We start from the raw sequence: 62,133 nt of genomic DNA, 5'->3' as shown, positions 1-62,133 counted from the left end.
CCAGCCCCACTCTGGCGTAATCTTTAGACTGCCTTCCATTATTTTTGTGAGTGGTGTATCCTGATACTGCAATACAATTTTTATCTTAGGCCATGTAAAATGAAATTCGAGGAAATCTGATTTACTCCAAACACTCCAAAATTTTGCTGCTTAGGAACCTTGCGGAATTTTTTATTTCCTAAGATTCCTATTGTTCTAGAGAAGAACAGTTCATTTGTAGTTAGGGAACTTGGATTTTAGATCTAATTCTACTAATTAGTTGCAGTTTGGAGAATTATTTTAAAGGTAAAATGGGAAACTTTATGTGAAAATACCTTATACACTCTAAAATTCATAAAATATTAGTTTATTTTTTTTCTAAATTGCCCAAAATTTATTTTTATTTAAAGATTTTATTTTGGGGGCACCTGCGTGGCTCAGTTGGTTAAGTGTCTGCCTTTGGCTCAGGTTGTGGTCCCAACATCCTGGGATCAAGCCCCACATGATGCTTCCTGTTGAGCTAGAGCCTGCTTCTTCTCCCTGTCTGCCTGCCACTCCCCCTGCTTGTGCTCCCTCTCTCTCTCAAATAAAATATTTAAAAAATAATATTTTAAGTAATCTCTACACCCAGTGTAGGGCTTGAACCTACAAGCCCAAGACCAAGAGTCACATGCTCCACTGATGGAGCCAGCCAAGTGCCCTACAGATTGCCAAAAAAGTTTAAAAGTGTTAGTAGATTTAAATCTCTCTCACTTCTTGAAGGTAAAGTGCTAAGACAAACTTTGGCAATCTTGTTGAGAGAAAGACCTGACTAAACACAGGAATGTGTGAGGTGTTGGGTCTTTATTCTGGAAGTAGACCCAGGAACGGGCATTGGAGCTTGGGATGAGGCCATAAAGACCATGTGGCCATTTTACCTACCATAGAAGTTGGCTTGAGCATGTGCAACTTCCACACACAAAGTGAATGGAAGGGAGGAGTCCCACCCGCCTTCACACTCAATGGCTCTTATTGTCTGGAGGAGGGAACATAAGTGGGAAATTTCATAATTTCTTTAAAGCCTCAGGCAAGTCTCTTTCTCTGTGCCTAGCATTGTATGAGCCTCTTGTCTTGTTGGGTGATTCTGTTGTTTAAAGATAATGTGTAACATTTTGTATCTGTTCCCTAAATGCAAACAAATTACTTGACTGGCACTCAGCTGGGGGAAAAAAAGTCATCCCTCAGAGCCAGTTTTAGTAATCTTTTTATTTTTATTTTTGTAAAGATTTCATTTATTTGAAACAGAGGGTATGAACACAGGACCGTAGAGGGAGAGCAAAAAGCAGAGCCCCACAGAGCATGGGGCCTGATGTAGAGTTAGATCCTAAGACCCACAGATCATGACCTGAGCCAAAGGCAGACAGACACCTAAGCAACTGAGCCACCCAGGAGCCCCTTAGTAATCTTTTTTCTTTTTTTTTTTTTTTTTTAAGGATTTTATTTATTTCTTTGACAGAGAGAGAGAGCACAAGTAGGGGAAGCGGCAGGGAGAGGGAGAAGCAGACTCTCTGCGGAGCAAGGAGCCCATTGCAGGGTTGCAAGGCTCAATCCCAGGATGCGGGATCATGACCTGAGCCAAAGGCAGAGGCTTAACTGTGAGCCACACAGCGCTCCCTTAGTAATCTTTTTAATATATGATGTTAGTCTTATACACTGACCTTAGAACTTAAAATCCCTTCCACCCCAATAAGATTCAATCAACTCCACTGTCTGTACAGAGTTCTTTGTGAAGCATTTCCATTGTTGTTTTGTCTAGTGTGTTATCTTTAGTTATTCTGTTTAATCTGTGTTAAATAATGATAAACAAATCCCTAATAATCTCTCATTAAACCTATCACTGATATAAAAATATTTAATTCATCTGGAATTTATTAGGCATCTATAGGTGCAGCTTTGAAGAACTCATGGTTAAAAAATAAGAGGCAGTTGGGGCGCCTGGGTGGCTCAGAGGGTTAAAGCCTCTGCCTTCGGCTCAGGTCATGATCTCAGGGTCCTGGGATCGAGTCCCGCATCGGGCTCTCTGCTCGGCAGGGAGCCTGCTTCCTTCCCTTCCTCTCCTCTGCCTGCCTCTCTGCCTACTTGTGATCTCTCGCTGTCAAATAAATAAATAAAATCTTTAAAAAAAATAATAATAAGAGGCAGTAAAGTAGGTGACAGGATTCAGGTTCTAATTCCAGCTTTTTCAATGTTTGACCATTTTGTGATATGAGGACAAGTTCCTTTTCTCTAGGCTTTGATTTCCTAGACACTTACATTTTTATGATTCTAGGTATATGACAAGGCTTTTGCTCTCAACTTAAAGTTAGAAAGCATTAAATCTTTGGGGGAAAAAAGGTGGGGGGGCCACCTTGGTGTCTTAGTCGGTTAAGCGTCTATCTTTGGCTCAGCTCATGATCCCAGGGTCCTGGGATTCAGCCCTGTTTCTGGCTCTCTGCTCAGCAGGGGCCTGCTTCTCTCTCTTTCTCTGCCTGCCTCTCTGTCTGTTTGTATTCTCCCTCTTAGACTCACTCTCTCTGTGTCAAATAAATAAAAACTTAAAAAAAAAAAAAAAGCATTCAAAATGAGGGGTACCTAGGTGGCTCAGTCAGACTCTTCATTTCAGCTCAGGTAATGATCTCAGGGTCATGAGTTCAAACTCCCAACTGGGGCTTCTCCGCTCAGTGGGGAGTCTGCTTCAGATCCTCTCCCTCTACCCCTCCCCCGTTCTTGCGTTCTCCCTCTCTCAAAAACAACAACAAAAACAAAAACTTAAAAAAAGGAAAAAGCATTCAAAATGATTTTATTATATACTAGAATTATATACTAGAGTAAAAACAAGACCCAAAACAAGGTGCATATTATAAGTCAGGAGGAGGGGCGCCTGGGTGGCTCAGTGGGTTAAGCCGCTGCCTTCGGCTCGGGTCATGATCTCAGGGTCCTGGGATCGAGCCCCGCATCGGGCTCTCTGCTCAGCAGGGAGCCTGCTTCCTCCTCTCTCTCTGCCTGCCTCTCTGCCTACTTGTGATCTCTCTCTCTGTCCAATAAATAAATAAAATCTTTAAAAAAAAAAAATAAGTCAGGAGGAAATCAGGTATATAAGGTCCTGATCTATGGAATAAGCTCTGTATTTAATATACAACAATGTGGGGCAGCTGGGTGGCTCAGTGGGTTAAGCATCTGCCTTCGGCTTAGGTCATGGTCTCAGGGTCCTGGGATCGAACCCCGCATTAGGTTCCCTGCTCCTCGAGGAACCTGCTTCTTCCTTTCCTTCTGCCTGCCGCTCCTCCTGCTTGTGCTCTCTCTCTCTCTCTCTGTGTCAAATAAATAAAATCTTAAAAAAAAAAAAAAAGAGTACACAACAATGTATATGCACTGCCAATGACATTTTAAGTGCAGACCTAAAATGAGGTTTTATAAAATGTACTATGTCTTGTCTTCTTTTCATACTTAATAGTTTCCTTAATGACTTGGTCATGATAATTTAAATTTTCTTCTGTAGGTGCGCCTGTGGGTGGCTGTCGTTAAGCATCTGCCTTCAGCTCAGGTCAAGATCCCAGGGTGTAGGGATCCACCGAGCCCTTCATTGGGCCCCTTGCTCAGTGGGAAACCTGCTTCTCCCTCCCACTCCCCCTTCTTGTGTTCCTTCTTTTACTGTCTCCCTCTGTCAAATAAATAAATAAAATCTTAAATTTTTTTTTCTTCTGTAACACAATGAGCCTCCAGGGCAATTGAAGTGGGTGTGGTTGGTCCTGCATTATGGTGGCTCTAAACTGCTGAGCTTTGTTATTGCTAAGTCCAGTTTTTATGCTTTTGGGGGTCTCATTTCACACCAACAGATTGTTCCTTCTTGATAAGTGGGCTTGGAAACCAGATACAGTTCTTGTAAAATTTATGAATACACAGAAGTGAAACAACCAGTTGTATACACATCTTAGGTTCATCTCAAGGGAATTATGTTGCATGAAAATACAATCTCTGTAGTTACATTGTACAGTTAATATACATTACATCTTTGACAAAATTACAGAGATATGAACAAACAGCTTAGTAGTTGCCGGGGGGGTGAGGAGGGAAGTGGCTGTGACCATAAAAGGATAGCAGGAAGGATCCTTGAAATTGTTCTGTATCATGCCTGGTGGTGGTCACATAAATCTATTTTTTTTAAGATTTTATTTATTTATTTGACAGAGAGACAAAGATCACAAGTAGGCAGAGACACAGGCAGAGAGAGGGGGAAGCGGGCTCCTGCTGAGCAGAGAGCCCGCTGTGGGGGGTTGATCCCAGGAGCCTGAGATCATGACATGAGCTGAAGAGCTTTTTTTTTTTTTTAAGATTTTATTTATTTATTTGACAGAGAGAGATCACAGGTAGGCAGAGAGGCATGCAGAGAAAGAGGGGAAAGCAGACGCCCTGCCAAGCAGAGAGTCCAATTTGGGGCTCGATCCCAGAACCCTGAAATCATGACCTGAGCCGAAGGCAGAGGCTCAACCCACTGAGCCACCCAGGTGCCCCATGGTCACATGAATCCAAACATGGTAAAATTACCTAGAACTAAATGCAGAAGTGACTGTATGTAAAACTGGTGAACCTGAATGAGGAGTAAATTATATCAATGTCAATTTCTTGCATTTGATATTGAACTGTACACAAAATGTTAATTTTCTCCCTAGTTGGGAGAAACTAGGGGAAGAGTATATGGGATCTCTGTATCTGTAATTATTTCAAGATAAAAAGTTTTGGTTTTTTTTAATCAGTACATAGGATTTGAAGAACATTCTTAGAACATGATGTGAACTAATGGCCTTTGTGATATATTTTGGGTGCTCAAAGAATTTATACTTTGCTTGATGGTTCTTTTTAGAAGAGAAGAAATCTCAATTAGCTGGATTCTAGATATGTGAGACAGTATTTTTTCTATGTTCCTAATGAAGTATGTACCTGTTAAGGGTGAGTTCTGTCAGATGTCTTTTATTCACAGTGTTTTGTTCAAGGCTTCAAAAAAAAATTTTTTTAATAACAATTGGCCAGAAAAGTTTTTGAGGGGGAGGTCTGCGTGGGAGCATATGGAACCTCAAGAACAATTCCGAGGGTGCTATGGTTATTAGTAGCTGCAACAATTGGGTTTTTGGAGAAAGGTAAAATCTTTTTAAAATAGTGAGGTCAATCTCCCTTTTTGCAAATAAATGTATGTATGTATGTATGTATGTATGTATGTATGTAAACTTCTTGGATGCTCAGAAAGGATCTTGAAATAAAGCGCCGATGTCCCAGCAACCCCAGCCTAACTGCAAAGGCAGAAACCGAGATTCCTGGAGAGGTTAAGAACTGAAATGGATCTTCATAAAATCTAGTCTCACTTATTTGAAGAACTGAAGTGACTCTCCCAAATAGTAATTAGTTACAGTCCCTGTTTATTAGCGGGTGAGCTAGAAAAGGAACGTAAGCTTTTTAAGCTTTCCCAGATGCCCCTGCCACCTAAAACTGCCGCGGACTGGAAGGAAGAAACTTGAGCATACTTGCAGAACGCAGGCGCAGGACGGAGAAAACTTGGCCTCTCTGAGTTGCCGTAGGGGCTAGGTGGCTTGGCCTCGTCACCCCACCCCCTTCCACGTCAGCCGAGGACTGTGCGGAGCAGCGGCTGCTGCTGCGGGTTGGAGCCGCAGTCGACGGTCCCACCGTTGCCCTAGCTGCCGCCCCTTGGAGCCAGGTAGCGGGCCCAGAGCCCCCAATCCCGGAGGCGTGCTGGGCTGGGCTGGGCTGGGTCGGAGGTACCAGCTCTCCGGCGGGAACATGCGGAAGAGGAGCGACTAGGCCGCTCGCGTCCGGGCCTGGCGAAGTAGAACGGGGGGCTGGGAAGCTCTGGGCCGAACGCCCCTTCCCGGTCTTGCATACTGGCCAGGAGTCTGAGCCCTCCTAGGGCCCAGGGGTTCATTATTCCGGGCCGGGGCTGCTTTGCTGGAGGGACAGAAGGGGATGGGGGTGCAGCGCACTGATTGACCGACCGACACACAGTCGGGTCCACCCATGAACAAGAAAATGTTGTAAGGTTTTTAGCTGTGTTTTCGTGCACAGGGTCTCTTATTTGAGCAGTTCAGATTGTGTGTTATGTTTAAAAATCATTGTTCTGTTACACGGTTGGGCGGGACTGGGGGACTGTCACTGTACTGTGGGCCTTAGTGTGCAGTACGGCATTCTCAAGCCCTAGGCGGGGTTGTGGGGTGGGAGATAATATCCTAAGACCGAGGTAGACAAGCGTGTCTTTTATCATATTAGGCATTATTTTTATGGGACACAGTATGAATTGACCTTACCCTTCTAGTACTTTAAAACTCAGCCAGACTCAATGAACTTTAGACAGTAAAGATCATGATAGTTACTGGTTGTGTGTGTGTGTGTGTGTGTGTGTGTGTGTGTGTGTGTGTGTTTACTTGTAATGATATCGTTCTATTTTTCTAGATATTCTGGCATCTATCATCCTTGAATCTTGTATCGAGGTTTGATTATATCCGGAAACCATGACGGCTGCCGAGAACGTGTGCTATACGTTAATTAACGTGCCCATGGATTCAGAACCACCATCTGAAATTAGCTTAAAAAATGATCTAGGTAAACTCTGATGATATTTTGAAAATTAAATGGAGGAAAAAATGAAAATAAAAGGCTCATTTCCATTACAAGTTTCTTTGTAATTAGAAATACTTAATTTTTGTCTAAATACTTTTTTTCTAGAATCTCTTAAGTAGAACTTTGATTTTTTTTTTTTAAGATTTTATTTATTTCTTTGATAGAGGGCACAAGTAGGCAGGAAGATGGAGAGGGAGAAGCAGGCTCCCGGCTAGGCAGGGAGCCCAGTGTGAGGATCCATTCCACATTGTGGTCATGATCTGAGCTGAAGGCAGATGCCCAACAGACTGAGCTACCCAGGCACCCCAGAACTTGGGTCTTGATAAAAATTAAAACCTGGGGCGCCTGGGTGGTTGGTCAGTTAAGCGTCTTCCTTCTGCTAACTAAGGTCATGATCCCAGGGTCCTGGGATTGAGCCCCACTTCAGACTCCCTGCTCAGTTGGGAGTCTCCTGCTCCTTCTGACCCTCTGCTCTGCTCCTGCTCTCTCTCTCTGGCTGTCTCTCTCAAAGAAATAAAATCTAGAAAAAGAAAACTTGTTACATTTAGACTCGCAGTGTTGGTTTTTGGAAATAAAACAACATCTCAGCTTAGTAAAGCTAAAGAAATATAGTAGTTTAGTTGTTAGATATTCCTCACGATAACATAATGGCTTGTATAGTTTAATATATTATGCTTAAGTGTAGCTGACAGTTCTTTGCAGGTAACAGGTTGAGAATGTGTATTTGAATGTTTCAGTTCCTTTGTGTACTTAACTTCTTATTACTTAGCTTGTAAAACCAAAATAACTTTGTTCTTTGGGTTTGCCACCTATTGAACTTGGAATATGCCTGTGTTTTCTGGAAAGTTTTAAGCTTTTTGAGCATTTGAGGTTTAAAAAGGTTTAAGCTTTTTTAAAGCATTTATTACAAAACGAAAACAAGTATATTTCTGGATTTTAAAAGTGTATACTCGGTATCCTTTTTGTGAGTGATTCTGTGAAAAACATTTTTTCCAAAGTAACACACATTCCAAAATAATGATTCTTGTTTCATTGAACTGCTAAAAATAAGTTTTACTTAAATAGTAACTACTGTTTAAAACAAAGAAGAGTGAAAATTATGCTTCAGGTCTTTAAAGTATCCTTTTAGAAGGTAGTTTGCCATTTGAAAGGAGACAGTATTTTACTTGCCTGTTCCCACGTTTTAATCAGAAATAATAGAATTATCTCCTGATTTTAGGCTTCTCAATAACTCGGTTTCTATTGAGATCCACTTTTAGAGAAGGAAAAAGAGACACTCCTTTATGTCACTTAAACCTATAGCCCTATATACCAAAGCCACAGATAGTTCTTTTTGTGTGTGTGTATGTGTTTATGTATGACAGTAGAATGAAATGCACATTAATGAATAAACTTGATTACTATTTCTTTCTTATAATTTAAAAGTTTTCAGGACACTTGGCTGTTTCAGTGGGCAGAGCATGTACTTTTTTTTTTTTTTTTTTTTTTTTTGGTTAGGATTTTTATTTATTTATTTATTTGACAGAGAGACATCACAAGTAGGCAGAGAGGCAGGCAGAGAAAGAGGGGGAAGCAGGCTCCCTGCTGAACAGAGAGCCCAATGTGGGGCTCCATCCCAGGACCCTGAAATCATGACCTGAGCCAAAGGCAGAGGCTTTAACCCACTGAGCCACCCAGGCACCCCCAGAGCATGTACGCTTGATCCCAGTAGGAGTTACTTGGTAGATTTTGGCGAATTGAATTAATATTTGAAATTTTCCATATTTTTATTTTTATTTATTTATTTTTAAAGATTTTTTAATTTATTTGACAGACAGAGATTACAAGTAGGCAGAGAGTCAGGCAGAGAGAAGGGGAAGCAGGCTCCCAGTGTGATGCGGGGCTTGATCCCAGGGATCCCTGGGATCATGACCTGAGCCGAAGGCAGAGGCTTTAACCCAGTGAGCCACCCAGGTGCCCCTTCCGTATTTTTAGTAGTGTTCATGGAAGAAAAGAAGTTCTGAAAATTTTGAAGATGTAGGAAAAAAGCATCCTTCAACTCAGTTTGAATTGTTGGAATAGAAATTAGGGCTAAGAGGGCATGAATTCTAAATGGTACAGATTTTTTACAAGTTTTCTGTGCAACTTCTATAACTTTTTAACATGTAGTTACAAATGGAGCTTTATCCTGCTAAATTCTTAGGATTTGCTGATTTGGGAAAAGTAGTAAAAACTGGAACAGAAGAAGACATTGGCATTATAATGACACAATTTTATGCCTTTTGGAATTTGTGTTTTTTATGCTATCAAACAGATTAGGAAGAAAAGACTTTTTTTTTTTTTTTTTTTTTTTAAATATTCAGAAAGGGAGCTCAGGACAAAGATAAGAAAACCTGTTGAGGCTCAGCAAATACAACTTTAGCCACTTAAAACTTTGCCAGTCTGTCTTATTAAATAGTTAACTGCTATCGGCTGCTGTCACCTTCCTGATGCTTTGTAATTGTTTGCACAGGTTAATAGTTCATCATTTTACAGTTTTTTAAAAAATTTTATATATGTATTTGAGATAGAGTGAGCACACAGGACCCGGGGGAGGCGTCGGGGTGGGTTAGAAGCAGGCTCCCAGTGGAGCAAGGAGCCAGGTGCAGGAATTGATCCCAGGCCAGGACTCTGGGATGTTGACCTGAGTTAAAGGTAGACATTTAACCAACTGAGCCACCCGGACACCCCCAATTTTTTTTTTTTTAAAGATTTTATTTATTTATTTGATGGGCAGAGATCACTAGTAGGCAGAGAGATAGGCAGAAGCAGGTTCCCTGCTGAGCAGAGAGCCCCATGCGGGGCTCGATCCCAGGACACTGGGATCATGACTTGAGCTGAAGGCATGATCCCAGGACACTGGGATCATGACTTGAGCTGAAGGCAGAGGCTTTAACCCACTGAGCCACCCAGGCGCCCCCACCCCCAGTAGTTTCTTGATTTAATATGGCAACACCAATTTTTTTCATATGTAGCAGGAGATATAATATTCTGAAGCAAGGAGAGATGCACGAGAAGGTGGTGTGTTTTGTTTTTTATTTTTATTTTTTTAAGATTTTTAAAGAATTTATTTGGCAGAGAGAGAGAGTGTACACAAGCAGGGGGAGCTGCTGGCAGAGATAGAGGGAGAAGCAGGCTCCCCGCTGTGCAGGTCACTGATGCAGGACTCAATCCCAGGACCCTGGGATCATGACCTGAGCTGAAGGCAGACACTTAACTGACTAAGCCACCCAGGCACCCCGAAGGTGGTATGTTTTAAACAAAGATGTTGACCCTTGTGGAATAAATTTGGCAAGAACACTTACTGTGTTCTCAGTTGAACACAAATTGAGAACCTGAGAATGTTCTCTTATTCTGCAATATGTAAAAATATCATACCAAGCTAGTAATAGATATGTAGCCTTGGGGGCTAGAAAGGAATTTTGATTTACCCACTATAATTATTCCAAAGCTTAAATCCTTTCTGTAACTCTATAAGTTGGGCATTCACAGTCTCTTGTCTCTTTGGCAACAACAAGGAGCTCTTCATTTGATAGCCACTTAGCTCTAATTGTTGGAAATGTATTCCTAGTTCTTTTCTTTTCCTCGTGATAATTCTAAGATTATTAAAAACTTCGTCATCCCTCTGTGTCCTCCCCTCTCCTAGATACTTGTTTATTTCTGTGATCTAAGCAGCTGTAGTGGTGTGCGTGCCTCTTACATTCCTGCCTTTGATTCCAGTGATAGTGATGAAATGATGGATTGTGTTGCATGAAATAGTTTATAGTATAAATTGCTTTAAGCTAAGTAATAATAAACTAGTACTTTAAATATGTCATCCTTAATTCTAAATAATGGCTACTCATCTAGTACATTTTAATTTTCTTCTAGTTTTTTAGGTGATTTCCTAAGAAAGATTCTGAAGTTTTGTAGTCTGTTCCAATTTTAGTTTATGTGCTGCCCAAGTGAGCATTGCAGTTTTATAGCCTGTAGAAATACGGGATTTTGGATTTACTGTATTAGTTCCCAGCTTTTTTTCTTTTTTAACATTTTTTTAAAAGATTTTATTTATTTGTCAGAGAGAGAGAGAGAACATAAGTAGACAGAGTGTCAGGCAGAGGCAGAGAGGGAAGCAGGTTCCCCGCCGAGCAAGGAGCCCGATGCAGGACTTGATCCCAGGACCCTGGGATCATGATCTGAGCTGAAGGCAGAGGCTTAACCAACTGAGCCACCCAGGCCTCCCCTCAGCCTTTTTGAGTTTGAAGATCTAATGTTAAAAAGCCACTGATCTTCCCCGTTTTCCCCTCATGGTAGTGGTTGTAACTTCCACTGACTAAAAGCTATGTTGAATTCAGAAGCACTTATTCTAACAGCCTCTATTTACACCGTGAAAACTAGCTACGTATGTATTTGAGACATGCATCATTTGGTATACCTACAGATTCATGGCTTCTGCATTAACTCCATGGGTTAGGGACCAGAGATCTAATCCAGTGCCTTCATGTTCTGTGTAAAGTATCATAAGGTTCAGAGATAAATGACTTCTGTAAAGTCATTCAGCTTGTTTATGGTAGAACTAGGTGGAGTACCCTTGTCACTTTCTTCACTGTCTTTATTACAATTACTACTGATAAAGTGAGAAAATGTTTTACTTTGTGAATTGTAAAATAACCTGAGGAATTTTTCTTTGAAATGATTGTGCCTTTTTTTTTTTGAATCAGAAAAAGGAGATGTGAAGTCAAAGACTGAAGCTTTAAAGAAAGTAATCATTATGATTCTTAATGGTGAAAAGCTTCCTGGACTTTTGATGACCATCATTCGTTTTGTGCTACCTCTTCAGGATCATACCATCAAAAAATTACTTTTGGTATTTTGGGAAATTGTTCCTAAAACAACTCCAGATGGGAGACTTTTACATGAAATGATCCTTGTATGTGATGCATACAGAAAGGTAAACCAAACCATGGTTATTTCTGAATATTGCTTTGATTTTAATTGTAAAATTGGTGGAATGGGATTTGTTTTAATTTTTAAAATGAAATCTTGGATAAGATCTAAGTTATCAATAATTGGAACTGAAGTTGTGAAAAGCTATTGTAAAAAGTTTTATTGTTACTTTCTTTGGACATATTTTCCATGCATTTTTATGTTACTAGTAAAAAAAACAAAACAAAACAGTATCTCATAGAATATGAAACATTGATGTAATAAGTAAAAATTGACAGGAATCTGAAGGAAATTGTCTGATAATGTAGATCTTTTTCCACAAACCTACTTTCTTTTTTTCATAAGAAATTTTACACATCACTGTGTGGTGTTTTGTAAAATGCTGGAACTCAACATTTCATATTTAAATTTTATCAGGATCTTCAGCATCCTAATGAATTTATTCGAGGATCCACTCTTCGTTTTCTTTGCAAATTGAAAGAAGCAGAATTGTTAGAACCTTTAATGCCAGCTATCCGTGCTTGTTTGGAGCACCGACACAGCTATGTTAGAAGAAATGCTGTTTTGGCCATCTATACAATCTATAGGTAAATAAAGGTACTTCTTTGTCTTAGTTTTGTGAGGATTGTGTACTCTTTTAAACTAGAGCTTCCACAGTAGTTCCTTGCAGATTGTATGTAGCTTGCAAAAATATTTTGTTTGGCCTGAACAATTTTTTTTTTCTTATTATCATTATGTTGTCAACATTGAAAAGATCTGGCAACCCTGGGTCCTAGTTTCTGCATGACAGTATGCTGAAATTAACAGTAGCTCCCTTTAAATAAGTTGTACACTTTCCAGTTTACGGTGCCTGTCATTCTCAATTGTAGTACTTAAGCCCACTTAATTAGTTAACTTGCTTAGCCCTGTAGCTTTTGAGTTTTGACCCTGTTTTTGAATTCTCTTTATGTGGAATGTGGGTCTTATCTTTTAACCCTTAGAAGCCTTGAGGGAACTTTTTTTTTATTATTTTTATTAACATACAATGTATTATTTGCCCCACAGGTACAGGTCTGTGAATCATCAGGCTTACACATTGCACAGCACTCACCATAACACATACCCTCCCCAATGTTCATAACCCAACCACCCAGCCCTGCCCTCCCACCCCCAGCAACCCTTGGTTTGTTTTGTGAGATTAATAAGAGTCTCTTATTGTTTATCTCCCTCCGGATCCCATCTTGTTTCATTTTTTCCTCCCCTACCCCCAACAACCCTCCGCCCTGCCTCTCAAATTCCTCATATCAGAGAGATCATACGATAATTGTCTTTCTCTGATTGACTTATTTCGTTCAGTGTAATACCCTCTAGTTCCAACCACGTCATTGCAAATGGCAAGATTTCATTTCTTTTGATGGCTGCATAGTATTCCATTGTATATATATACCACATCTTCTTTATCCATTCATCTGTTGATGGACATCTAGGTTCTTTCCATAGTTTGGCTATTGTGTACATTGCTGCTATAAACATTCGGGTGCACATGCCCCTTTGGATCACTACATTTGTATCTTTAGGGTAAATACCCAGTAGTGCAATTGCTGGGTCATAGGGTAGCTCTATTTTCAACATTTTGAGGAACGTCCATGCTGTTTTCCGGAGTGGCTGCACCACCTTGCATTCCTACCAACAGTGTAGGAGGGCTCAAGGAGGGAACTTTTTAATTAGAAAGGTTGCAGTTCTTAACTGATTCCTGTTCTTGGAAAACTGAAGATTTTGGACTTTAAAAATGATTCAGAGAACCCAGTTAGATAAGGCTAGAATTCTTGGCTTTTATAATCACTGGTGTCAATCTATTTAGACATAGGATGTAACTTTTACGAATATCTTTGTACTATAAGAGTTGATTGTTCTGTTTCACAGTTCTCTTATTGTTATATTAGATTTTGTTATCTGTCGGGGAGGTGGTATTCTGGTTAATAATGTGGAGTTCTTTGAAAGTACCATACAGACTACACAAATTTCAGAACTTAAACTAGACTGCATACACAAAAATTATGACATTTATTAAGCAGCAGGAAGTTTGAACGCTGTATATGATGATATTAAGGAATTTTTACATTTTTTAAGGCATGAGAATGGTATTGTGATTTGTTTTAAAAAGAAAGAATCCTCAATTATAATATGTTGATATATTTATAGAAGAGGTGGTAAGTAGTCTGGGATTTGCTTCAAAATAATATGGGGGGAAAAGTGGGCAGGGGTATAGGTGAAACAGAATTGGCCATGAGTTAATAATTGTTGAAGTCAGGTGACAATTTTTAAGCTGGGGTTCATTAATCTGTATGTTAACAAATACTTAAAAATTTCCTGAATAGGAAGTAAGTTAGCAAGTAAGTGAGTAAATATAATGCATAATTAATACAATTCAAAGGACTATTTTTATTCTTGATAATTCTTTTTTTTTTTTAAGATTGTATTTATTTATCTGACAGAGAGAACGAGACATTAAAAGAGGGAATACAAGCAGAGGGAATGGGAGAGGGAGAAGCAGGCTTCCCCCTGAGCAGGGAACCCAATGCGGTGAGGTGGGGCTCCATCCCAGGACCCTGGGATTGTGACCTGAGCTGAAGGCAGATGCTTAATGCTTAATTTGATAATAAATGAAGATATAAGCTTGATAAAGATTAATTTTATAGGTGTCCAGGGAGTTACTAAAATAACAAATAGGTTTTTATTAAATATGAATATTACCTGTTTTATTTTAAGGAATTTTGAACATCTTATTCCTGATGCTCCTGAACTGATACATGATTTTCTGGTGAATGAGAAGGATGCAAGTTGCAAAAGGAATGCATTTATGATGCTAATTCATGCAGATCAGGTGATGAACTTTCTAAAAAGTACTTTTAGGACTGTATTCAAATGAGAATTAAAAGTATTTACATAGACCTAATCAAGTTTTTAGTCAGTGATTTTGTTTATAGAACAACTGTGTATTTTGGGGTTTTTTTAGATTTTTGAACTTAATTTATATAAAATAGTATTTTCTTAATCTTTCTCCGGACAACTGCTTATGTATATACTTAATATTTTAAACTTAATATGCACTTGATATTTTAAACATATATAATAATAGCCACTTGGTGGTTTTTCCAGAATGAAATTATTATTATTATTATTTTTTAAAGATTTTATTTATTTATCAGAGGGAGAGAGAGTGAGCACAGGCAGACAGAGTGGCAGGCAGAGGCAGAGGGAGAAGCAGGCTCCCTGCTGAGCAAGGAGCCCGATGTGGGACTCGATCCCAGGACGCTGGGATCATGACCTGAGCCGAAGGCAGCTGCTTAACCAACTGAGCCACCCAGGCGTCCCCAGAATGAAATTATTATGGCCGTATTTTGTAGCACTCTGTTTTGGGGTTTAAACCAGTTTTTCCTTATGTTGGTATAGACCTAAAATTGTTTAATAGAGAAAAGTAGTAGCTTTATATAGGGTTCACCCTGAGCCATGTCTGTGAAAGAAGCGTTGTCTTCGTTGTATGTGAGTATCCTTTCTAGGCTCTTCAAATTTCCTAAGTTGGTGTCAACTCTACATCTGCCTCTGCTGGTGCTTAAAGTGTATGGATCAGCAGTGACTGCATACTTTGGTGGCATCTAATCTTGGAAGTTTTGCTGCCCAATATTCTCAAAATGTGGGAAGTAATATGCATGAAGACTGAAAAATATAGAATCTGTCCATTTCTCTGAAATCTAGATGCTGTCATTTTATCTTTGTGAACAAGATTATTAGAAAGCTGCTTGTTTGGGCCAGGATATTTTGTCCTCTTGTACAGTTGTTTTTATTGACCTATATATTTGGTATTGTGCTCTTTATCTACATGGGGGGCATAATTAGAAAAAGTTCAGTAAAATTTCCTGATACTTTTGCTGTAGAGATATTGTTGAGGTCATAGTTTTCTATGTCAGCATTCAGTATATAAGTGTCATTGAGATTTTTCTTTAAATCTTAGAAGCAGGAATAACCATGATCCTAAACAGCTGGTTTGTTTTGATTGTAGGGGTACTCTGTCTGAGTCCTTTTATTGAATGAGGTGGAGTTTGATCAATATATTTTTATTTTGTTAGGATCGAGCTTTGGATTACCTAAGTACTTGCATTGATCAAGTTCAGACATTTGGAGACATTCTTCAATTGGTGATTGTTGAACTCATTTATAAGGTAAGACTAAAGTGGGTAAAATACTCTTTAAGAGTTTAAGACAATGTTAAATTGTCTTTTTCTGGAATGTTGCTTAATTCTAGGAGAATGTTTTAATAGCAGAAATATTTATTTATTTTTTAAAAGATTTTATTAATTTTTTTGACAGAGAGAGACACAGTGAGAGAGGGAACACAAGCAGGGGGAATGAGAAGAGAAGAAGCAGGCTTCCTGATGAACAGGGAGCCAGATGTGGGCCAATCCCAGGGCCCTGGGATCAGGACCTGAGCTGAAGGCAGACTCTTTTTTTTTTTTTTTTTTAAAGATTTTATTTATTTATTTGACAGACTGAGATCACAAGTAGGCAGAGAAGCAGGCAGAGAGAGAGAAAGGGAAGCAGGCCCCCTGCTGAGCAGAGAGCCCAATGTGGGACTCGATCCCAGGACCTTGAGATCATAACCTGAGCCGAAGGCAGCAGCCCAACCCACCGAGCCACCCAGGCGCCCCCAGAAATATTTTAAAACATAGTCTATGAAAGCCTTTTTTTTTTTCCCCCTTTCCTTTGGTTTATTGTGTTTTTTAAGCACTTCCAATTTTTATAAACCTCCTTAAAGATTTCTGTTAAAAACTCATGGCTTGACCCAATTCAGCAGCAGAGAAGTCATTATGCATGTTCAATAACTGAGTAGGTTATGAATCAGGCTTTGGAAAAAAATTCAAAATCTTTTCTTGAGTACACACCAGACTACTTTGGAAATAAACAAATGAGAAAAGCTTTAAATACTTTCTGTGTTCCATGTGTGTAAAAGAAAATAGACTTTAAATATGTCAGTATGACATTGTCAGCCATTGACTAATAGGAAGTCTAATAAAACTAGGTGAGATTGGTATTTTAAAATGAAGTGTTTTTTTGGCAACATTTAAATTTGATACGTTCTTTGAAAGAATTGATTGCATCTTAATGTTCTGATGAAAGGTAAATAACATCCTGTTTTGGTATTGATAACATTGGAAGCCAACAAAAATATACAACAGGAATGACTTTACTAAATAGGGTAATATTAACAAAGTACCCACAGCAGACACTGCTGATTACAGCTGTCTTTGATTCTGAAAGGAAAAGGGCCCCTTTCAACACAAGGAGCCAGTCATTTGGATTTGGCATTTAAAATGAAACCAGATCTGTGAATGTATGGTTCCTTTTAATTCATCGTGTGGTTTAGAGATGCTGCTGAGGCTCTTCAAAGTAGGGATTCTCTGCTATTCAGAAACTTCTTTGTCTAGCAGGGTCCACGTTACAGTAAGGGGAAATAGCTTTTTTTTTTTTTTTTAAAGATTTTATTTATTTATTTGACAGACAGAGATCACAAGTAGGCAGAGAGGCAGGCAGAGAGAGGGGGAAGCAGGCTCCCCGCTGAGCAGGGAGCCCGACGCGGGGCTCGATCCCAGGACCCTGAGACCATGACCTGAGCTGAAGGCAGAGGCTCAACCCACTAAGCCACCCAGGCGCCCCAAGAGGAAACAGCTTTTGAGTCATGCCTGAATAAGAGATTTGACTGTGTATATGTTAGAGGAAAATCTGATGGAAAAACCAACTTCAGAAAAGAAAGAATAAGGAATATTTGCTTCATAGGTAAAGATATTAAAATATATTTAGGATCGCATAGGGAATTCTAGTTGTCTCCACAGTATGGAATATCATTCCAAATAAATAAGTAGTAGTACTTGAGAAAGGGGTTATCTTTCTTGCTTTGAGAACAGGTATTTTCCTTTTATCAGGTATTGAGGTTGATATCCATCATGTTTCCCTTTTTGACCTGACATCCAGAATAAAATTTTAGGACCAAATTTAATATACTATCACAGTACCCATATTAATGCACTTGGTCATTGATTTTATTACTTTACATTTTCTTGTTCTATTTCAGTTGTGTATAGTATGCATATCTTTTATTATAAACTATTGAAAATTTTTTGTGAATGAGAATATTAATTGTGATTGAATAAATGAATGAATGAGTAGCTGTAACAATTGTCTGAAGTAAAACCTATTTCTTCCTGAAATTACTAGTCATAGTGTCTTATCTCCTATTGGCTGATATCTTCAGATGCACTTATTGTTCTTTGCTTTCAAATTAAGAAAACTAGCATCTAAGCTGACATCTATTTAAAAAAAGATCTGTGGTGAAAGCAAGTGTCCCTGGAGTCCGTTGAAACCTAAATATTTTCTTCTCCAGGTCTGTCACGCTAATCCATCAGAAAGGGCTCGTTTCATTCGCTGCATCTATAACTTGTTGCAGTCATCTAGCCCAGCTGTGAAATATGAAGCTGCTGGAACATTAGTGACACTCTCCAGTGCACCCACCGCAATCAAGGTACTGCTTATTTCTTTTGGTGCCCATTAGATGATAGATATGCTGTCTTAGCACTTAAGATTTATTTTTTTTTTTATTATTTTGTTCTCTTTTTAAAAAGATTTATTTATCACTTGAGAGAGAGGGAGAGAGAATGCAGGGGAGGAGAGAGGCAGAGAGAGAGAGAGAGAGAATCTCAAGCAGACCCTGTGGGAAGTGTGTAGTTCAAGGCAGGGCTTAATCCCAGGACCCCAAGATCACGACCTGAGTGGAAACCAGAAGTCAGACACATAAAAAGACACATTTAAGTAAAGATACATTAAACCCCAGTGCTTAATGACTTAGTGGCATTGCAGTTTACCCTGTGATTACATGGCATTACCTGGCACAGAAATAACAGTTTATAAATATTGTGAAATTATTGGATTCCTTACATAGTCCAATCTTTCTTCTTTCTTGCTTTTATACATATATGTGGGGGAGAAAGACAGAGAATACTAATATTTCTAGTTTCTGGAGAATGATACTGGTATTTTAAGATCTATCCTCATGTAATAAGTATGTTAAAACCTAGATCTGGGAAAATGAATTTTGGATCCTACATGATGGATATTAAAAAAAGTTTACAGTGCCTATTTTCAATAATGGAATGTTAGCTTTCTCTTTAATATATTGTATCAAGACTGCATGAGGAACCCTTAATATAGTCAGAGACTGAATAGTTCTTTAAAGCCAGTTTGCATAAATAGGAGACTTGATTGCTTTACCTGCCAGTACTTAGAAAAAATTGTTTAACTTTTTATTTTGAAATAAATTTAGGCTTACAGAACAACAAAAGAGCAAAAGGTGTAAAAATGGGACAAACTTCTCATTATCCTTCACCAGCTTCCCATAATGTTTGTGTCTTCATAGCAATTGTGTAATTGTCAAAATTAAGGAATTACCACTGGAACAAATATTGTTAACTAAACTATAGATGTTACTTGAATTCCACCGATTTTATCACTAATCTCCTTTTTTTGTACCAGGATTTTAGTCGAGGATTCCCACATTTTGTGTTTCGTTGTCATGTGTTAGTTTCCTCCTATCTGTGCCACTTTCTCAAGCCTTTTCTTGTTTTTCATGACCATAACACTTTGGAAGAATACTAGGGCAGTTTGTAAAATGTCCCTCAATTTGAGTTTGTCTAATGGTTTCTGGCAGATAGACTGAGGTTACGCATTTTGGGGAAGCATACTATGGAAGTGATGAGATGAGCCTTTCTCAAAGTAATATATCATGGAGTGTACATGATGTTGGAATACTGTCAGTGATGTTAACCTTGATCAGTGGGTTAAGGTGATGCCTGCCAGATTTCTCCACTGTTGAGTTATGATTTTTCCTTTTGTAATCAGTAAATAACGTAGTAAGGCACTTTGAAACTGCAAATATGTTATTTCTCCTCAAACTTATACCAACTAATTTTAGTATTTCTGTACAGCAGTTATTGATGTGTTATTCTAATAATGACTTTCTGTTTCTGTCATTATACATTTATTAACTGGAGTCCTGTAAGAAGAGCTGTCCCTTTACCACCCGCCCTTCTTTCATTCTTCGTATCAGTATGGCTGTTTTATTCTGTGTATTATAATCATTATCGTTATTTGTTTCATTTATCATACTGTTCCAGCTTTGGCTGTTGGGAGCTCTTTCAGGTTTGCTCCTTTGTCTAATGCTTTTACTGAGTCAGGGTCAGACTTTGTGGTCCTGATTTTTCTGTACCATAATGCAGAAAATTTAGACTTTGCACCTAAACTGAAAGATACTCAATAGCTATATTTTGGGGGGATACTCTGTCTGCTTTTTTCTGCCTTGTTCCTTAGCTTCAACCCTTAATTTTTGACTGTTAGTATTTCTGTCTATAGCCACCCCTTTTCATTCTTTCAACTTGTGATTCTTCTTAACTTTTTTAAACTTGAAAATAATGAGATTTATTAGAATTTAGGGAACAGAGGGACACATTCCTTTGGGGAAAATGCATAAACTTTTAGTGCAGGGGTAGCTAATGTATTTTGGCTTCTTTGGAAGCTTTTTCTTTTTCTTCTTATTTTCAGGGTCTGTGCTTGAGGTGGATTAATGTGTTCCTAAAATGTTTCTTCTTTTTATATAGGCTGCTGCTCAGTGTTACATTGATTTAATTATTAAGGAGAGTGACAACAATGTAAAACTCATAGTTCTGGATCGATTGATAGAATTAAAAGAGCATCCTGCCCATGAACGAGTACTACAGGTAACTGTTATCTAAAAGAGAGAAATCCTAGATAAAATCTTTCTCAAATTGAGGTAACATTCAAGCCTTGCTATCTTGGTTAACTTAAATTCTTGGGAGACTGGGTAGTTTAAATTTTGGTCAACTGAGGTGTACTCTTGAGTCAGCATAGCCTTTTAGAGAATTTGCCATGAAAAATATTTCTTTTTTTTTTTTTTAATATTTTATTTATTTATTTATTTGACAGACAGAGATCACCAGTAGGCAGAGAGGCAGGCAGAGAGAGAGAGGGAAGCAGGCTCCCTGCTGAGCAGAGATCCCCATGTGGGGCTCGATCCCAGGACCCTGGGATCAAGACCTGAGCCGAAGGCAGAGGCTTTAATCCACTGAGCCACCCAGGCACCCCATGAAAAATATCCCAGGACCCTGAGATCATGACCTGAGCTAAAGGCAGAGGCTTTAACCCACTGAGCCACCCAGGCGCCCCATCTTTTTTTTTCTTTTTTTTTTTAAAGATTTAATTTATTTATTTGACAGAGATCACAGGTAGGCAGAGAGGCAGGCAGAGAGAGAGAGGAGGAAGCAGGCTCCCCATGGAGCAGAGAGCCCGATGTGGGGCTTGATCCCAGGACCCTGGGATCATGACCTGAGCCGAAGGCAGAAGCTTTAACCCACTAAGCCACCCAGGCGCCCCTAGTTTCTTTCTTTCTTTCTTTTTTTTTAAAGATTTTATTTATTTGAGAGAGAGAGAGCATGAGAGAAGTCAGCGGGAGACGCAGACTCCCTGCCAAGCAGGGAGCCTGATGAGGGACTCGGTCCTGGGACTCCATGATCATGACCTGAGCCAAAGACAGTCACTCAACCAACTGAGCCACCCAGGCGCCCCAAAATTAATAGTTTCTTATTATCCAGTACCAACTCCAAAGTCAGATTTCCCTAAGTGTCCCTGAAATACCCCTTTGTTTGGTTTGTCCAGTCATGACCGTATATCTTACCTGGCTATGACTTTGATGTTTCAATTGGAGCAGTAATTTTTTTCATGACATGGGCTTGTTGAAGAGACCAGACCAATTGTCCTGTAAGAGGCCACTCCTTGAAGATACCTCTGATTACTTTTCGGTGGTGTCGTTTAGTTTGTTTCTCTAACTTCTGAATTTTCAATAAACTATGAGTTTGATCTAAAGCTTGATAGAGTCACAGTAAACATTTGCAGTTTGAATGCATTATATGTGATACATACTTCATACCGTGTTATATCAGGATACCCAAAATACCTGGTTTTTCCACTACCAGTGATTTTATTATTGATGAAGAATTAAGGTGGTGATGGTGAGAACCCTCCATTCTGTGGTTAAGATTTTTTTTCTCTTAATGTTGGTGTTAATTCTGGATTTCTTGTTCTTTCTCAGGATCTGGTTATGGATATCCTGAGAGTACTGAGCACACCAGACTTAGAAGTACGCAAGAAAACTCTGCAGTTAGCACTGGATCTCGTCTCTTCTAGGAATGTTGAAGAGGTAAAACAAAACTCTGACAGCACCGTTGTAAGCTGTCAGGCCAAACATGGTATAATTCCCACTTATTTTTACTTTGTTCTTTAGTTGGTTATTGTTTTGAAGAAGGAAGTGATTAAAACAAATAATGTGTCTGAGCATGAAGATACTGACAAATACAGACAACTCCTTGTGAGAACATTGCACTCCTGTTCTGTCCGATTTCCAGATATGGCTGCAAATGTTATTCCTGTGGTATGTAATTCTGATGACTTTAATTTTGAAATTCTCTAAAGGAGTATAAAGTTTTAGTTATTTAGCAGTTAAACTATCTAGTAGAATTACTAAATCTTGTGGTCAAAAGTGATCTTTCTGTTCACCCTTAAGTTCAGAAGAATAAAGAATCTGACTTCTTTCTTACTTCTTCATCAAAAAAGTAAACACACAAAAATATAATGACAAAAATACCTCCGCATATTATTATAATTGATGTTTGTTACAGTTACCTATGGTAAAATTATGCTATGTATTGATATCATTCAGTAGCACAAACAAGTATTTCTTTAAAATAGTTTTACCTCTTTAAAGTTGAAGGATTTTTGTTATAAGAAAAATACATATATTTAGAATCATTGGCTTCTGCCACTGTCAGATAGATGAGATATGTTACTGTAATTTGAAATATTGTCTTTGAACCCCAGATTTTCTCTGAAATGATTTTACTTTTAGTTACAACTTAGAAGTATCCAATTAATTTATTTTGAGTTGCATATTTCCAGCTTTTGTTTTGTAGTGAGTTTTTTTGTTGTAAACTTGGCTGCACAAAACCCAGAAAAGACATTGTGACCTCCTTTACACAGTAGTGTGTGTTTTTCAACTTAGATTTTATGTTTTAAAATTACTATATTCTTTGTAAAGTTGTTTAGTTCTTAGAACTTTGATAGTTTTCTTTCTGAAAACTGTATAACTTACGGGGTGCCTGGATGGCTCAGTCAGTTAGATATCTGACTCTTGATTTCAGCTCAGGTCATGATCTCAGGGTCCCGAGATTGAGTCCTATGTAGGACTCAGTGCTCAGTGTAGGGTCTGCTTGAAATTCTTTCTCTCCCTCTTCCTCTGCCCTTCCCCTGACTTGTGTGCACATGTCCCTCACTCTCTCTCAAATAAATAAATAAATCTTTTTTAAAAATTCTTTTTTTTTTTTTAAAGATTTTATTTATTTATTTGACAGAGAGAGATCACAAGTAGGCAGAGAGGCAGGCAGAGAGAGAGAGGAGGAAGCAGGCTCCCTGCTGAGCAGAGAGCCCGATGTGGGACTCGATCCCAGGACCCTGAGATCATGACCTGAGCCGAAGGCAGCGGCTTAATCCACCGAGCCACCCAGGCACCCTAAAAAAATTCTTTATCTTGTTCTTTTTTTTCCCTTTCAGTTAATGGAATTTCTTAGTGACAATAATGAAGCAGCAGCTGCTGATGTCTTGGAGTTTGTTCGTGAAGCCATTCAGCGCTTTGACAACCTGAGAATGCTTATTGTTGAGAAGATGCTTGAAGTCTTTCATGCTATTAAATCTGTCAAGTAGGTTTAAAGTCTGTTTAAATGTAAGGTCAAGTAAGCAATTTACCAGTTTCTATCTTTAAAGGGTCAGTGGATTGAAAATGTAAGGGAGAAGAAATGAATCAAGATACTCATGTCAATATAAGTATCACAATAGACATCCCCTCACCCCCCCCCAGTAAATCCATAATCTGTGCACAAAAATTTGCTTTTGTAAGTGTGATTTAGCTAGGTTTCTCTACCATTATTTCCTCTAAAACATGGTGAATCATCAAGTGACTAAGGAACATATTTTTAAAGTTTATCACTTTTGGAATATCATTATTTATATCCCCCATTAGTATTTATTAAAGTGAGGGATTAAAAATGCGGACTAAAACTGACATAATACATTTCCCTTAAATAGCCTTTGCTAATGAGAAAGGATTGTTGCATCCAAATTTACTTCATTTAAAGCACCTGATGAATAGAGTATACTAGACTTGCATTATATCCATGTTGGATAGAAAAGAAAGGTCCACTGTAAAATTGTTTTTATGATATAATGTTTTGATATTTATGGAAGTGAGAAAGATTGCTTCCTTTGTGAGGAAAAAAAAAAACATACCAAAGTTTTGCCTTTAATGGTTATCATCTCTCAGAACTTTAGTTTCTAAAATGTTCTCTTGAATAAATTTAATGATTATCTTAAGGAAAAGATAACTGAAGACTTGATTCAGTTTAACAACTAGAGAATTGTTGCTTTCTTTATGTTTTTGGAGTGTTTTAATTAGTGATCCTTTGCACTCCTTCCTTATCCATGATTCTGTTGAGCATCTTGTCTTTTCTTTCCAGTAACTACAGATAAAAAGTGAATTACTTTTTACATCAAAGTTATGTATTTTTTATAATAGTAAATGATAAAAGTTACCTTAACTCTGTCCTAAATGGAGGATAACCCCTTTCTGGGAGATATTTTTGTTATTTTTACTAATGAGTTTACCAATTTTAAGGTGTTCCTAATAATAATGGTGAGAATACTTACTTTCCTTTTGACGCTTGTGATTTCTGGAGAGAATCAAACTTAATGTCTTTGTTACCTTCCTTCTTAAAATTTCATGCGTAGTCCCTTGGAACTGCAGAGTCTTGTTTTCTGCTTGAGCTTAAATTCACAGAGAAAGATCTCTCCTTTAAGATTTGTTAGCAGTGTCAGTGTTTCAGAACTTGTTCTTCCCTTAGGATTTACCGAGGAGCATTATGGATCCTGGGAGAATACTGTAGTACCAAGGAAGACATTCAGAGTGTGATGACTGAGGTCCGCAGGTCCCTTGGGGAGGTATGTTTTACTTCAGTAAATGCTACTATATATGGTGATTTTTACTTTAGTAAATCTGACTTTTATGTGGTGGTTTGCTTTTGTATTTTTATTTAGTAGTGTTGGAGTTAAAAACACTAAAAAATGTGTTTTAATTACCCAGATAAAGCTTAGAGGCTGTGGGGTATTAGGGGCATCCCTCTCCCTGCATGGATCCATAACTCCTGTTCTATTGTCTGTCTTCTTTACCCTTTCAGGTAAGATTCTATTTAAAGGAAAGACTTTTAAAACTCTGTGTTAGCCTATGTATTCTGAAAAGAGAATGCGAGTATTACAAGAACCATGCTAACATTAGACTATTAATGTACTAAAACTGGCAGTGTTTCCTCATCCAAATAACCATATGGTAGAGTAGGAAGAACATTGTTTGTGAAGAGATCTGGGTTACAGTCTTGCTTCCCCCATTAATTAACTCCAAAACCTTGGATATAAATTTCTTAGCGTGACTGGACTTGAGATTTTTCACTTAGGAAGAAAAGGAAAAAAAGGAGTTTCACTTAGGAAAAAAAGAAAAATTTCTTTCCTTGGGAAGGAAAGAATATTGAATGCAGAGTTGCAAAAATCCCATTGGGGGAATTGCCTTCTCCATAGAAATGATTGAATATTTAAATATGATTTTGCTTCTATTGATATTATTATTAGACTGACGTTTCCAATTGATTTTTAGATCCCAATTGTAGAGTCAGAAATAAAGAAAGAAGCTGGCGAATTAAAACCTGAAGAGGAAATAACTGTGGGGCCGGTTCAGAAGTTGGTAACTGAGATGGGCACCTATGCAACTCAGAGTGCACTTAGCAGTTCTCGACCCACAAAGAAAGAAGAAGAAAGGTAATCTGCAGCACCTGTGCCCTACCATCTATACTTTTTATTAAACTATTACTCCTGAGTATAGTACAGTCAAGTGATTTTTTTCCCTCTTACTTGCTTTTTGGAAATCTTTGGCATTTAAGATACTTGAAAGGAGGTTTAATTTCTCTCAGGAATTACATTGATGGTTTTACTCCTCTTTTTCCTAAAACTGTTTTCATTGAAATAACTATTCTATTTAAAATTATATTGCTCATATAGAAATTGCTAAGTGGAGCGGCACCTGGGTGGCTCAGTCAGTTAAGCATCTGATTTTTGGCTCAGAGTTCTGGGATCAAGCCCCACATCAGGCTCTCCAATCAGCGGGGAGTCTGCCTCTCTCTCTCTCTCTTCCTCTGTCCCTCTCCCCTTGTGCATGCATTCACTCTCTCAAATAAATACAATCCTAAAAAGAAGATCTAAAGAAAATGCTAAGTGGAGGTAACTGTGAATTTTGTTGCCTGTGTTAGTGCTTGGGAAACATATTTTGAAGATTTTCCACCTAATTGATGGAATAAAATTTTAAATTTTTTTGCCTTACTTTGCTCTCCAGTATTATAATGAACATGACAAAAATAATGCCTAAAATTTTAATCATTGCTTACTATATGTTAGGCATTGTACTAAGTAGTTTGTCCCTTGTAATCTTCAGCAACTCATTGAGTTACAGTTTATTATTATCCCCATTTTACAGAAGAGGAATCTGAGGCTTAGGAAGGTTTGTAACTGACCCATAGGGACACAATAAATAGATAAACCGGAATTTGAATGCTCTTTGGCTCTAGTGCATAGACTTCAAATCATTTTCTCTTTCCATATTGACTTGGCTCTAGTTCTTTTGAAGATAAGTTATAAAACCATGTATATTTTCCTTTTTCCATTTTTCTTCTAAAAGCTAAAGAGGGAGCTAATTGAGATCCTCCTCACTGAAGGGTAGCAGTGAGAGTGTTAAGTAGGCTTATTTGAATCATTTTTGCAAAAGCTGTATGCTGCTTAAGAAATTAATTGGATTTCATTTTCCTTGATTGCTTTGCAGACCTCCCCTGAGAGGCTTCCTTCTGGATGGAGATTTCTTTGTTGCTGCCTCCCTTGCCACAACTCTGACCAAGATTGCCTTGCGCTATGTAGCTTTGGTTCAGGAGAAGAAAAAGCAAAATGTAAGTTCATTTATCCTTCATTTACCCAGCAAATGTTGAGTGCCTACCATAGGCATTGGACAGTGAAGGACCTAAAAGTGAATGCTGAAGTTCTTATCATTAAAGAGCTTATGTAATGGGGGAAATGGACATAGTAATAAAATGTTATTGTAAAATTGACAAACTAATAACAATAATGTTACCTTGTGATTAGTCCAGTGGAAGAGATGTAAGGGCTTATGAAGTCAGTCATTTGCTTGCTAGGACCAGTCAAGGCCCAGAGAAGGAAAGACCTCTCTCTCAAGCATTTTCATCGAAAGAGTCATTGTCTGTTTTGTCCCGGAAATGTCTCTTAAATGTATTTTCATCCACAGTTTATACCTTCATCATAGCTTCTGACCCATTCTGACTGTACACTCATTGACAGTAATCTATTTCCATTTCCCCCAACCTTTTGTGCTGTTTTCCTGCCTTTTATTTCTGTGTGTCATGCTATCAGCCGTAACATGCATTGCTATTATTTTTGCTTTGAACAGTTAAAAATTATTTGTGTATGTGTATTTATATACATATATATGCATCATTTATTTTATTTTTATATTTTTTTACATTTCTTATTTATCTAGTATATGGCTGGGCTTGGGTATGAAGGGGGGCATAATTAGTTGTAAGAAGTCGAGAGGTGGGAATAGGACGAAGTTCAAGTACCTTTCTGGGTGACTTTTTTTTGGCATTTTTTTTCTTTACAGTAAAATATACATAATGTAAAGTTTACCATTTTAACCATTTTTAAAAGTGCCACTCAGTGACATTAAGTATGTTCATATTGTTGCATGGCCATTACCACCATCCATCTTCAGAACTTCATTATCCCAAATTGAAACTGTACCTAGTGAACAATAATCCTCTCATAGTCCTCCCCACCAGTCCCTGGCAACCACCATTCTGCCTTCTGCCTCTATGAATTTGCCTATTCTACATACCTCATATAAGTAGAATCATAAAAATTTGTCCTTCACGATTGGTTTATTTTGCTTAGCATAATGTTTTCAAAGTCCATCCATATATGGGGCGCCTGGGTGGCTCAGTGGGTTAAGCCTATGTCCTCAGCTCAGGTCATGATCTCAGGGTCCTGGGATGGAGTCCCGCATTGGGTTCTCGGCTCAGCTGGGAGCCTGCTTCCCCCCTCTACCTACTTGTGATCGCTCACTCTCTCTGTCAAATAAATAAACTCTTTTTTTTTTTTTTAAAGATTTTATTTGTTTATTTGACAGAGAGAGATCACAAGCAGACAGAGAGGCAGGCAGAGAGGGAGATAGAGGGAAGCAGGCTCCCTGCTGAGCAGAGAGCCCGATGCGGGACTCAATCCCAGGACCCCGAGATCATGACCTGAGCCGAAGGCAGTGGCTTAATCCACTGAGCCACCCAGGCGCCTCTAAATAAAACTCTTTTTTAAAAAAAGGTCATCCATATAGTAGCGTGTGTCAGAATTTCTTTCCTTTTTAAGCTTGTATAATGTGCTGTTTTTGTTTACGTACTTATCTGTTGTAAACAGTCAATATTCTTTTTTTTTTTTTTTTTTTTAAAGATTTTATTTATTTGTCAGAGAGAGGGAGAGAGAGCAAGCACAGGCAGAAGAATGGCAGGCAGAGGCAGAGGGAGAAGCAGGCTCCCTGCCGAACAAGGAGCCCGATGTGGGACTCGATCCCAGGACGCTGGGATCATGACCTGAGCCGAAGGCAGCTGCTTAAACCACTGAGCCACCCAGGCGTCCCGTCAATATTCTTTTTTATTTTTTAATTTGACAGAGAAATCACAAGTAGGCAGAGAGACAGGCAGAGAGAAAGGGGAAGCCGGCTCCCTGCTGAGCAGAGAGCCCAATGTGGGGCTTGATCCCAGGACCCTGAGATCATGATCTGAGCTGAAGGCAGAGCCTTGACCCACTGAGCCACCCAGGTGCCCCCAATAGTCAATCTTCTTTAAAAAAAAAAATATATATATATATATATATATATATATATATATATTTATTTATATTTAATTTCTTTTTTTTTTAATGAGAAAACAGTCTTATATTTACCCACATATTTGCCATTTATGGGGCTTTTCATTTTCATTCTTTTGTGTAAATTCAGATTTCCAAGTGATTCTTTCTGCCTAAAGAACTTGATCATTCTTATAATTCATGTCTGTTCATAAAGAATTCTGTCAGCTTTCATTTGTCTGAAAAAAATCTTCACTTTGTCTTCATTTAAAAAAATCTTTCTGTGGTAGAATTGTGAATGTGGAGGCACCTGGGTGGCTCAGTCGGTTGGGCATCTGCCTTGGCTTCGGGTTGTGGTCCTGAGGTTATGGGATCAAGCCCCACATCAGGCTCTGGGCTCAGTAGGAAGCCTGCTTCTCCCTCTCCCACTCCCCCTGCTTGTGTTCCTGCTCTCACTGTCTCTCTCTCTGTCAAATGGATGGTAAAAATCTTAAAAAAAAAAAGAAAAGAAAAAAGGAATTGTAAATATGTTGTTTTTATTTTTTAAAAGATTATATTTATTTATCTGACAGAGATCACAAGTAGGCAGAAAGGCAGAGAGGGAAGCAGGCTCCCTGCTGAGCAGAGAGCCCAATGCGGGACTCGATCCCAGGACCCTGAGATCATGACCTGAGCCAAAGGCAGCAGCATAACCCACTGAGCCACCCAGGTGCCTGTGAATGTGTTTAATTTTTATTCATTTTTAAATTGTTAAAATAAGAAGTGATATATAAAAACTAAGAAAAAAAAATCACTCATGGCAAGAGGACTGAAGTACAAATCTTATTAATATTATAGTGGAGGGGCGCCTGGGTGGCTCATTTGGTTAAGCAGCTGCCTTTGGCTCAGGTCATGATCCTGCATCCTGGGATCGAGTCCCACATTGGGCTCCTTGCTCGGCAGGGAGCCTGCTTCAACCTCTGTCTCTGCCTGCCGTTCTGTCTGCCTGTACTCGCTCTCTCTCCCTCTCTCTCTGACAAATAAATAAAATCTTTAAAAAAAATTATAGTGGAGATAGAAACATCAAAAGATAGAATTATATTACCAAATATGATAACAAAAATCCTTCCTTCTCCTGAAAGAGTTTAATACAGCTTTTCTCTGTGGAACAATGTTTTTCCCAGTATTGATCATTCTGTGTTTTATAGCACTGCAGCTTCACTTCACATTTTAGCAAACAGTCCCATGTTCCTCTAAGACCTTCCTAATCCTTGTATTTAATAGCTGTATAGTAGTCCATTAGATTCCTTCATTTACTTAAGCTCCCATTTTAGATTGGAATTTTCAAAAGGATTTTTTTTTTAAATTCCATCATGAAGAGAGTCGTAAGTGAGATTTAGAGAGCCAAGTAAATTATGAGGTGTATTATCTCTCTTTAAAAAAAAAAAAAAGATTATTTATTTATTTATTTGGCAGAGAGAGAGATATGCACAGGGAGAGGGAGAAACAGGCCCCCTACTGAGCAGAGAGCCCAGCTCAGGCCATCTCAGAACCCTGGGATCACGACCTAAGCCTAAGGCAGATGCTTAACCGACTGAACCACCCAGGTGCCCCTCTTTATCTCTTTTTTATCAATTTATTTTGATTTGTGGGTGATAATTATTTTGCAGCTCTCTGTGGGCTGTTTCTTTATTTAGGTTTTTGTCGCAGAGTAATTGTCTGTTCTTTAAATTTTGCTTTTTTAAAAGTCTCCAAAGATTTGTATCTGGGTCCAGTTTGATTTCTTTTCATGGAATAGCTGCTCAGTTCTGCAGACTGGGAGACCATTTGTGCATTTGCTGATACTTGTTAAAGAGAACCAGTTTACTAGTAACTGGTTCATGAAGTTTGTCACATGTAGTACAAGGCAGGAAGTTGGGTTGTTTATCACTTCCCTGACTCTCCTTCACTTACGCCTTTTCTAGAGTTTCCCTGGTTGTATACCTTTTATATACCAAATATTAAAGGCTTTGCTTTAATATTTTTTTTAATAAGAGACTTAAAAAAAAAAGATTTTATTTATTTATTTGGTAGATCACAAGCAGGCAGAGAGGCAGGCACAGAGAGAGGGGGAAGCTGGCTCCCTGCTAAGCAGAGAGCCCAATGTGGAGCTCGATCCCAGGACCCTGAGATCATGACCTGAGCCGAAGGCACAGATTTTAACCCACTGAGCCACTCAGGCGCCCCTAATAAGAGACTTTTTAAAAAGTTATTTATTTATTTAAGAGCAAGAGAGCAAGTGAGAGCACTAGTTGGGGGTGGGGAAAGGGGCAGAGGCAGAGGGAGAAGCAGGCTCTCTTCTGAGCAGACAGCCCAATACGGGACTCGATCCCAGAACCCTGGGATCATGACCTAAGCTGAAGATAGATGCTTAACCAACTGAGCTACCCAGGTACCCTTTGCTTTTACTTTTCTTATATGATGTCTGTTGACAATTAATTTTCTTGGTTTTTATTTGTCTGAAGTAGCCTTATTTTTCCTTCATTTTTGAAAGATGCCTTTATGGATATAGAATTCTAAATTGATGGTTTTTTTCTTTTGGTTCTATAAAGAGGTTACTACATTGTCTTCTGGCTGCAGTTTACTATAAAGATGTAGCACAAAGGGCACCTGGGTGTCTTAGTTGGTTGAGCAACTGCCTTCGGCTCAGGTCATGATCCCGGACTTCCAGAATCGAGTCCCACATCGGGCTCCCAGCTCCTTGGGGAGTTTGCTTCTCCCTCTGACCTTCTCCTCTCTCGTGCTCTCTCTCACTCATTCTCTCTCAAATAAATAAATAAAATCTTTAAAAAAAAAAAAAAAGAAGATGTAGCACAAGTATCTTCTGGCTTTCTGATGAGAAGCCTGCTTTCATTCTTACACCTCTATGTGGATGTGTCCTGTTCCCTCTGGCTGGTTTTAGATTTTCTCTCTATCATAGGTTTCAGTACTTTGATTAGGGTTTGTCTTGGTGTGGTTTTCTTCATGTTTCCTTTGTTTCTGGTTCATTGGGCTTCTTGGATGTGTAGGTTTATAGTTTTCATTAAATATGGGTACTTTTTGGCCATATTTTTTTTTTTAAGATTTTATTTATTTATTTGACAGAGAGAGCAAGAGCAAGAACACAAGCAGGGGGAGTGGGAGAGGGAGAAGCAGGCTTCCCGCTGAGCAGGGAGCCCAATGTGGGGCTCGATCCAGGACCCTGGGATCATGACCTGAACCGAATGCAGACGCTTAACGACTGAGCCACCCAGGTGCCCCTTGGCCATGATTCTGTAGCTATTTTTTCCTGTTTCTTCCCCTTTCTTCTTCTTCCGGAGACTGTATCCAGACTCAGGATTATTACACTCATTCTTCTGCTCGTTTGTTCCCAGGCCTCTGGGAGTCTTTTCAGGCATGTTTGCAGAGTATCATTTAGCCAAAGATGGGTTGACAGGGATATAGAGCATGTGTCTGGATAATTGTACACAATACTAAAAAACCAAGTTGGAGTCACTTGTGGAAACTGAATAGCAGGCTAGGTAGTACAAACTTCAACATGAAGGCTATTGGAAGTCACTGAAGGTACTTGAATGTAGAGTGAAGTAATTGGTGCACAATAAGGATTAAGATAGCAGCAGCAAGGGATCACACTTTGTGCCACCAATAATGGGGCAGCCTGACATTTTGTGTTCCTAATGCAGTACAGTAAGAGATATAAAACATCACCTATCTAGTATTTAACCAAAAGTGGGGGACATTCTACAAAACTGGCCCAGCCTTTTTTAAAAAGTCATTGTGATGGGAAACAATACAAAGAATCAGGGGGACTGGTCTAGGTTAAAAGGGACTAAAGAGAATAACAGTCAAATAAAATGCATGAAGCTGATCCTGTATTAAAAAAAAAAAAAAAACATAAAAACACTTGGTGACGTTAGGAAAATTTATTTGCAGACAGTTTTGGGGACTGTTTTGTTTCTCAGGTGAGATAATGATCCTGTGGTTCTAAAGGAAACTGTCCTGATTCTTTATTTATTTGGCAGATAGATCACAAGTAGGCAAAGAGGCAGGCAGAGAGAGGAAGGGAAGCAGGCTCCCTGCCGAACAAAGAGCCCGATGTGGGGCTCGATCCCAGGACCGTGGGATCATGACCTGAGCCGAAGGCAGAGGCTTTAACCCACTGAGCCACCCAGGTGCCCCAACTGTCCTGATTCTTAAGAGATTTATGCTAAAGTGCTTAGAGGGTGAAGAACCCTTCTTTCATATGTTTAGCCAAAAAAGTAGGTGTACATGAATAGGTAGAATAAGAAGGCAAATACGGCATAATGTAAGCAACTGGTAAAGTGTATCTATTCTTATATTCTTATATTCTTATATTCTGTATTCTTTCTTTATACTGAAACTTTTCTGTAGTTGGAATTTAAAAAAAAAAATTTTTTTAAGATGTTATTTATTTATGGGCACCTGGGTGGCTCAGTGGGTTAAAGCCTCTGCCTTTGGCTCAGGTTATGATCCCAGGGTCCTGGGATCAAGCCCCGCATCGGGCTCTCTGCTCAGCAGGGAGCCTGCTTCCCTTCCTTTCTGTTTGCCTGTCTCTCTGCCTACTTGTGATCTCTGTCAAATAAATAAATTAAATCTTTTTTTTTTTTTTTTGAAAAATTTATTTATTTATTTGACAGAGAGAGGGAGAGAGAGAACATAAGCAGGGGGAACTGCAGGGAGAGGCAGAGGGAGAAGCAAGCTTCCCGCAGAGCAGGGAGCCTTATGCCAGGCTCTATCCCAGGACCCTGACCTGAGCCAAAGGCAGATGCTTAACCAACTGAGCCAAACAGGTGCCCCTGTAGTTAGAATTTTTAAAAAGACAGCATTGGCATGTGAAGGGATTAGAGTGAGGGAAACAGTTATAAAGCTGTTGCTATTTTTCAGTTGAAAGTTAATGAAGGTATTGGAAGGTGGCGGTTAAAAAGATAGGAAGGAAAAGGGGACATCAAACATACGGAGATAAAAATCTAAAGCACTTGAATTCTTATTCGGGTGAAGTGAAAATTAGGTTTATTTTTTGGATTTTGAAGTTACAATAAAGTGACATTACTGAATTGGAGGACCATGACAGTAAATAATCCATTTCTTTACTTTTCTAGTCTTTTGTTGCTGAGGCTATGTTGCTCATGGCCACTATCCTTCATTTGGGAAAATCGTCTCTTCCTAAGAAGCCAATTACAGATGATGATGTAGATCGAATTTCCCTGTGCCTCAAGGTCTTGTCTGAATGTTCACCTTTAATGAATGACATTTTCAATAAGGAGTGCAGACAGTCCCTTTCTCACATGTTGTCTGCTAAACTTGAAGAAGAGAAATTATCCCAGAAGGTAAGGTATTTATGAGTACTTACTAAAAGTGGTTTGTGGGTTTTTAAAAAATTCTCTTGGTTTTTCGGTTCTATATGAGGGCAGTCCCTATTATAGGTCTACAGAAAACTGTCTTTTTTTCCATATTAAAGAGAGATGTATTGTTTTCTCAACATAGAAAGAATCTGAAAAGAGGAATGTGACAGTACAGCCTGATGACCCCATTTCCTTTATGCAACTAACTGCAAAGAATGAAATGAACTGCAAGGAAGATCAGTTTCAGCTGAGCTTGCTGGCAGCAATGGGCAACACACAGAGGAAAGAGGCAGCAGATCCCCTCGCATCTAAACTTAACAAGGTAACAAAATGTCAAATATGTTGGTAAATTATTTAAATGAGTAAATTATTTAAATGAGCCACTTAAGAAAGTAGTAATTAGGAAGTGGCTAGTCTCCCAGTGTTTTTTAAAAGAAAAAATAACTTGTTATATAGCATCAGTTTTTTCAAGTCACTATGATTGATAGGCTCATGAAACAGGAATTAAAACTCAGATGCTGGGGCACCTGGGTGGTTCACTTGGTTAAGTGTCTGCCTTCAGCTCAGGTCATGGTCACAGGGTCCTGGGATCCAGCCCTGTGTTAGGCTCCCTGCTCAGTGGAGAGCCTGCTTCTTCCTGTCCCTCTGCTACTCCTGCAGATTGTGCTCTCTCTCTCAAATGAATAAATAAAATTTTTAAAAATAAATAAATAAATAATACTCAGATGCTGATATTTTACTGTACACTAGTACTATACGTCTAGTAGATGGCTTTACAACTTGTTTCAGTTGTGTGTGGAATCGTAGAGTAACATGTAAACTGGGAGATCCATAAAGATTAACTAAAACTTAAAAAAAAAATTGTTTATTTCAATGTGGTGCTTAAACTCACAACCCTGAGATCAAGGCCTGAGCAGATATTAAGAGTTGGACATGTAACTGACTAAGCCACCCAAGCCCCTGAAGATTAACTAAAACGTAAAGGGCTGGGCTCTGGCCTCTACTCTGACATCCTGCCCTGTTTCTCCTGTCCCCTGTTACTTTAAACAGGACAGCTCCACTTTTATATTCTTAGTGTATTGACTTCCATGTCAGATTTTATAGAGAAATTTTTCCTACTCTTAAAATATATAAATTTACAAGTCAGACTCAAATAGTCCCTTCTATTAGATGAATAAGCAGTCTTAGATTAATTGGTCCAAGATAAGGTTAGTAGTAGAATTAGAACTACTGAAACACTTTCTCTCCGTTAAATTTAGGAATTGATGTTGATAATATTACAGTTATACATTTTAAAATTTTGTAATAAATTTATAATATGCAAAATTATACAAAATTTGCATATTATTAATTATCCTCTTAACTATCCTTAAGTGTACAGTTCAGTGGCACCAAGTATGTGCACATCATTGTGCAGCCGTCACTATCATCCCATCCATCTCCAGCACTTTTTTCATTTTGTAAAGCTAAGACTCATGCCCATTGAACAGTAACTCCCCACACTCCCTTCCCCTCAGTCGCTGAAACCACAGTCTGCTTTCTGTCACTATGAATTTGATTGCTCCAGGTACTTTATATTAGTAGAATCATTTGCCCTTTCGTGACTGGCTTATTTCACTTAACATAATGTCTTCAAGGTTCATCCATATTGTAGAATGTGTCAGAATTTCTTTTTTAAGGCTGCATGATACTTCATTATGAATATATACTACATATTGTTTATCCATTTATCTGTTGACAGACACTTGGGTTGCTTCCACCTTTTGGCTGTTGTGAATAATGCTGTTATGAACATGGTCCACAAATACCTCTTTGAGGCACTAATTTCATTTCTTTTGGGTTATACCCAGAGGTGAATTTGCTGGATCACAAGTCCCTTATCAGATGTATGGTTGGCAAATATTTTCTTCCATTCTGTAGGTTGTCTTTTCATTCTGTTAATAAAGTCCTTTGATGCACAAAAATTTTTCATTTTGATATAATTCAGGTTTTTTTTTTTTTAAGATTTTATTTATTTATTTACTTGATAGAAAGAGAGAGAGAGCAGGAAAGGGAAGAAGGTCAGAGGGAGAAGCAGACTCCCTGTGGAGCTGGGAGTGCAATGCGGGACTTGATCCTGGGACTCTGCAATCATGACCTGAGCTGAAGGCAGTCTCTCAACCAACTGAGCCACCCAGGAGCCTGATATAATCCAGTTTTAATCTATTTTTTGTTGCACGTGGTTTGGGTTACAGTATTAAGTTTAAAGTGCTGTACTTGGGGGTTTTTTTGTTTTTTGTTTTTTGTTTTACTTTGGTTGGGGGGGAGCATATCAAATTTATCTTCTTGGAATTACAAACATTTCTTACTGTATAATCTATTTAGTTCTTGAATTTAGGTAGCAGGGACTACCATGTGATTTGTATTTTATTTAGTTCCCAAGTTTTGGAGAGCAACTAGTGAATTGAGATACTGAGGGATTTATCTGAAAATGTATCCAAATCTATTCAGTCCTTAAACTGAGATCATGTTTAAGGTATTTGCTCAACATATTTTTTTTTTTTTAAAGATTTTATTTATTGGGGTGCCTGGGTGGCTCAGTGGGTTGGGCCTCTGCCTTCGGCTCAGGTCATGGTCTCAGGGTCCTGGGATCGAGCCCCGCTTTGGGTTCTCTGCTCATCAGGGAGCCTGCATCTCCCTCTCTCTCTGCCTGCCTCTCTGCCTACTTGTGATCTCTGTCTGTCAAACAAATAAATAAAATCTTTAAAAAAAAAAAAAAGATTTTATTTATTATTTATTTGACAGGCAGAGATCACAAGCAGGCAGAGAGGCAGGCAGAGAGAGAGGGAAGCAGGCTCCCTGCCGAGCAGAAAGCCCGACGCGGGGCTTGATCCCAGGACCCTGGGATCATGACCCGAGCCGAAGGCAGAGGCCTTAACCCACTGAGCCACCCAGGTGCCCCTGCTCAACATATTTAACATCTTTTTCCTACTGAACTGTAAACTCTAGTACCTGTTAGTTCTAATGTCCCATTTGCAATTACCACCTCTATATTATACAACAATTTCATTGTATCAGTTTCAAAATGACTTGTCTGATCTAAGTACATCTGTTAATTTACCTAACAGACTTAGTCATTTGGCTAGGATATGTTTGGTTAAATTGTCTCAGTCACTTGATTTTTCTCTTTATTTTTGTTTAACAGGTCACCCAGTTGACGGGTTTCTCAGATCCTGTATATGCAGAAGCTTATGTTCATGTCAACCAGTATGATATTGTCCTGGATGTACTTGTTGTAAACCAAACCAGTGATACTTTGCAGAACTGCACATTAGAGTTAGCTACTCTGGGTAAGGAAATTTACCATAAAGGAAAGATTTTGTTATATAGTAAGTCTATATGACAGATTATTAAGAGTTATGTACAAGTTTTGTATAAGAAATCTTTTTAGTATAAGAACTTTTTTTAAAAAAAGATTTTATTTATTTATTTGACACAGAGAGAGACACAGCGAGAGAGGGAAGACTTGCAGGGGAGTAGGAGAGGGAGAAGCAGGCTTCCCGCTGAGCAGGAAGTCCGATGTGGGGCTTGATCCCAGGACCCTGGGATCATGACCTAAGTTGAAGGCAGTCGCATAACCAACTGAGCCACCCAAGCGCCCCAGTATAAGAATTTTTAGTGAAGGCTTAGTTTTACATTTAATATTCAGTCTCCTTCAGCTCCAATTTTCTGAACCTCTGTGGTACTTAACTTTCTTAGGTTTTTGCTCTTGGTACATCCAGATGGGTTTATTCAGTAAGCTCAACCTAGCAAATGTCAGTTTTTCTAGATAAAAATAAGAGTTGTTTAACTTACAGATTTACCACATGGCTCACTTAGTTAAATTTTTAATTGCCTTAGAACAGAACTAGGCAATTTCTGAGTCTATAGCTGATACCTACCACATGTAGCCAAAGTAATATATTATTATTTCAATTAGCAACTCAAGGTGTGTTTTTATTCTTAATAAAAACCCATCAATCTTACTCTCTCTGACCACTTATACAATGACTTTGAAGTTGGAAAATATAAATTGTATATAGAAACAGTGCAGTGCCAGGGCGTCTGGGTGGCTCAGTCAGTTAAACAGCGGCCTTCGTCTTCAGGTCATGATCCCAGGGTACTGGTGTTGAGCCCCACACTCGCTGCTCATCAGGGAGCCTGCTTCCCCATCTCTCTCTGCCTGCCTCTCTTCCTACTTGTGATCTCTTTCTCTGTCAAATAAATAAATAAAATCTTCAAAAAAAATTTATTTAATAGAGACAGAGAGCGTAAGCAGGGAGAGGGACAGATGAAGCGGGTGAAGCAGACTCCCTGCCAAGCATGGTGCCTGATGTGGAACTTGATTACAGGACCCTGGCATCATGACCTGAGCCTAAGGCAGATGCTTAACCAACTGAGCCACCCAGGTGTCCCAATAAAATCTTTAAAAAAAAAAAAAAGTGCAGTGCCTCTAGGAAATTCCATGTGGCTTTTAAGCAAAAGTTAAAGGACTTTAAGGGAAAAGGTAACTTCTACCCTATCTTCCTCAGCATAGCTTGATGCCTCTTTAATGAACTATGTTTCTAAAAATTTATAAATCTTCTGTGGATTATCATTCTTTGTAATGGAGTCTATAGTTTAAGACTTAAGCTTTTTGAGAACTTTATACTCAATCATTGAAAAAGAATGGTAAGCCCAAAGTACACACACACACACGCACCAACTAATTCTGAGGAACCTGTTACTTTTTCAAAGAAAATGTGCAAATTGATATGAATAATAAGATGTTAAATGATTTCTTTATTTTCTCCTCAAAATATTTGAATCATAACTTTTCTCTTGTTCCTTACTTTGCTAGACGCTATTAAGCTGCATACATTTTAAGATTTTATTTTGGGGGAGATAAATGTGAGAGAGATGTATGTGATTTAATGTATATTTTAACCATATCGCAACCATATTTTTTTTAGGAGACCTGAAACTTGTGGAAAAACCATCTCCTTTGACTCTTGCTCCTCATGATTTTGCGAATATTAAAGCTAATGTTAAAGTAGCATCAACAGAAAATGGAATAATTTTTGGTAATATAGGTAAGGAATTGTTTTGTAGCATGTGATCTTTTTATTAAAGGATATCTGTAATAAGCAGTTGTATGACATTTCTTGAGGGCAGGACCTGAATCCATTCATTCACTCTCTCATTTATGGGGGCACCTACTATTCTACTAAGCATTGTATTGTGTTCATGGATGTACAGAAATGAACCATAGAGAGATTGTCCTCAAGAAACTGCCAAGCAAAAGAAGGAAATAGATAAGTAAAATATATTTAAGTGCAACACAATGTGAGAGGTTCTAGTTTATATACTATATGCTTTGGGATCAGAGGAAAAATGCTAACCATATGGAAGGCTTTATAGAGGAGGAGGATATGTTATCAAGGGGTAATGTTTGAACTGAGTCTAAAATTTTGTATAGGCAGAGGTTCCATAGGAATGTGGGGACTAACTTATATGGAGGCATTCAGTCAGTCAATAAGCATTTTTTTAAATAAGTTCTGTGGTAGGAATGGGGTTACCATGGTGAGGACAAAAGATCTCTCCTCAGGTAATACGTGGTGGAGTGAGGGAAGACAGATAAGCAGAAAAAATATGCGTAATAATAATGGTAAATACTACAAAGGAAGCTTGTGTGAGGTAAAGTTGGAGCCTGTGTAGAATTCAGTCATTTTTCTCAAAGTGTTGGTAGAGTGGGGAGGGGAGGGAAGGTTAGGAAAGGCTTTGTGGAACAACTGATGCTCACGTGGCATTCTGAAAGATTAGTTAAGTGTTCTGCAGATAGGATTCAGCCGGAACAAATGCAAGTAGTTTGATACAGTTGGAGTTCAAAGTGGGCTGGAGGGTAGTGGTTTAAAAAATGAGGTTGGTGGGGGCGCCTGGGTTTGCTCAGTGGGTAGGGCCTCTGCCTTTGGCTCGTCTCAGGGTTCTGGGATTGAGCCCCGCATCAGGCTCTCTGCTCAGCAGGGAGCCTGCTTCCCCCTCTCTCTCTCCCTGCCTCTCTGCCTACTTGTGATCTCTGTCTGTCAAATAAATAAATAAATAAATAAATAATAGTTTTTTTAAAAAAATTAAGTTAGGAAGGTTAGTGGGAGCTCAGTTTTACTTGTCATGCTAAGGATTTCAGACTTAGTCCTGGATATAAAGGGTTAGAACCATTAGGGAATTCTCAGTGAATTACATGATAACATTTCTTTCTTCCTTCTCTTCTCTTTTCTTTTCTTCTTTCTTTCTTTCTTTCTTTCTAAGAGAGAGAGTGCATGCACATGAGCTGGGTGGCAGGGGGAGGGGGCAGGCAGAGCAAGAGGGAGAGAGAAAATCTTAAGCAGGCTTCACACTCAGCACAGAGACTGATGTGGGGGTTCAACCTCAGGATCCTAAGGTCATGACCTGAACTGAAATCAAGAGTCAAGGATGCTTAATCAGCTGAGCCACCCAGGCATGCCCGTTATTAAACACTTCTGTGATAGCACTGTAGAAAACCAGTTAGAAGAGGCAGAAACTACTAACTAGTACAACCCACCGAGGCACCCCCCCCCAACCAGTTAGAAGAGGCGGAAACTACTAACTAGTACAACTAACTGTTACAGTAGAACAGGTGAGAGATGACAGAGCTCAAACTAGTGCAGTAGTGGTTGGGTTGGAGAGAAGGGCTGAGTATTATCAATATTAAGGAAAGAGAATGCCCAGGACGTGGACTGATTAAAGAGGGAGTGACTAGAGTAATCCTTAAATTTTTTTATTGGGTTTATTGTGTTGATATTTTTGGCAGTCACCAAAATGGAATATAGGAGAGGAACAAATTTGAGAACGAGACTAAGGTTAAGTCTTGAGCAGCTTGAGTAATATCTCAAGCTTGGATATCTAAAGATGTCTAAGGGCAATTTGATAAGAGTGTGGCACTTGAATAGGAGGTCTAAACTAGAGATAAGTACTTGTTTGAAAACCATAGAAATGGAAGAAATCACTAAGGGCATCAGGTGAGAAGAGGGGAGATTTGAAAACTGAATCTAAGAGAACAGCAATATTGAAAACTTGGTCAAATGAGGAGAATCCTACAAAGCTACCTGAAATGTGATAGAGAAGTAAGGAAAAATCTTCCAGAAGTATCCGGAGTTGCAAAAGGTCAAGTAGCAGGAAATCTAAAAGAAGAGTCCTTTGGCTTTGATGATCAGTGAAATTAAATATTGTTTGTGGTATATCTTAGGCAGTGGTGGTGGGTTGAAGACTTGGAGAAATAAGGACAGTATGTGTAGACTGTTCTGAGTGTAGAACTGTGGTTTTGATAAGAATGAGAGAGGGCAGAAGATGGAAGAAGGGGGATGAAGGAGAATTTTTTTAAGGTGAGTATGTTTATAGACTAAGGGAAGAGCCGGTATATGAAGGTAAAAACTTAAGAGGAAGGTGGGTAATGATTGCTGGAATGATGTCCTGAACCAGAGCAGGGATCACAGATAGCAGAAAATACGAATCTAGAAGAGAAGAGACAGCACTTCCCTGATATGAAGGGTAGGGAAGTGAGTGTGGATTCAGAGAGAGAGAAATTTGTTTTTAGATGTGGGGCTAGAAATTAAGCTTATTTTCAGTGACCTCAGTTTTCACTGAAAGTAGATAGAGGAATGTCAAGAGAGGAGGCTTGGAGGAGGAAACATAGGCTCCAATCAGATGACAACTTTCTGCTGTATATAAGGTAGTCATAGAAGTAAATAATCTTGTATTATTAAGTACTGTGGCTCCTCAATATTCATTCAGAAATATTAGTTAGGCACCTCTGAGGGAATACTACTGTTTACCTGCTACATACATACTGACTGAGTTTTAATCCTGCCCCTGCCACTTAATCAGATCTGTGACCTTGAGCAACTTACGTGACTTCTCTGTTTCCTCATCCATAACATGGACAATGATAATACCCAAACATAATATTGAAGGGACTATTGAAGAGGTAAATCTTTGTGAAGCATTTAAAATATGGCCCAGGATAGACTAAGCATTATATAAATAGTTGGCTAATATCATAATTATTATTGGGAAATATTAAAGCTTTTTAAATTAAAATTTGCCTCTGGTGACTCAGGGCCTTTTTTTGTGTGTACATTGCAGTTTATGATGTCTCTGGAGCAGCAAGTGACAGAAATTGTGTAGTCCTCAGTGATATTCACATCGACATCATGGACTATATCCAGCCTGCCACGTGCACTGATGCTGAATTCCGTCAGATGTGGGCTGAATTCGAATGGGAAAACAAAGTTAGTCCTTGGGAGATTTCCTTGAACTCCTTATCTTCCTTTCTGGCTAGTGTTGAGGAATTCTCTGATAAGAGTAGTCCCACTAAAAAAAGTATCAGACGTAAGAAGCAGTCTCTCAATAGCTATTCTTGCAAATTAGTCTTAACCAGAAACTATGCAAGTAGCGTGGTAAGTTGTTGTAAACTGATGAGGGTAGCAGTTGTATGATTAGTCTAATTGATCAAGACATTAAAGATAATACCCCATCCCTTGGATGTATGAGTAATAATCTACCATTGAATCTAGTATCTAGAAGAAGTTTTACAAAGTCAGTGGCCTTGATATTTATTAAAAATATTTTATAGGCAGCATTTTGATCTTCTATGACATTAGCTGTATATGCAAGTTCTGATATCACCTTGCAGTTTGTTGGATTTTGTTAAGTGTTATTTACCTTTTTTTTTGCCCACCTGCCCCACTAAATACATGAAAGGTGTTCCATATGATATGTGAGTCTGTTTTCTCAACCCTAAGATCAGAAATATGCAACTCTCTCATTGTGAGGTTTATGATCTCCTTTTTTTCCCCTCTGTACAGGTGACGGTTAACACAAATATAATTGACTTAAATGACTACTTACAGCATATATTAAAGTCAACTAACATGAAATGCCTCACTCCAGAGAAGGTAAGATTTGACCAAGAACTTCTTAAATCTGATAGAGAGTAGTATGGCCGATTCCTGGCTTACTTGTATTTCCTTTAGTGTATTTTTGTTATTGTTCACCATGAGAAAAGCAGTGACATTCTAGACTAGCTGAAAGAAGTTATCTCGTTGAATGCATCAGTCTGCTTATCTCTTTCTACTGGAATATACCAACCTGCTTGTTTCTAGTGCAGGGATCAAACTGAATAGTCAGACTCATTTTTCTTTTCAGTCTTCTCCCTTTCAGCTAAAGGCTCATTCCTTTTTTTTTTTTTTAAGACACTTGTGATGGCCTTTATTTATTTATTTTTTTAAAGATTTTATTCAGTTATTTGACAGACAGAGATCACAAGTAGGCAGAGAGGCAGGCAGAGAGAGAGAAGGGAGGAAGCAGGCTCCCTGCTGAGCGGAGAGCCCGATGCGGGGCTCAATCCCAGGACCCTGAGATCATGACCCGTAAAGGCTCATTCCAAAATAGGTTTTGATACTGGATTAAAAATATCTGTGACCTCTTCTTTTGGCTCTGATTGTGGGTCAGAATAAATCTCTTCAAATACGGAATTTTCTGCTAAGTTCTGTATATATGAAAAAAGAATAGAAATAAAAATGAAGCTGAAGCTTTAAGAAATTTTTTTTCTTTGTAGAATTCTTGCTAATGTTATAAAACTAATTTTATCAGCAAAGTTCTGCCAGACAAATGGGTTTTAATTCATATATTAGTTTATTCAACAAATACTCTAGCAGGTGCACAAGTATCATATGCCCAGTACTCTGTGAGCTACTTTTATACAGAAATGAACAAAATAGGGGTGGGTGGGTGGCTCAGTGGGTTAAGCCTCTGTGTTCGGCTCAGGTCATGTTCTCAGGGTCCTGGGATTGAGCCCAGCATCAGGCTCTCTGCTCAGCAGGGAGTCTGCTTTCCTTCTCTCTTCTGTCTGCCTCTCTTCCTACTTGTGATTTCTCTCTCTCTCTGTGTCAAATAAATAAATAAAATCTTAAAAAAAAAAAAAAGAGAGCAAAATAAAAATTGTCTCTCCTTCTCCTTCATGGAGCTTAAGGTCTGGTGTAGTCAGACAACTCTGTAAGTAAATGGGGAATGTATATATGCAAACTGGTGTAAGTGCTATTTCTTTAAAGTCACGTTTATTGAGGTATGACATAGACACAGTAACATTCACACTTTTCATATATATGTTTCTATGAGTTTTCACATTTATGTAGTCATGTTACCACCACCACATAATAAATCCTATTTTAAATGATAATTTATATATGCTGCGGGTCTTTGCTTATGTGTCATTTGTTCTCTAGTGAAGTATTGAATATATCATACATTTCTTCCAGGCTCTTTCTGGTTACTGTGGCTTTATGGCAGCCAACCTGTATGCTCGGTCCATATTTGGAGAAGATGCACTTGCAAATGTCAGCATTGAAAAGCCAATTCAACAGGGACCAGAGGCCCCTGTTACTGGCCACATAAGAATTCGTGCAAAGAGTCAGGTAACAACTGGGTGTTTTGTTTTTTTCTTTTTGAGGTTGTCTCTGAACTGAACAAAAAGGAAGAATTTATTTCTTTATTATTTCTATATGTAGTATTTTCTGTTGTACTAATGTTTTATATATTAGATGCATTATATATAATAATAATATTCTCTGAATAGAAATAAACTTTTGGTTCATTAAGATGGCCCACTTTTTGGACCTACCACTCTGGATTATTTGCCTAAACCAAGATTAATTCCCGTAGGGTGTTTGTGAAATGGGTTCTTTAGAGTTTTTTGAAGTCCAAACTACAAATCTAGTGACTTATTAAGTACTAAAAGTACTTAACAAAGTAATGTTTTGGTGAGTCTGTTTTGTATATCCTTGGTTTCATTATTGATGTATCACTGATGGGTGCTTGGTTAAGATACAAAAACAGGGGCGCCTGGGTGGCTCAGTGGGTTAAAGCCTCTGCCTTTGGCTCAGGCTGAGTCCTGGGATCGAGCCCCGCATTGGGCTCTCTGCTCAGTGGGGAGCCTGCTTCCTCCTCTCTCTCTCTCTGCCTGCCTCTCTGCCTACTTGTAATGTCTGTCAAATAAATAAATAAAAATCTTTAAAAAAAAAAAAAACTAAAACATACTGGTTTTATATAGATTTAATAATTCTGAACATTTTCATTCTTCCTTACAGGGAATGGCCTTAAGTCTTGGAGATAAAATCAACTTGTCTCAGAAGAAAACTAGTATATAAGAATAAACAAAAAGTCCTTGCAGCTTTACAGTTAAAATTTAGGTATGGGCTTATTGGACTCCCAACATCTTTTGTACTCTTTCATGCTTTATGTTATATAGAATCTGAGTTCATGCTGAATGCATTCCAGCCAATAATTTATAGCCTTTCCCTTAAATCAAGATTGAGTTTAAAATTATAGTTTTGTCTTTTGTCTTAACAGTTCTGAATGCTGTCCTCAAAGTATATAATGTTTCTCACATGTACCAAGACCGTTTTCACAGTACAATAAACAGATCTATTCCTAAATCTTTTGTTATTTTATAAATAAATATATAATTACCTAATTTTAGTTATGTAGCAATGGATTTCTTTTAGTTGGGTTATAGGTTTCTATGACAAATTTAAATCACTTTGAGTTTTGCATACAAACTTTGTTAAGAGAATTTACAAATTTGGTGATCTGAAATGAGACAGACCTTGATTTACTTGATTGACTTTTACTTATTTATTATTTCAACATCAGTATCTCTAAAAATGTCTTACTGTGTTCAAAGAGCTTTTTTTGGGAATTGAGCTCTAGGAGGAAAGTATCAAATAACTTGAGAAAACAGATCCATCTTCAGTTTAAAAGACTATTGTGAACCTGATTTAAGTAAACATGCTCTTCTTAATTATCCTGAATCATAATAAAAAGTAATAATCCGAAGTAGATATTTTAATCATTCACATTTAGCTCAGAGTCTTTTTTATGTTTGTGGAATTATGTTGGCTGCAGCCAGTTACTGAGACTGCACTGGGAGGATCCCACTCCAGGGGCTTCAGAAAGCTGTGCTGAGCCAGTGTCTCCTCGGAGCCTTAACTCAGCCTCCCCTTTCCTTCCTTCACACTGCCGCTTGGCCACCCTTGCCACTCAGTATGCTTCCGTGTGGCTTTCTGTGCTGAGTCCCCTAAGGTCTGATTGTGCTGTCCTTTTGGCCCTTGCCTGCCTTGGGGATGATTGAGGTGGTCTGATCTTTTAGGTAAGTCTGAACACCGAGCTATTATGCTTTGTCCTTCAGCGAGGCTTCAGGCTACAGTCAGGATGTGTCCGCAGATAAGGTCTGTGAAAGAGTGAAAGCAGCATCTCCTATTTCAGCGCTGGAGTCAGTGAAATGATTTGTTTGGAGTGTAAAGGAGATTGATACCTTGTGTGATGTCATAGACTTTGAAGCCACAGGCTTTTTTACTCAGAAAGAACCAGAGGATTACAAGGATTACATGTGAGATACCACAGCACTGAGATCTCAAAGCCAAGTCAGTGGCTCCCACTGGGGAAAATACTAGGAATGCAGGAAAGGGTCAGTTTGGTGCATTAAATTAAGTGCTGGAGATTTATGATGAAAGCAGAGGAACTGATGAAACTTTGGATTAGATCATTTCCCAAACTGTTCCACTGAACATTAGCTTCCTTGATATCATTAGATATTCTGGGAGATAAAGGATTCCATAGTCCAGTAAGTTTGGAACAGCTTCATACTGTCCTACACCGGAGATTCACCATGGACATTAGCATACTAGAAATTCTGAGAGGTCCTTCAGTCAAGAAGCAGATTTGTTGGGTTTAACCCACTCTATCTTCATCTTACTTGTCCTGGGAATCCATTTTCATAGAATACCCATAGATGGTAGGACAGGAAAAGTGACTTAGCATGTTAAAGGTTTTGGTTTTATATTCACAAGCAAACAGTATTGTATTTAAAGTCTCAAGAAGTTATGCCTCAACTTCTACATCTAGAATATCTCTCTTGATACTCTCAGGAAATTGCCTAACATATTTCAGCTGTTGTTGGTGGGATCAGATTGGCTTACGTTGCCATTTTCTTAAATTCATAAATAAGGAGAACAGAGAGAAAGAAGTTAACACAGATGTCAGATATCTATACTACATTAAGCCATTTGCTTCATTAAAATTTTCTTAGCTTTGTGCCTTAATAAATGTAAACTGAATTGGATAGCTTACAGAGGCTGTTCATACTGTGCTCTTTTAATTACGTTATAATATACGTTTAAAGGTTGTGGTTGTTCGTATTAAAAGATCATATAATTAGGACCATGATGTGTGGTAAGAGAATAAACATTGTATCTGACACGAAGTAAGGGCTTTATACTATGAAGGTATTGAAATGAATAAACCTGTAAATCTTGAGACTTAAATGGCACTTATATTTAGCTATCACGACACTAGAGGGAGCTCTCAGCGCTCCCTTAGCGCTCTTAGGAAGGAAGTTACTTTCATTTTGGGATTAGAAGTGATTATAATTTAAAGTTGTTTTGGAGGGGTTGTTTTGTTTTGTTTTTTAAGATTTTTTTAAAAATTTGTCAGAGAGAGAGTACAAGTAGTGAAAGCAGCAGGCAGAGGGAGAAGTAGGCTCCCTGTTGAGCAAGGAGCCCGATTGGGACTCAGTCCCAGGACCCAAGGATCATGACCTGAGCTGAGGGTAGACGCTTAACTGACTAGGCCACCCAGACGTCCCTAAAGTTGTTTTTATAAGTAGGGAAACAGGGTAGTTTTTTTCTTTTAGCCAGGAGATTGATACTAGTGCCATTCTGCTATCTGTGAGAAACTTTTCTACAGGATTTATAAATAACATAGGTGACAAAACTCATTTCATAATCTCTAAAAAGGCAAGAGAGCCATGCAGTTTTAGAAACTAGATAGTATCAGGACGCCTGGGTGGCTCAGTCAGTCAAGCATCTGCCTTCAGCTCGGGTCATGATCCCCGGGTCCAGGGATTGAGTCCCACATCAGGCTCCTTGCTCAGTGGAGAGCCTGCTTCTCCCTCTGCCTGCCGCTCCCCCTGCTTGCTCTCACTCTCTGACAAATAAGTCAAATCTTTAAAAATAATTTAAAAGAAACTAAGTAGTATTGGAAGTGAAATAACTGCTATATATTGGGTAAAGTAAGTAGTTTTACTGGTGACTTTTTCCTTCCACATTGGTAAATGTTATTAGCTAATAATTTATAGCCTTTCCCTTAATTAAATCAAGATGTAGTTTAAAATTATACTTTGTTGTTTTTTTTTTTTTTTTTAACAATTCTAAGTACTGTTCTCAAAGTAGGGCAGGCCTATCAGCTGTGTGCCTTAACTGCCCTCATTCATAATCTCCGCACACCAGTAATGTTCCCTGTTCCCACCCCTGAGCTCCGCTTTCCACTGCCAGGATCTCAGGAGCCTTAAGATGTAACCAGGTGAGTACAGTACAGTTGAGTTGAGTTGAGTTCAGCTTAAAATCAGAGAAATGTGGAATCTTGTGTTCTTACTTGCTGGGTGGCCTTAGGCAATGATAAATTGCTGGTTTGCTGAGTGTTGGTGCTGGGCATAATAGTGCTTTCTCTATGACCTTCAGAATCCTCCCAGTGACTCTGAAGAAATACAGTGAATATCATCATTTATAGGTGATTACAGCCTTAGGAGAGGGTAGGTTACTTACTATGAATAAAGGCCTAATAGGAAGACTTGACCCCAGATATAAAGCAAGGGTATCAGACAGTAAGTCCTACACTTGATCTTAGCCAAAAGGCCGAGAAGCGATCAGACAGTAAGTCCTTATAGCTAGTCATACACTGCTGCTCTCTTTGTGCCTCAGTTTCCATACTTGGAATGTGCTTATAATGTCTGTGTCACAGAGCTGGTGGAGGATGAAATTATATAATGTCAGTTGTGACTATTTCACACAGAGCAGTTGCTCATCAGTAAGGGTTAATCTCATTTCTTTCCCCACTCCCCTTCCTTCCTAACACTGCAGAGAGAATGGCAGCCTGCTCTCACTCTCCCCATACCTCCCTGTGAATTTAGATCCTAATTCTATACTCTACTTGAATGCTTTTTTTTTTTTAACACTAATAACTTAAAAAGAATCTTCAGTTCTCAAGAATTCTTTAATTGAAATATCATTGGCTCTCAACTTCATGATGTTTTTGGTCGTGTCAATTTTTTAATTAGCTCTTGGCACTTCTGCTTAGCAGCCATTGTTATCACAGCTAATGTGACTGTCACACCCATATACCTCATATGATAAATGGTCTGTGGTGAACACGCTGGTTTTATTTGCTTTCAGAATGACAAATGACTAGTTTTTTAAAAATTGAGCACAGACCTATGTGCAGCCAGGTTACAGTAACCACATGGTATCTAGAGTCCCTCACTGATCAAGCCATTTCTGGCAGTCTGACTATCTTCTCTTTGTTTTCTCCACCTAGCTATGGCAGGACCTCTTTGATTAAGAAGTCAGTTATGCAGTGACAAAAGAATGCAAGTGGGATTTGTGCCTCTTACTGTGGTTCTGTGCTTAATTCTGGGATTCTGAGAAAACTCTGTATGTCTTTTTGAATAATTGTAAAACCAACAAGATTTACCAATGGAATGCAGCATGGTGACCTGAGATAGCCCTGCATGAGTCTTTTTAAATCTAACCTCAATTCTCTATGTAACTTTCTGAAACTAGACATATCTGTGTGGCCTAGCTCCTTAACTGTAAAATGAAATAATTCAGTTAGCTGATCTTCAGGGTTCCCAGCTGAAAAATTCATACTAAAAATTAACCTTGTATTTTTACAGCTATCTCATCAACAAGTTTTATAAGCAACTGGGATATCTCCTAGATATTACCCACAGGCAACTTAAAATTAATATAGTAAAATGAACATCTCTTGCCCCTCAAACTTGTTCCTCTGCTGTGTTTTGTCCGGTCACTTATGCTTGAATCCTAGTGGTCACCTTAACCTCTTCCCTTACCCCCTATATCTCATGAGGCACCAAGTCCCATATTCTTTCTTCCTCATTCCTTTTCTCATCTTTTTTTCCTACTCCTACCACCATTGCCCCAATTTAGATTCTTGTCATCTTTGGTCTACTACAGTGGCCTAAGCATAAATTTTTACATACAACTCTAAAATTAAAGTCTCCATTTTAATCTTGACCATATACAACAGTAGCGGTACAATTCCTTGACGTATTCAGACTCTTCCCTGGTAATAGTGTTTTGAGAGAGCTACCTGAGAAAAAGAAGTCCAAGGATTTTAATAATGGTATTTTCAATAATGAAAAATGAAAACATCTGGGACACCCCAAAATGAGTATTAGTGAGCAAATGGTGTAAATTATATACAGTGTATATCAGAACCCTCACTAGATAGTAGATGCTCAATGACTTCTTACTGAGTGACCGAATGAATGAGGCATGTAGCTATCAAGATAACAGGGTGTGGATTAAATCACACCATTGACATGTCTGTGAAATAATGTTAGCTGGGAAAAAAAGATACTGGTCTGTAAGAATGTTTTCTGCATTCAGATGAATCAGGTTATGTTATAGATACATTGCCTGTCTCTCAAGTGAATAGAAAACCAAAATCACATCTGTCCTATCACTAATACATCTTGAAAATACATGCTGTCTAACCCCTCAGGACACTGGGTGTGGCTAAGATACTTCATTGGCTGGAGTCCCTGAGTCCAACTCTTGTGGATTTTTAGATCTGTGATCTTGATCTCTTGGGCTTCTAAGTGGCTGAAAGCTCAGCTTTTTCTGGGCCCACCCAGGAGCTGGCATCCCCTTGTAAGTAAGCACTGCATTCTCTTCTAAGAGGGTGGGGGACTGAATCACCGTACCAGGACTTCACCAGCCAGGACCCGGGTTGGGGGGGGCTGGTGTGGCGGGGAACGCCTATCTGGAAAATTACTGAACTCTGCTAAGCTATGTAAACCATTTCTTAAAGCCCAACAACATTAAAAAGTAAATCTAATTAATCATAATCAAAATTTCTCTACGAAGTTGCCTAAGGTCAGACCTTTTTTTTCAGTGACTCTGTGCTTTGAGTAAAGTATGACTGTTACTCATGCTTTGATTGAAGGTATGACTGTTGAGAACATGGTTTTCAAACTGTCTTTGCTAGTATACTAGGATTCCACAAGCTAGACCAGTGTGTGCCCACAGCTATAATCAAATAATGTTGGTCTTTTTCTTAGGTCCAAGAGAAGTTGGTAGAAAGAATCTTGTCAATGTTACTTTTTTTCTCCATGGATGTTTTTAACACGTTAATACCTGCTGCCTAATTTAAAGAGTAATAAAGAAGCATTGTGGGATTATTTGGCTAGCTGAATGTTCTTGGTCTAATAGCTTGTCTTTGTGGCTACTTGTTCCCCTGGTGGTTTTATATTGTATACATATATTTTCTGCTAGTAAGCTGCTCCTTGTTCATCAAACTGAATTAAATGTGTTACTGTCATGGGGTCAGGAAAGGGTAACTTGATCTCTAGGTGCTCCACTACTGGCCTTGGTGTGTGTGTGAAATAGAAAATCTAAATGTTCTTTTTTTTTTAAGATTTTATTTATTTGACAGACAGAGATCACAAGCAGGCAGAGAGAGAGGAGGAAGCAGGCTCCCTGCTGAGCAGAGAGTCCGATGTGAGGCTCGATCCCAGGACCCTGGGATCATGACCTGAGCCGAAGGCAGAGGCTTTAACCCACTGAGCCACCCAGGTGCCCCCAAAAATCCAAGTGTTCTTACCTGAGTCGTATGGATCATACTCTCCTAGGAACCACTTACCTTAATGAAAATAAGCCTTGCTAATGGAAGTACAAGTCCACATTCAGGTAGTCCCTGGCTTATGCCTTCAATGTAAAGATTCTGGAAAAGCCCTAGAAGAATGTGCTGTGGTTTTTGGCACTATCAGACTTTTCCCTTATTCCCTAACCTAAGGCACAGGATGGGGACTTTCTAGGCCCCTTGTGTTCTGATTGAGAATACCTGTTATACGTCTAGTGCCATGGCATGTCCTGAAGTCAGTACAGTTAAGGTACACTTTGGTGCATGTTTTAATGACAGCACGTAAATACCTCCTCAGGGCACTGGTTTTAGTAAGTCTTACTTAAGAAAATGTACCAGCTGCTGAGAGAGTACAGGACACTGATAACAGAAGAAAGTCAGGCATGGTTTCACCAAGAGGTGACATCGGAACTCAGCCTTGAAAAATCAGAAATTTGCCTGCTGAATGTCAGATGAAGGTGGGAGAGAAGGGGTGACAAAGCCAGTCCAGTCACAGAACAGAGGGCATGGTACAAGAGAGACGTGTTTACTCGGCATGGGGCATGTTGGGGGCAGTGGCAGATGGTGAGGCCAGAGATGGTAGACAAGGGTCACTTCATGAGGCTGAGGCATTTGAACTTTATCTTGTAGTGGTGAGGAACTACTAAGGATTTTAAGCAGATGAGTGAAACCACCAGAGGGGTGGCGGATGTCCCAACGGCCACCAGTTGGGAGAATAGATTGAGGGTGTGGGAAAACAGGAAGGTGTTACAGAAGTCAGAGTTACTTTGTGACAGGAGGTGATACGGAGGGTGGGACATGGTAGGGGGCAGAAAGTGTAGGACAGGTAGAAGCCTTTAAAAAAAAAAACACAACCAAAAACGTCATTAGAGGTGTCCCAAAGCCAGATGGTGCTCTGACAAGTGGGCAGGGTTGCGGGGTCAGCCTTTCCTCATGCGGAAAATGGAAACAGTTATCCTTACCCTTCCCGTCTTAAAAGGTTACTGAAATGGCATGAAACATAATCTGTATTTAATAGTATTGTTATAATGATTTTCATGCACAGAACAAATACCATGATGTGGGATGATATGAAATTGCCTCTTTTATGGTCTCCCTCCCCCAAAAATCAAGTATCAGAAATTTCATATGATTCAACTTAATAGTTTGTGACTTTTTCCCTGTTATTTCCTGCCTCCTTTTTGGCCATATCATTGCCACCCCACCGCCCCCTCTTTTTTAAGATGAGCAATGCATTTCATCAAGGGGATTTCCAGGAATTCTGGGGAGGCAAGAGTATCAAGTGTGCAGGCTTTGGAGTCAAACCCAGAATCCGATTTTTCTCTGCAATTGATGAACAGTGATCTTGGACGAGTTGGTCTGTTTTAGCCTTACTTTATTTTTCCCATCTGGAAAATAGAAATAATGCTTGCCTTGCAGTGTTACTAAACAAGAGGAGTCATGCCTCATGAGTGTGTGGTATGTACAAAGTGATGAATAAAAGTTAGTCTCTACCACGCCTCCCCCCACCCCCTTCTCATTTTCCCTACTTGTTCACAGAAGGCTTGGCATAGAACCCCAGTTATCGGCTTACTTGTGGCCCAGAAAAGCCGAGTTAAGAGCTGCATACCGGGGATTTTGGTGCGTCAGAAATGTTCAGCTGTCATAATAACTTCAAGCCAAAACCTTTGAAACTAGTGACCATTTAAACTATCAAACTTGATTCCATGGAACTGCTTTAGTGCACAATTTGTGTCAAGTTTTTCCGGAATGCCACAAGCCTCATCACTTTCCACATCATTCAGGAAGTTACTCATTTAGCCTTTCCAATAAACTCATCCATACAGACTGTGTCATACTCCCCTGGTAGTGTCACCACTTTTTTTTTTTTTAATGTGATAACTGCTTTTTACAAAAGAAAAAAAAAAACTGTAGTAGTATTTATTTCCTTATATTTATGACTCTGAATGCAGCCCAAAAGGTGAAGTCACAATTGCTGACCCTCCACACTCTGGGTCCAGATAGCACAACTGGATTTCTGCCTCAGTTTCCCTGCTGAACGTTTCCCTTTATGAGGAGTTCGGACTATGCATTACTCAGATTTTTTTTTTTCTTATTGAGCTTCTACTTTGTGCAAGCACCATTTTTGTCCCAGCATGTCTATGGTGAAGAAGACAGACAAAATCTTTGCGCTCTTGAGCTTACATTTTTGAGACAACAATCAAATATTTTCAGAGTGGATAGGTGCTGTGTAGGAACTAAATAGGCTAATGGGATAGATAGTGCCTGGTAGATAGAGGGTAACAGGGTTGACAGGGAAGTAAGACAGGAACAAGGCCCTGAGGTGAAAATGAGTCTGGCATATTTGAGGAACAGAATGGTTGGGATTATTTATTCTTTTTTGCGACAGAGGGATAAGGTGAGTTGTAGGAAGATGCAGTAAGAAAGGTAGATAGGGAGCAGATAAACATTACTCTCTGAGTTTTGACCTCCAGCCTCCCTGGAGAGTTGGCTTCTGCAGACAGCCAGGCCTCAGACCTTCCTTTAACCCTGGTAAGTGCCTTCCAGAAGCATTCTGTGACTGCTCTTCCGAGCCCATCGCTGTTGCATGGAGCCTGGCTGCATTGCCCTACCCCTCACGCTTGCCCCTGACTGAAAAAGTCAGAGTCCTTGGTTCTCTAGTAAGTACGGCCTTCTTTCACTGAAAATTTAATTAGTACTCAGTAATGTCTTCTCATGAAGATAGATAATGAAATAAGGCAAAATTTAAAAATTATCCACAAACCACCCAAAGATAAATACAGGTAAATACTGGTTATCATTTTGGTATATGCCATTTATATATACAAACTTTTAGGTCAAAATATCATAATATGACCTTCTTATTCAATGATATAAACTTCTATATCAACAAGTCAATGTCTGCTTCCTTGTTACTTTGAACACTTTGTCATTGCCTATGATATACCACAATTGATTCAACCCATTCACTGTTTTGAAGACTAATCAAGTAACAATTATGACAACCATAACAGCTAATGCGTGTTAAGAACACTGGTGATTTTACATCCTTCCTGAGGTAAAGAATAGCTAAGTGACTTGCCTACCACAATAAGTAACAGTGCTGAAGCAGAAAAGACATTTGCTACGTATACTGTGGGCCATGGTTAGTGTGAGCTTCCACACAGAGATAACTTCTCATATTCCCTCAAACCTCACAGCTCAGAACTGTGTAGCCTTCAGTGATCCCAAGAGGAGAAGAGCAGCTGGATGTCCACACCCAAGACTGTATGTAGCACGTACAGTAATCAGGATGCTATTAGGAAGGGAGATGTGTGTGCTGGACAGCCAAAGTTGACAGTCTTTATTCTCTTGCATCAGGCTACAGTCCACTCTCATATTCTTCTGCCCCTCCACGGTGGCTCCCCCACCTCAAGCCCCTCATCTCTTACCTTCTCTGAGGCTCATCTATAAGATGGGTATACTATGATTTTTATTATTGTTGTCTATTAAATAGGAGTAAAGCCCAGCCCTGGGTGGCCAAGTTTCCAGCAATGAGGTGGGTCCCCACCCATGCCCTTTAAAAAAGAGAGAAAGGAACTGTGCTTGGGAACCTAGGGGACTGAGAAAGAAGGGAACCAGCTAGGATCAGGTTTTCCTTACTATTATTGAAGGAAATAGTGATGGGGGGAAGGAGATGGGAGGGAGAGCCCTCCAGCAACTTCTTTTAGATGTGACATAATTATGGGGTGTGTGACAAGTAATGATTCCTTTAAAGCCCTACTGGTTTCCTGGGAAAGCTGCTCACACATTGACCCACTGAGCTGCCATTGGTTCCCACATAAGGCAGGGCAGTTAGCCAATAATGGACATCATCAGACAGTTGGGAAAAGGCTAGGAGGCAGAGGCTGAAGCAGGATGCCTCATATCTAGGGTATCTGAGCTGTGCTTTTGCACCCTGACAGTAAGTTGCTGACAGCAAGCAAAGAGAGTAAGCAAGTGTTGTTCCCATGGCAGCCAGGCTTTAATAGAAGCAAAGAGAATAAGCTTCTATGTGGGACCAAAGAGCCTTCTTTTTCTTTTTTCCAAAGAGCACTGGGGAAGTGGCATGCAATTCCATGTCTGTGGCCCTGAGTTCTACCTAGTTGGGTCTCCACCAATCACTCCCTGGGAGTAGAATATCTCTCCTCTTCTTGGGCTTTCATCTTCAAGGCCCGGCTCACAAGCTCACTCGGGCTCTCCCTAACTGTTCTTTTTTCTGTGCTCACACAACACTCTCTATTCCGCTAAGATACCACATAGCACAGCTTAGCACATGACCGTGTCGGTCTCCTCCGTCAGACTATGAACTCCAGAGTTAGGGACTGTGTCTGACTCATCTTTCTATCACCCCCTCGCCCAGCTCAGTGACTGACGTGGGGTTAGCACGCAGTAAGGTTTCTTGAATAAATGAACCTGTAAAGTGAAGATCACGTTGGCCTGCCTTTGTCCCAGGACCGGTTCTAAACAGGGAGTCAAGCATTAGTGACTTTTGTCCAAATGCTCCCATTCACTCCCTGTGCAGTAATGATAATAAGAATTCACACGTACACAACACCTTGGGGTTTATGATGCAGTTCTGCAACCATTATCTATTTGACCTTCACACAAAGCCAGTTTGCCATTTCATCATTTCACAGATGGGAAAACTGAGCTCAGAGAGGTGAAGTCATTGGGTAAGGTTGCTCAGCAAGTGAGTGAGAGGGCCAGAAATGAAACTCTGACCTCTGACTCAGAGCATGTCCTCTCTGTATTCCATGTAGCTACTTCTGCTGCTGGGACATCCTTGATCCATTAGAAAACAAGCAAACAGAAACCTCTCCATTATAAACTTTAAGTTCATGGCAGATAGCTGCCTTCACTCCCTACTTCATGGAAACTCGGCTGTACCTCAAGTCACGTCTCCTCTCTGTTCTCTTCCAGCCTCATGATTAGAAGTTGACGGGGCACCTGGGTGGCTCAGTGGGTTAAAGCCTCTGCCTTCGGCTCAGGTCATGATCTCAGGGTCCTGGGATCGAGCCCCACATCGGGCTCTCTGCTCGGCAGGGAGCCTGCTTCCCTTCCTCTGTCTCTGCCTGCCTCTCTGCCTATTTGTGATTTCTCTCTGTCAATTAAATAAATAAATAAAATCTTTAAAAAATAAAAAAAAATTAAAAAAAAAAAAAGAAGTTGCCTATGCTCACATATTCCACTGGGGCCCGCACTGTCCATCCTGCCATGCCCTGTGGATGCTAACTTACCCCGACTCTTCTACCACATGTAAATTGCTGTCCAGCTCAACCCATCAGACCCTTGTCCTGGGGCCTTGACTCTTGAATGAGTGACCCAAGAAGGGAGAGATTGATGAGTGCACCTGTCCTTGAGGCATATGCCACCTTCCACACTATCTCTGCAGGGGTTCTTTGATCGCCTCGGGCCCCAGGGTCTTCTCCACGTTAAGTCCTGCCATCATCCAGGAGTCCTTATTTACCAGCCTTGTCTCCTTGCTCCTTAATGTCAGCAGCAACAATAACCACTACCTCCCAGCCGCTGTTATACCTGGAACCTTCTCAGGACCTGGAACCACTCCACTCGAGAGGTCTGGACGTCTGGTGCGCGGCATCTCTGACCTCATCCTCTGGCTGGCAGCTCTTTCACTCTAAAACTGTGCCGGACCTGCTCCTGGACGCCCTGGTTAGCACCAGGCCTTTGGCCTCACTGTTTTCTTCCAAGTCCATCACTCCCCTTAGTATTTTTCTTCCTTCCCTATTAACCTAGCCCTGTAGGGCAGCATGAAAACCAGCATCATCCTCTTTCTGCCACACCCATTCTGAAATGTTTAAACTTTGTTATCAGTCCAACCTCTGCCTTCTCCACCCCTACACCTGGGCTGAACACAACCACTCAGACTGGATCTTAGAGCAATTCTGTGGTCATCCTTGACTGGGCCCTCACAGGTATTGCAATCTCGGCCATGTCTTCACAATAAATATTGTCCAGTGAATGGAGGGCTGAATCAGTTTTGTTAGTCAATGAATTTGTACAAGAGGTACGAATTCATTGACTAACAAAACTGATTCAGCCCTCCATTCACTGGACAATATTCATGAACTGTTATATGCCAGGCTATGTGCTACACGTTAAATACATTACAGCAGATGAAACCAGTCCGTGGACACAGTGCCTGCCTTCAGGGAGGAAAGAGACCTCGTCCACTGTGTATGAACATGGACTCACACTTGGGAAGAGCGCTGCAAAGGGAATAATCCCAAGTACAGTAACTGCACATAAGTGCTCGTCTGCTGGATCAGAGAAGGTCCCCCCTCTGAGACACTGACTCTTAGTTTCAGGCTTACAGGAAGGGTTCAGATTAGCTAAGTGAGAGCAGTGGAAGTGGAAAGGGAAGGGCTTTTGAGGTGGAGGAAAGAGTCTCTGTGAAGGTCCTGAAATGAAAGGGAGCCCTGTGACAGTGTATGGAAGGCAGTGAGAGCAAGGTTGGAGAAGTCAACATGAGCCAGATCTTTGGGGCGCTTTGAGGATTTTGAGCCAGTTTTATGCAGAGGATGGCATCATCTGATTTGCCCTGTCTTTAAAAAAGGGTCAATCATTTGTAGTACATTGGGAAGGTTGAATAAGTAAACCAGATAAGCTGTTGGCATTGTCCATTCAATGACTGATGACTTCGTGAAGACAGATTTGAGAACCTTCTCCAAACTCCAAAAGGTCCATAAACTGACTTCTGATCCCTCCCACCCCAGCACCACCACTACCACCATGTTTGGCAATTGACTTGCCTCCTACTTCTTAGGAAACTAAAAATATCAGGTGTGAACATCCTCAGTTTCCTGCCTCTCCACCCACACCTTTATCTAACTGCACTTCCTTCACTTCCTTCCTGCCCATCTCAGAGAAAGAGGGCCAGGTCTCCTTTCTGGGGTCCATCCTTCCTTCTCCCACCTCCTCGAGGACGAATACTGTGCTGCATTGCTTAGTCACTCCTTGCCCTGTAAACCAACTCCGTTCTTTTCCAATTAGACAAACAAAAATCAAAATCCACGTACCTCCCTCCTATCACTCTAGCTTCTACTTCATCTCTCTCCCTCCCTTTACAACAATTTGTATACAGCCTACTCTCCCAACATCTGGGACAGTGGGGCTCACCAGCCAGTCCGTGGACTCCACACATTTCCCAGCTCCTTTGATGTTAGACAGGTCTAGGTGACTAGCATCTCACTTGGAACCAAAGCATATAGTAGTTGGCATGTGACCTTCCCATGAGTTCTTCAATGGCTGAGGTAATTGTGGGGAGGGAGGTTGTCTTCCAAAGTTACAACTTCAAGACAATGGAGCCCCCTTCACCCTAAGCTACTTGGAGACTGTGTTTAGCAGTCCCCCCAACACATAAATTTTTGTTGTTAAGTCATTGAAGTTTGGGGGTTTGTTCATGACTACAGCACAGCCTAGCCTAATTAGCACAAGTAGTCTTTACTTTCTCACCTCTGCGCACTTTTTAAAAAAGAATTGCATTATTTCTGATATACATTTTAGTCCTCAGACTCCACTCTATTGACATTTTATTCAGGCAAATGCCACTACAATACTTTTATTGCTAAATCACCTAATTTGGTATCTCTGTGTCTTATGACCTATATGATACATTTCTCTCACTCTGTCAAAGTGGAATCAAATGGCTTTTGTCAAGTCAAACCCCCATTTAAAAGACTTCTTTGGCTTTCAGAATCAAAGCTTATTAAACTGACATCTGAACTCCTCAATGATTTAGCCACGATTCAGCTTCTACTATACACAGCTTACACATCACTCAGTATAGCCTTGATGAGCTCCCCCTCCTCTTTGACCTTCATCATGCTGTTCCCTGCACCTGTCACATGCTTCAGTCCTGGTTTCTCCTGTCAAGTAATTTAGACATGTGTGCAAAGATGCTTGCGTAAGGATTGCTTATAATAGCAAAATGCTGGAAATGACCTAAATGTCCACCTCTAGGTGATGACTTACACAGATTATGGGAAGTTCATGCAATATATACTATGAAGACAATAATGATGATGTGCAGTCATGGAAATTGTTCACAATTCATTAAGCCTATAAGGCAATGAAGTATACTTTGCCTCACATTTGTTAAAATACATAGGAAATATCGGGAGGAATATACATCAAAATGTTAATGGTCACAAATGAAAAAAATAGATGAATTAGATCTCATCAAAACTTCAAACTTTTTAAAAAAGATTTTGTTTATTTGACAGAGACACAGCGAGAGAGGGAATACAAGCAAGGGGAGTGGGAGAGAAAGAAGCAGTCTTCCTGTTGAGCAGGGAGCCCGATGCGGGGCTCGATCCCAGGTCTCTGGGATCACAACCTGAGCCAAAGGCAGATGCTTAATGACTGAGCCACCCAGGTGTCCCAAAACTTCAAACTTTTATGCTTCAAAGGTCACCATCAAGAAAGTGAAAAGGCAGCCCACAGAATATTAGAAAACTCATAAATCATACATCTGATATGGTACTTCTATTCAGAAAATATAAAACTCCTACAACTCAATAAAGACAAATTACACAGTTAAAAAAAATGGGCAAAGGATCTAAATAGACATTTCTCCAAAAAACAAATAGCCAATCCGCACATGAAAACATGCCCAACACCATCAAACATCAAGGAAATGCAAATCAAAACCACAAGGAGATACCACTTCACACCCACCAGGATATCTAAGATCAAAGAGACAGAGAATAACATGTGTTAAGAATGTGGGGAAACGGGAGTCCTCGTACACTGCTGGTGGGAATGTAAAATGGTGCTGCTGGTTTGGAAAACAGTCTGGAAGTTCCTCCAAAGGTGCAACATCTCACCATATGACCCAGTGATTCCACTCCTAGATGTAAGTCCGAGAGAAATGAAGACATACCCTCACAAAAACATGTACATGAATATTCACAGCAACATTATCATAATAGCTAAAGAGTGGAAACAACTATCCATTAACATGGATGAGCAAAATATGGCATACCCATGCAATGGCATATTATTCTGCAATGGAAAGAAAGAAAGTCCTGAGAAATGGCATGACTTGGACGAACCTTGGCAACATTATGCCAGCTGAAGGAAACGAGTCACAAATGACCACCTATGGCATAATTCCATTTATATGAAAGGTACTGAGTAGGCAAATCTATAGAAACAAAAAGTAAGTTTGTGGTTGCCTAGGGCTGACGGGGGAGAGGATTGAGAGGAAATAGGAATTGACTGCCAATGGGTACAAGATTCCTTTTGGAATGATGAAAATGTCCTAAAATTGATCGCCCAATTCTGAATATACTAAGAAATATTAAATTATATACTTTAAATAGATGAATTTTGTGCCATGTAGATTATATCTCAATAAACCTGTTTTAATTTAAAATCATTAATGGTATTGTTTTTATGAAGCTTGGAAAGTGGTAGCAGCAACAATAAGGAAAGGGGGAGATGGGTTTATAAGAAATGAAGGCATAACTCTGGCTTAAGCAAAAGAAAATGTGTGTATGTGAGGCATTTATTGGAAGGATACTGAGGTCTTTCATAAACTCCAATGAATGATCGAATAACCAAAGCTCGGTAGTGAAGGAATGAGGGCAGCCCTGGGAAGTTTGGTAGGAGGAACTCATGGGACTTCTCTCTAGAATGCTATTGTTAGTATGACTCAACTCTAGTGACTCCTGGCCTCAGGAGTCTCTATTCCAAGTTTCAAACTTCCAGGATAGAGTATTTATTGTCTCAGCGAGGGGTAGGTGTCTCCCCTCGCATTAGTCAGCTCTAGGGGAGGGGGACAGAATCAAATGACAAGGACCTGATTGCAGGAGGCCTTTGCTTGTGTATCCGATTCCCAGGGACAGTGAAACAGATGACTGTGAGTGGAGCAGATAAACAGACACAAGAAATATTTACTATAATTAAGTTTTTAAAAAGTGAGGTCCAGAACAGTGTGTATAATAAGACTTGTTTTCTTCTTAAAAATTTATGTCATGTACAAATGAAAACAGGGGCCATGTAGGTGGCCTAGGAGTTTTGCAAGCAGACCTAAGGCCATAGAACATGCTAGGGACTGTGGCAACTAGGGAGGGTCCTACATTTAAGGTAAGCAGATGCAACTCCTTTCCAGTTGGTTTTGTCCTTCAGGAGTGCAAGTCCACTGTTGCTAGATCTTTGGATTTCCCAAGCAAAGCCAAACACTTGATTTTTTTATGTAAAATTTCCCGAGTTTAAAAACCCTCTG

The 62,133-nt window shown here is 39.5% G+C and overlaps 1 protein-coding gene across 1 annotated transcript; it reads left to right on the top strand.

Moving 5' to 3' along the window:
* The first annotated feature begins 5,581 nt into the window (after nucleotides 1-5,581).
* Nucleotides 5,582-45,623, top strand: COPB1 (COPI coat complex subunit beta 1). Its single transcript, XM_032358157.1, has 22 exons — nucleotides 5,582-5,704; nucleotides 6,454-6,603; nucleotides 11,340-11,569; nucleotides 11,983-12,152; nucleotides 14,314-14,428; nucleotides 15,672-15,764; nucleotides 17,981-18,118; nucleotides 20,247-20,366; nucleotides 21,755-21,862; nucleotides 21,947-22,093; nucleotides 23,269-23,414; nucleotides 24,612-24,708; nucleotides 25,415-25,575; nucleotides 26,630-26,750; nucleotides 33,831-34,058; nucleotides 34,216-34,395; nucleotides 37,258-37,402; nucleotides 39,044-39,163; nucleotides 42,231-42,376; nucleotides 42,953-43,042; nucleotides 44,405-44,560; nucleotides 45,233-45,623. Exons 2-22 carry the CDS (start codon nucleotides 6,513-6,515, stop codon nucleotides 45,290-45,292), a joined length of 2,862 nt encoding a protein of 953 aa, XP_032214048.1. The 5' UTR covers nucleotides 5,582-5,704; nucleotides 6,454-6,512; the 3' UTR covers nucleotides 45,293-45,623.
* The last annotated feature ends 16,510 nt before the right edge of the window (nucleotides 45,624-62,133 follow it).

This window comes from Mustela erminea, chromosome 9, assembly GCF_009829155.1.
Source record: "Mustela erminea isolate mMusErm1 chromosome 9, mMusErm1.Pri, whole genome shotgun sequence".
NCBI lineage: Eukaryota > Metazoa > Chordata > Mammalia > Carnivora > Mustelidae > Mustela > Mustela erminea.
Note: the sequence above shows the minus strand (reverse complement) of the source record. Positions and strands in the feature narration are given on the sequence as shown.

Coding starts and splice junctions, on each gene's coding strand:
- COPB1 (XM_032358157.1), top strand. CDS start 6,513: ATGACGGCTGCCGAGAACGTGTGCTATACGTTAATTAACGTGCCCATG. Junction 11,570..11,982: donor TATGTGATGCATACAGAAAG/GTAAACCAAACC, acceptor AAATTTTATCAG/GATCTTCAGCATCCTAATGA. Junction 39,164..42,230: donor AATAATTTTTGGTAATATAG/GTAAGGAATTGT, acceptor TGTACATTGCAG/TTTATGATGTCTCTGGAGCA.